The 71728-nt window shown below is 43.7% G+C and overlaps 1 protein-coding gene across 1 annotated transcript; it reads left to right on the top strand.

Moving 5' to 3' along the window:
* The first annotated feature begins 11643 nt into the window (after positions 1-11643).
* LOC128718876 (forkhead box protein O) lies at positions 11644-59981 on the top strand. The gene is made up of 9 exons (XM_053812492.1): positions 11644-11896; positions 22496-22719; positions 55991-56213; positions 56288-56372; positions 57057-57314; positions 57922-58099; positions 59292-59463; positions 59563-59669; positions 59760-59981. Exons 1-9 carry the CDS (start codon positions 11644-11646, stop codon positions 59979-59981), a joined length of 1722 nt encoding a protein of 573 aa, XP_053668467.1.
* The last annotated feature ends 11747 nt before the right edge of the window (positions 59982-71728 follow it).

The raw sequence follows: 71728 nt of genomic DNA, 5'->3' as shown, positions 1-71728 counted from the left end.
TACGCTTTACATTCGCGAACTTAATCCGATCGACAGGAGAAACTGTGTCATCGAAACCTAACCTCACTATTGTTCAATAAAGCACGTGGTCATCCTACGCAAACCGGATTCCGGATAAACGTGAAATTAGTTTCCATTCGATCAGGATAATCCTCCAAGGTTGCCATAATCCTTGCACGCATCCTCTTCTCCGCCGAGCAGATGGAACTTTCGTGTTACGGGTTGGCCCATTATTATGCAATCGGTTTATTTTTTTTTTGTTTCCCTCGATATCCGGCTCCGCACACATTTGCAAAGTTTGCTGATCCGTTCGATGAAAGTCCATTTGGCTACGGACGGTTTCGTGTGTGTATGCTTGTTGCTGCTCGAACAAATATTCTTGGAATTCGAGGGCAGAACTTTTTGTTCCCCCCCCAGCAAGACGTTGCGCCGTCTGACACGATCAGGATATCGGCATAACTCCTGCCGGAAGTACATTGGTAGAAGTTCCCCGAACAGATTGAACTGGGGGTAAAAGCATTCCGGAAGAAGTAAAGAACAAAAAAAAAAAGCTTTAACCGATAACATTTGGCCGCGAATGGTTTGGAGTGCCCTTTATTAATATATCTCCATATCTGCAGGACAAAGACGACCATGTAGCCCCTCATGCCGTGGTGGCATGAAAGGAGGTGGCCAAAATGTACACCCAAGATCCCAAAAGCAAAGAAGAATGTCGGCTGCGTGTCTCCCAATCCCAAACATCGGGAGCTTTTCTATCCTTTTTTTGCCTGTTTCGGTCGACCGGTGTACACCTTCGCTTGGCAGTCGGCCGTTGGTTGATAAGCATATCGGGTAAAGCCTGCCTACCGATGGTACATAATCGAACATGTGGTATGGTATGGTGTGCCCCGACAAGGACGGCAAAGGATGGCTGCGGGTGCATGTACATAGACCGTGCTTGCGCAGTGTACCGTGCGCTACAACCAACCGGAAGCGAAGCACCAATCCGGTCACCAGGATGCTCCACGGAAAGCTCACCGTTTGGTCCTTGTTTCGCTTTATCACTTGCGCTCTTTCTACTTTGTTGTGGGGGGAGCAGGGCTTTCACTATGCGACGGGAGGGTAGGGGGGGGCTTTTATCAGGACGAACTCTGACACAGTTTCGTGCGGACATTCGGCACCAGTATAGCCGAGACACCCGATTGTGATACTGGCTCGTCGGTAGACGAATTTCAATTCGGAGTTCTTCGGACTGTGCCACCTGTTGCGCTGTGTGACGCATGTTGAAATTTTGGCCGAGCTGCTTCTGGAGTTCCTGAGATACAAAAACTTTCTGCAGTGGAGTTCTTGAATTCCGGTGAGGTTTTTGTAGAATTGGGCTAAGAACAGTACATGTTTTAAAGCAATCCAGAATACAAAACCCAGAAATCCCCCAAGAATTATTAGCATACGAGATTATTTTACATAAATCTCAGATGCCTAACCACATTGAAATCTCTCTGAGCAACCTTTAGCTGATAGTCTTCCGACTCATCTTTCGTATGATAGATACTAATAGTCGCACTAACAAAATTTTTACTAGAACCTGTTCGACGCTCGTGACTGTCTTGAACCTTTCAGGGACGATGGCGCTTAATGCCGTCCTTCCGTGTTCGCGCTAGGCGAAGGGCGATCAACTACACACACACACACAAAACCCCAAAAATCCCCCACCAAACTCCGTGTGACGGATTGGTTTCCAATGGTGAAGGGCAAACATACAGCTGGCAGACCCGACGGACAGTTTAGCTCGTCTGGTCACCGGATCGCATAGAATAGCGAGAGGAGGAAGTGGTTGGACATTTGAATACAATACCTTTCGGCCGAACAGTACCCCCTAATGGGCCAGCCCTTCCCAAGCGTATGTGTGGATATAAATGATGGGCAGCCTTTATTACCTTGATCGATCCCGGTCGGGAGGGGGGATTGGATGATTTTTTGTTTTGTCTAAATCAGTTGCCCTTTTTCGACCAGTTGATTGTGCAGCACGCACTTTGGTGTTGGGATCGAAGGTCGATGTTAGGAAGCGGTAGTATTAATAGAGAATTTACGCGACAAAGATAGCTCACTTATGATCATGTAATGGTTGGGCGACAGTGAATGCGAAGAATTAGTAAAGAGGATTGACGAATAATTTTAGCCAAAGGTGTGCTAAATGAACATGGGATATAAAGGTATCACACCCCACGTCCATAAAGGTATAGCACTGCCAATAATGCACTCACCGTCTTTTATGACCAACTGAATTGAAAAAAAATGCTCCAGATGCAATTGCCCGGTTTGAGTTCCGGGTTTTTTCCCCCAAAAAAAAAATACGTTGAACTAACAGGTTTTGTATTCGTTGAAAAAAAACGCTTCATTTGCATCGGACCGCAACTCTAGCAGCCCATTTAGTTATCGTGTTGTAAATTGCTGGCGCCAACAGTTGACCCTAAATGTGCCAAATTTAAAGCCCTTCTCACCAGCAAACTGCGCCTACCTTGCAAAGGCAGGTGTCAGCAATGGTTTCGGAACAAAAATTTAAGAGACTTTGTAGCAGACTTTCGCCCTATTTCGTGTCAGCAATCGAGTCAAACCGCAATGGGCGGATATTGTGTCTACCGTGCAGCAATTGCCGGAACACGTGGATAACGTTTATTGGCCACTGACTTGGGACTTAGATTTCGTAGAATTTTAATCTCCAAAAGTAGTATATTCTTGTGGTGGTGATAATTAATCTTACGGGAGGAGTCATGCATTCGAATCTTTAGTGAGGAGTCATTCAACTCAGGAATCAATTCTCAAAAGATCCGTAAATCCTTGGGAGCTAGAGGATTGCTCTTAGATGGAGGTCTCAACTCTGGAATCAATTCTCAAAAGATTCGTAAATCCTTGGGAGGGATTGGGGATTGCTCTTAGATGGAGGTCTCAACTCTGGAATCAATTCTCAAAAGATTCGTAAATCCTTGGGAGCTTGAGGATTGCTCTTAGATGGAGGTCTCAACTCTGGAATCAATTCTCAAAAGATTCGTAAATCCTTGGGAGCTAGAGGATTGCTCTTAGATGGAGGTCTCAACTCTGGAATCAATTATCAAAAGATTCGTAAATCCTTGGGAGGGATTGGGGATTGCTCTTAGAAGGAGGTCATATATCTTAGATGATTCATGAATCTCCTCTAAATCTGAAATCTCTAAATTAAATTCACCCAACATTAGACATTAGTAGTTATCAGACAACAAAATTCTACAGAATTGAACTTGAGGCATGTCCGTCGTCTAGAGATCGATCGAAACAATAGTACTCGCTCTGACTGCCGATCTATACCATAATGGGCATTAGCGGGAAGCAATAAACCGTGGATCGACCCCGATGCAGTCAGGTGTGTACACAGCAACAAGAATTTTCAACAGTCGGAGCGCAATGTTCTTAATGCCTAGACATTAGAGTTCCGCCCTGATCCGTGAGCCAGGTAAAAGCTCTTGCGTGAGGTGCGCTCGGTCGAGCTCTTGTTCTTGTCCCGTTTGTGTACAACGAATCTGCATGCAAATGCAGACTAATTATATTCCGATTGGTTTCCGATTCTTCATCGAAATCAGCTACCGTTGCGCCGATTTGGTAAATGGATGGAACCAAGCCTGGCGGAGTGAGTGGTCCGTGTGGTAGCGCGCGCGGAAGCTAATGTTTAGCACTCATGCCTGCGTCCACCCCCCCCCCCCCCCCTCCCCTTCCGCCCTCTGATGATTCAACCCCTGTCGGTGATGGTGGCCAAACCATGCCTGAACTGATATCGCTGAATTTGCTGCTGGCTGCTGGAGTAGATCATTTTTTTGTATTGTCCAATGGCTTTTTTTGGGTGTATGTGTCTTCCCCAACACGCCTGCTGTGATCAGTTTCCATCTCGTTCGCATTAAGACCTAACCGTGCGCAACCATCTCACTTACGATTCCTTCCTTCGCCCTTGGCTTTGGACGGTAAGTGACGTCCCATCCCGTCCATCCCGTCCAATTCGTTCCATCGGCGGCTGACACGTGCATCGGTGGAGAGCCAAAGCGTTGCGTAGCACACACCAAGTGAGAGAGGCAACGTATGCGTTGCTTTTTTTTTCGCGTACACACAGCAACAGCTGAACGGAGCCAACTGTGGGCAAGCATCGCGGTGCTGCTCCCCACAATATTTCGCGTTGCACATGGTTACGCTCCTAGGGGTTGTTGGGGGTGGAAAGCGAAGGGTGGGATTTTTTTTTGCTGCTTCGTTCGTGCTGTGTGCCTGGGGGGAAGGGCAGTCATGTTCGGCTCACCGTGCTCGGGTTTTGTTCGGGCCGCGTGTGCAAGTGTGTGTTTGTGTGTGTGCGCGCGAGTTAGCACACGGGGCATCGGCTCGCCCGCTCGGCAGCAAGAGCAACAGAGCAAGATAGCTTCTTCCCACGATACGCTGCACGGTGCGAACAGTAGGCAACGATTTGCGTAACCGCACAGTAACCGTACCGTTGCGTGTGTTGGTAGGTGTATTTATTCGCGTGTGTGTGCGCGCGTGTGCCCGAACCAGCAAGCGCCTGTGTTCAGTGCGGCCGATGTGGATGTGCGCGTGTGTTGGGGAAGGGAAAACCCGACCAACAGCCAGGGGGGGTGAGGGAACAGATGGGTGGGTGGGTTGAAGTGGTGGATCCACAACTATTCCGCGGCAGCTGCGAGATTCGAGTTCGGACCTGGTTCTCGTCGCGCGCGCTAGTAGCCCGTTTACATACATCCGGCTCGGATGCTTCATCTGCTGTCGCCTTAGTCGCTCCGTTCCGTGGCATTTTTTTTGTCAACCGTGTGTACACACGTCGTCATTTACGCGATTTCGCGCTGCTGAACCGATTGTTGTACCGCGTTTCGTGCGGGTTTCCGTAACCCTCGCGCTGCAAGGATCGCTTCCAGTGAGTGTGGCTGTGGTGCAAAGATTTGTGACCGTGCTTTAAGTGATGAACAAATTAGAACAGCTGATAGAACTCGCCCCCAAACAGACACAACCCGATTCGTGCCACAAAGGGACACACAGTGGATATGTTTGCGCGCGTGGTTAGCATCTTGCAGTTAACCACGGGATCGCTCCCGGTTCCCCAGTAGTCGATAGGGATGGCTTATCGGTGTTTGGCTGTGTTGCGGTTCTGTTGCCTTGCCCACCAATAATCGAGTATCTTTCGGTCCATTGGTCGAAAGATCACCTGCCAGGACCTTCTACTATCAATACGGGCAGCCAATGTGTTGTGTGTGTGTGTGTGTGTGTGTGTGATTGCTGGCGCAAAGGTTCACACACGTTTGTTTTGGGTTTTGAATTCAGCAATGTTTGCTGTTTTTCTTTTGCACACCCTTGTGTCTCCGCTCTCGGCGGTCGAGGTGATCAATGCGATCTTCGCTCTGCTCATTTAACTTGCGTCTGAGTGTATGTGATTTGAAAGTACGTATTTCATACTGTCCATCGATGATGGGCACACAGCCGCAACAAAAAAAATGGTACACCCAAAATACCACCGCACATCACTGCTTTGCTAGGTGCCTTTCATACGACGCAAAGGCGAACGAGTTTTGGTTTCGTCGCTTTTGCTCTCTCACTCACACTCGCACACACACACCGTCCGACTTGATTACGCCGTTCGATAAGAGAGCCCCGTGCGCGTGTCGAATGCCCAAGGTCCAAGAAAGCGCAGGCAGCAAGCACAACCTACCCCTCCGACCCAACGCTTCTCTCGTCGCCCTCGTTCGCCGTACCAAGCGACCGGATCGCTATCGAACCGGCGACGGTGGCCGGTTGTACCAGCCTACTTTTGCATCGGAATAAATTATTGTCCCACTCTCCTCCCCCCACAAAATCCGTTCCTCACCATCTCCGGACGCTACAAGCGCGTCTATCCAGTCGCCGGGGTTTTAATGGGTGTATTGGATGGAGAAAAACGTATCAGCCATCCCGGACACACGGACCACTTGGATGGGCTTTGATCCTAGCCCGGTTAAGTGATGTGATCGGTTTCTCTAAATTCGATCGTAAAGATCCGATTTGGTTGCTGATGCGGGAATTGGCTGACAGACACCTGGTCACCCGTTTCCCTTCGCTAATTACTAATTTGCACTTTCCCGGTGAATCGGTTTGCCTTTCTCCAATGGCCAATTTTATCCAGTTTTCTGCTACCTGTCTCTCTATCTGTCTGTTTCCCGTGTATCCTTTCCGTTTTTTTTGGAGGGATTTACGTCACGTTACGTGGCTCATCACGTGTTTTGTTTAACAGTTCTCATGAACCTTTAGCGAGGAGACATTCATATCAGGAATCCACTCTTAGAAATGATTCCTCAATGCAGTTGCGGATCAAGCCCTTTGGATCCCTTTGAAGTGAAATGGCAATTTGGCATAAATGTTGTGCTTAATGGATCTTTTGAGAAAAAAATCTAGACATAATTCGCAGGAGATCCATGAATCCTCAGAGCAATGGCAAGTTTGATAACCGATGACCGGTGGCGGAGGAGGGATCCATAGCGGACAAGCTCCTTGGAGGTCTTTAATCTTGAATTATCCTCTAAGATTCATGAATCTATGGAGAGATTCAGACCGTTTTCATTCAGATTGATCAGAATCAGATTTACCCAACACGAGTCTCATCAAATCACCATAACCTATGCCCGGTTTTGTGCCTGGAAGTTGAAGGAATCATGTGGAAGAAATCATTTCGTGATTGTTTAACCATGAAACCAGGAAGTAATGTATATCAAACGCTCCCGTAAGAGGTGCATCAAAAGAGATTTGTCTGGGCTGGGTATTTCCTGTGTTTGCAAATATGTTCTACGGCAAAAGGGGCCTTCGATCAATCACGGACACGATCGTGGTTGCTTGAAATGCTTCCCAATCGTTCAAATTGCGAAAAAAAGAGGGAAAATTGCACTGTAGAACTCAAAGTTGTAGGCGCGAAAAAGGGACAGGGTGAAGATCGGGAACAGCACATATCCTGTAATTGTAGGGCGATGATCGCGTCCCCCTCCCCACATATCTCAGCGTGCCGGAACGGGGATCTTGATAGGTTCGATCGATTAAAATTATAAGTTGTACCACACAGCCCCAGCCTGCTTTGCCCGTGTCTCGTCCGCTTGGAAGATGCAACACCGAGCAACGAATGCGCTGTTATTTTTTGTTGCTTCTTCTCCCTTTCTTTTTTCTCCATTTTTTTCATCTCTTTCCTTCTCGCAATACTTCATTTCAACATTTATACAGTGCGTTTATCGTGATATGGACCACTTTCCCGGCCGATAAATCTATCTCTCTCGCTTCTTATCACCTTGAATAGTTGGTAATTTTCCAGTGTTTTTTTTTTTTGTTCGTTGCCCAGTCCAAAGAGGGCCCTTTGGAAACGGGAATTGCAACTTTGGATCTCCCGATCCTCGAAGGGGAATCAAAGATCGTGCACAGGAAAAAAAAACTGAAACCAGATGCCAAGGTTAGAGCCTACCAGAAGGTTTGAAGGATGAAAGCAGACGGTTTTTCCAGCTTCCGTCCGGGTGGACGGACGCATCTTCGCGCGGAGAACGAAATCTGCATATACGGGCAACGCAAGAAGGCTAAATGATTGGAAATCGTCGGTTATCAACGGACAGCTTGGCCGTGGCTGTGTGTGCGTGTGATGGAATTTGATGCCTGGGAACGGTTCCGATCCCACCTAGAGACACGCAGGTGTGACATTTCGTTTGTTCCGCATAGTTCGTGCGAATCGTACGAGTGTGTATCGCCGATATTTCTGGAACGCATGCCGCATCTGTAATGGCAGGTGGGCCCGTCTGGACGATACGAAAGGCTCGTCATTTAGCGGTGTGGGAGTGATAATGGGTCCAGCTCCACATGTAGAAACACACGAGGATGATGTGGGTTTGTGTGGGGATAGTGGAAGTGGGGATAATAACGCCTACTGAAAGAGGAAGAAAATACACACACCCTCTCACCGTACGTGGGAAAACGGCTTGGGCGCGGGGAACGATGGAAAAAAACTGAATTGATAATTATCAGAACTGCAAGCCCCTTGGTGGGACAACTTGGGGGGGAAGGGGGGACCGGTTGTGTGCCGGTGATCGGACCACCAGTGGCCTTGCGTGCGCGTGTGTGTATGTGCGCCACGCTGATTTGCCGCCGCTCCGGGACCGGGACATCGTTCGTTCGTTCGGAATGACACTTTAAAGCATCGTCGGTATTTTACCACATCACGGAATGACGTGCCCCGATGAGCTCTGCCGCAAAGGATACGCTGTTTTTTTGTTCTTGGTTTGGTAAGAGTGTGCGTTTAGCAGGGAAGTCGATCAGGAAACCCGTCATCTTTTATGCGCATCAGAATCACGACGCGCGTGTGTGCGCGGCAAAGAGAGAGAGAGAGATGGACTTAGAAGAGCATGGAGCAATCCGAGTCACGCGGGGAGCGATCGAGACCAAAGTAAGGCCGATCTTGTACGTAGAAGAGAAGGGAAAGAAACGAGATCACACGTGTGTATGCGAACATCAAGCGCGAATGTTGATTGATCAGCAGAGGAAAGGTGGGGAATGGCGGCACGGAAATTGAGGAATTGTTTGTGTGTGTGTGCGCGCGTGCAGTGATGTGTGAAAAAATGTATCTCTTCTTCCCTTACGAGTGCGCGCACACAAGAAAGGACGGACACTGCAAACCGCGAATTTGAGGAAGCGCACGAAACGCAAAAGTGTATCGCGCAACCGCGCGGTGCGTAACAACGGCTGTGTGTGTGTGTGTGTGATACACGGTAGCGGTGCAGAGCAAGGGCAATCGAGAAAGAGATGGCCCCATCCCGAAAGGAGAGCCAGATGAATGAGGGGCAGAGAGTGTGCACGAAAGACGAAGAGAGGAGACGTTTGCGATAGAGAGTGGCGAGGTCAGGCGTGATAGTGGCTGTAAAGTTGCTGTGCGCTGATAAGTGACCGATCTAGTGATGTGAAGACGATTTGGATTCTTTGTTGGATGTTTTTTGTTGTTGTTGCTGCTGTTGTCGCCCCATTTCATGGGAAGCCGAGCGATAGAGAGAGGGAGAAAAAATACACCTGATCATGCGTGTGATTGCGAGTAATGGTCCCCATTTTTGGTCCACGCGCGGTAAAGGCACGCGCAATCCGGTGAGCTAGCGAGGGACCGAAAGAGAGATGGCAAGGTGCCATTAATTGTCAAATTATATTTGAAATGTTGTTTCCTTTCCTTCCCTCTCCCTGGGCCGATCGTGAGACCGTTTTATTGGAAAAAACAGATAGAGAGAGAGAGAGTGAAAACATTAACATCAAACGCTACACACTTTACACCACTTGTCCACGTCGTCACTACGATAGTTCGCGATAGTGCGGCTTGGCCAAGGATTTGATGGTATTCTCACAGCGCCGATGTACGATCATCGACCACGCTGGATGTGTGCGTGAAAATAATTCGCGTAATGTGTGCAGTCGGATTTGCACGTGCGCGCGTATTTACGACTGTGTGCGTGCAAGCACGCTTACTCCATACGTGTGTGTGTGTGCGTGGGGTTGTGAGATAGCTCCATTGCGACCGAGTGGGGATGATTATAGCGGCCGCTTCTTACTGTCGTCTTCTTCTCGCCGCTTGCACAAACACGGACGCGCTTTGATGGGTGCATGTGTGTGTTGGTGAGATTCGCTCGCAAACCGGTGAGCTAATACGCATTTTATCTACCGATCGGCAGGGTTGATTCCACGCCGCGGACCGCTTGATAAATCGCGTGGGTCGCTGTCCGGTGTGTACGTGCGTGTTTACGTGTGTACAAGTCAAACACAGCTGAGCGGCACGGAGACCGTCGGGATATTAACTAGCGAAATCCGAGCATGATGATGGTGCGGCTTCTCTCATCGGCCGGGGGGGTCGGCATCGCTGTGTGCGTAATCACTACGTCTCCTCGCCTAGACTCCTTCCCGTCTGGAGCAGATCCAAAACTCGCCGTCCTACAACGAATGTCCGACCACAACTTATCAACGAGTTGAAATGTATATATTTAGAGCAATTTTTTCCGCTGTTCTTGCGCTTACGATACGGTACGTATACTGGCCGAATCTTGGCTGAGGTGTGCGTAAGAGCGAGCGAGAACGGGGTACTAGATTAGCTAGGCAGAGGACGGGCAGCAGTACGTGATAGTGCGTGAGGTGTAGTGTTTGCCGTTCCCCGAATTTCGCTCGGGCGTTGCTTACATGCGGCGAGTGTTTAGTAGTACTCGATTGGGCCCGTGTACGCACTTTCCCTTCGAAAGGGTCCCGCACACTCTTATCGGAGTATCTCTTCTTTTCTCAGCACTCCGCGCTCTGAATGATAACACAATTCTGATACGTCGTAGATACAGGGTTGCGGTTCATGGCATATAACAATTCAAACCCTGTTCTGTTTCCCTACACACGTGCGAAAGAATTAATTGGTCCGGTTTGATTAACAAAGATGATTATGAAACGTCAGCACACACACAGATAGAGAGACAGAAAGCTGCCAAAGCATCCTCCTACTTAGATTGCTCACATTGTGTTCGTACCTGATCTTAGTATGCGTGGCGTTGTCATCTGTCATCTGGGGATTTTTTGTAGTGCGGTTTTTGTTTCTATTTCCACACACGCGCTTCTAGCGTAAAGTGACGTAGTTCAAATGTCAGCGTGACACAATTATTCCTATCGGTCACTGTTTTACTGATGTGCTAGATAGGAAACATGTTTTATGACGAACGGGTACGTGTGTGTGTGTGTGTGTGTGTGGGGAAGTATGTGAGTACACTTGGACGCAAACACGATTGCTTCGAAAATCAATTCGATTGCCTCCCGCGAATCTGCGCTATACAAGCTGCCAAGTGTGTAGTGTGATAGTGGCAGTCTAGTGACGTTTGTTCGGCCGAATCAAGGCCACCCCGACCGGGGGCCAACTATCATCCCCCTACAGAAACTATGTTTTTTTTTACACACATAGTAACCCATCCGTTCCCATTCCGCATGGTGTATGGTTTAGTGATTTGTTGGTGTTTTTATGTGTTTCTTTTTTTTGTTGTTTAGTTGCCCAGGAGCCTCTGAATTTCTGACAGGTGAATTAATAGTAATCATTGCAGCAACTCTTCAGTTCCGCTTGGCGGTGTCGTGTCGATAGACTAACCTTGAAACCGTGTGTTTGTGTGTGCAGGAAAGTGTTTGTGTGCGTACCCGTTGGAAACAACGAGAAGTTCCAGCAGGTTGGTGTTGCGGGAGCGCGCAGTGTTTGAAGTGTATCACCCTTCCCCCCCAGTACCGACGGTATCTGGGCAGGGAAATGTCCATACGTGCGATGACAGCTGGTGAGCACCGGTTGTAAAGCAAACGTTTAGCGCAAAAGCCCAAAAAAAAAATCGACGCACATCGCTACGCAAACTACCGTAAAGCCGCAAGTGTCATCGGTGTGTGCGTGCTTCCCGTGTGTGTGTTTTTTTTCTGCCACGTGCAGTGTCTAACATTCCGCGTATATTTGCTGCGTGGACGAAAGTAATAATACTCTCCAGTGTGTGCGTGCATCCGTAATCCGTAAGCAACAACCTAGCGTCGCAAGAAGTTCCAGAGTAAGCGTACGACCTAGCCGCGCATAAAGCCAGGCCGACGCAGCGTACAAGCCGATTGAATACGGCCATGGATCCGTACGGTGGAGGCTGGCCGGCTTCACCGTTGCGTGCCGGTGGTGGAGGCGGTGGCGGCATGTACGACAACATCTCGAACGATGGCATACCGATGGATGCGCTGGCCGAGCTGCAGGATACGGGATTTGAGCCGCAGACCAGAGCACGCTCCAACACCTGGCCCCTGCCGAGGCCGGAGAACTTTGTCGAGCCGGAAACGGAACCGGACAGCAATAAGTGCAGTAATCAGCAGCTGGCCAATACCGGTAAGTAGTGTGATAAGGGTTGCACAGTTCACTAGTGGCTGTAATGGTTACTAGTTATACTGCTTTCAAGATGCTCTATATCACTCAAGAGACGCTCTGGAGGGATGGCCAAGTCAGTAGATCAAACAATTTCTGAATAGAGAACTAACAAGCGTAACGTTAGAAGTGCAACGTTCTTTTTGCTGTTAGCATGCCGTTCTGTTCGGTTATGATCCAAGTAATTGCAACAATCATCATTTAAAAGACTCTCGGCTTGGTCAATCTCGCTAGTTTGATGTCATGCGCGAATCACTATTACAGGGCTATCGTTACACATAATGATACGTACAACTTAAATGTGCAGTTGTTCGCCGTTCTGCAAATACATTATCATACATGATTCAACCGTGTAAAAACCTTTTATTGCACAGGAGTTCCGCATAGGAACTGTTCCTCCTCGACCATTAAAGGTAAAGTCTGAGACTATGTAGAACTTTCTTGATTACCATACTCAGATACGCCTGTGGGATACGGACTTTGAACAAACAAAACCAATTGCATCGTTTTAGATTGGTCTTAAACGAAATAACATATTGTGAGAACACAATATAGACGATGTATTCCTCATTAGCGAGGCGATATATTCCTCATTAGTGAGGAATTCGATCTACTGTACAATGATTTCACCGTCTTCTAATCCAATGATTTAATGAATTGTTTCTCAAGGCTTGGCACGTCACAAGAATGGTGCTCGACGACCCAGAAAGTTCAAAATCACATACATAACATAACATGTGTAGAATAAGTTGCTTCTGGTCTTAATACATGGTTTTGTAGTTTGATCGCATCAGGTTGATCGTAGACGAAATATCGTATTGTAATAATACGATGTACGTGCAGCGTAACTTACTTGTAGAAACCTTTAATTTCAGAGACCTCTTTTCTGAAGACTTGAGTTACCAACATATTGAGTTTCAATCATATCCGGATGATCCGTTCAGAAAGTAAAGTTGGTAAGAAACGACTTAGCTACACGTCCGGCCTGGGTTCAAACCTCGTCTCGAAGCAATTTTCGGCTGGCTTATTGGGGATAGTAATCCAAGGATAGATAAAAGGACTTGGATCGAATCCCGGCAAAGGTTATAAAATTCTTACGATCAAAATCCGATCCGAAAATAACGATCTACTCTAGAACAGGGCCTTGTGTTGGCTGACAAGACTCAAGTTATAGGCCGGAATAGTTGATTTATTGGAACGGATTGGATTCAATGTCAAGGTTTTGTGGGTTTTAGACCCAGAGAGATTCAATGTCAAGGAGTGGGTCTGTTATTGTTGAAACAACCAACAAAAAGTGGTCTAATTAGTGACATTTTGAACATTTGATGTTATCACCACATTTTTAGTATGTTAGACCTGATATACTAGAGCAAATGATCATCCTATCTGCTTCCTTTTGTTGAGAAATCTGTAGAACAATATATGATCAATATGTACTTTAAACGGTTTTTTGGACATTGTTGTCGACCAACGATACGATCACCAGACCAGGCAGGCATCAACATTGTAGAACGTTCTCTCAAACACTCCGTTCGCTCAATTGGCATATATCTAAACCCGATAGCAGAGTGTCCAATCAAGCGCAAAATGTTACTCGCATTCCTGGCACCGTCTCATTCCTCGCGGTGTGAATTCCGCGTGCGTGGCCTGTTAGTTGGTCCTGTAACACCTCCGAGGGAAAAAAATGAAGAATAAAAAACGGAACGCACACACACACACACCAAAACTCCGCACACTATTTGACACGCGAACGAGCCTTCCCGTACCACCCGTGCGTATGCTGGGGGAGGTGGCGTTTGGTCGTGCGCACATTCAACACGCGGTCGTGGTAGCGGACTGCCACCCAGTCTAAGGTCTGCGTGTATGTGTGTCATTGAAAGGTGGCCCGTTCGCGAGAGTTCCTGTTTCAATGTTTACATTTTTAATTGGCCATACGCGTCCATGTGCCTGTGTACGTACCGGGAGTGCCCGTCCGCGCTTGCATGTGTATCTGCTGGCCTATTCTTATCTCTCTGATGCTCTCGCATACCGCAACCCGCATGATCGATCGGCTGCTTGATGATGGCTCGTAACGCGGGTGAGTTTGTCTGCATGTGGGCGAGGGTGAGGCTGGAGGGGGTGGAATTGATATTCGTCTATGCGTTCCGTGAGCACCTCCGAATCACTAGCGATATCAAGTTAAACGAAAAGCTATAGAAGAGGAGAGGGTAGTCAATCTATATGGCATCCCTCAAAAAAACGAGTTCTGGGAGGCACACTCATTTAACCCCGTAAACTTCTTGGACATAGATTTTTTTTTTTAGTAATGTTGCCAGCTATGTCTAGTCATCAGTTTGTGGAGCCTCCAGCGCGGCGCAACGGTGCTGTGGGAAGGAATCTATCGAGACTGGACTCACAGCGCACAACTGGTTCTGCGACGCAAGAATCTGACCTTCGCGGGCCGCCGATGATGGGATGTGTATGTGTTAGGGTAGATTCTAGACGCGCCGAATTTTTCGATCCACCGATGGCCGCATGATGGTGTTCGGGCCTTATATTTTGAAGGAAGCCGATAGAGGAGGAGGTATCGGATAGGTGCGGACGAACACATTTAGCACTGACTGCCACCTGGCGCACCGAAAAATTTGCCACCCCAAATCCAGTTCTTCTTCCTACCCCGCCGCATGGTTGCCCCACAGCCCACGGTCCGATCACGTCGAACCGATCATAACCCACCTGATGTGAGCGGAGTGGAGTTCGCTTTGATTAACACAGGCGTTACAGTAGACAGGCTCACCTTCTCTTTTTTTTCGACCAGACTTCGGCTTAATGTCTAGGTTAGGGGTCTTTTTTTTTTCTTCTCTGGTACAATTTCGGCTTCGTTTCGTCTGTCTAGCCGGGCTGGTGCAGATCATCGTGCTTCGTAATCAACATTGCGTTGCGGTCGAGTTCGGTTGTCTTAGAACACAAAGTCGGACGGAAAGAAGAGGGCGAAACAGGAAAGAAAACCTACCCCTAGCATTACAAAGTTACGTTCTTGACTTCCTAGCTTTCAGTTCAGTAGCACAGAAATAGGAAAAGAAACAAAACACTCATCATGTTCATAATGAGGAAGTGCTTTAATTTTAAGCTTCGCCGTTTCTTGTGCTGTCTGCCTTAACGTCCATCAGTTTGCTTTACTGGTTGAAGTTCTTGAGGTGGTATGCAGACGACGAAAGGCGCCGCAGATTGTCCTCGATCATCATTGGAGTGCGTTTGTGCAGATACCTTACGATATTTGATCTTCACGACTCAGACGATTCTGCTTTCTTCGCCCGAAGATCGGAGCGATTTGGAATGCAAATATTTCAACAGCCGCGGTATTTCTGTTCCCCTTGACATTATGCGATGATTTTTAGTCAATTCAAACTCTTCGATTCCGCCAAATGTATCCGATGAGATCAATTTAGATTTTTGATTGCATGCAAAGCTTTACTCATATTTGATAATCTTAGAACCGGGAAATACCTTCTACGCGTTTCGCATTAAAATTCAGTACATTAAAGCTAAACGATAATTCGGTGTGCTAATCAAAACGGGTTAGGTGGATCAGAAATGCTGAAACGAACCGTCTGTATTCATCTCTACTAAAATGCCGTAGACCGTGACCGCAAGAGGTACGCAAAAAAAAAAATCACCCGTACAGCTCTTTCTACCAGAGAACCGGAAAAGTGGCCACTACATTAGTTGGTTGTAAGGTGGGGAGGGGGAGGTAGAGGGGGGAGGGAACGCATTTATCGCACCCAGAAGATTGGCTTTTGGCAAACCGGATTTGGTCGGTTCGGAATGAACCGGTTTCGGGGGTTTCCTTTCGTTAGGTTTAATGATATCTTTTTTTTTTATTTAACGCGTATGGCTAGACGATTATTAGATACTTAGACGAGACACGGTCGAGACGCGATTGAGCCGTGTACGAGTATGTCTATTATCGTTTGGTGCTTTTTTTGTCTCTGGTATCCAATTTAAAAAAGCAGATGTAAATTCTGCGTTCGATTCGATGGATGGTGTATAGTTAAATAAAAAAATATTATGCTTAAATATGCTCGATTATTTTTAATGCAGTGGAATGTTTTCTTAAAACATGTGACGATTTATCAAAAAAAATGTAATTTTTCATTTAAACAATAGGGTGGGTGTTGAGAAGGTTCTCAATTGAGAATGCATAGAGGGAATTGTACCCTTTTCAGTCCATATACGACTCAAAATATGGCGAAACCCCGTCATAATACAATAATTGTATAACTATTAAATTGAACATAATATTTTTTTAAGAGACAGACATTCAGATTATTACAAAGAATAATAAAAAATGTAGATATCTGAGGTACTTTTATGAACTTCTTCTTCTTCTTTATCGGCACAACAACCTCAAGTGGTCTAAACCTGCCAATTTTCTTTGATCTTTGATCTTTGACTTTATTTACCCGTAGCTCAGTCATGCTTAGATGGGCAGTCTTGCTTACGGGGGATTGGTCCGGATGGGATTTTGGACCTGTTCTGTGGTGTGAAGACTGGCGACATCACCGGCCCGCCCTTTATGATTTTTTTTTTATAAATTATGAGTAGTTTTAAGGATGTTTTAGGGGAGGGCATGATTTGGTAAAAGCGCCGGTCAGTACAAAATTGCATTCGTACCCTTCCTCAAGGACGCAAGGACTAACTATTCGACCATGTAGTTGTAATAAGTGCAACAGGTCAGAATTCTCAATGATTCACCAAATTGAATCACCAAACATAAATTTACGCAAGATTGTTAAATTGGTCCCCCACTGATCTACGCCAATGGTCGGCATAGTGAGGCTAGCAAGCCGCTTCCGGCTCTTTGGTACTTTCACTGCACCTCTTTGTCGAAGATGATCCATGGCGTACAACGATTGCACCAATTTGATCAATTATAGTGGCTGGAGTTGAACCTTATTGCTGATTAATGAGAATATTCGAAGAAATCTTTGGCATTGTTCAAATTTCACCTGTGAACACTTAGAACTTGGAATCTTTCGGTATCCGTTGCGTTCGGTTGTCTCGGTTACTGATTTGGTAGACATCACCCCAAATAATGCACAATGTACTCTGAAGTTCTCCCGCGAAATTTAAAAATTTTAGTAGCAAATTTCATATTTTTCCTCCCAGAAGTTTGATGGCCTCTGGTCCACGCATCCAATTGCGCAGCAGAATTTGAGTTATTTAATCAATCGATCAAACAAATCAATCACAACCATGCGGACTATTAACGAAAATTAGTCATCTTGTGTTTGAGTATAATTAAGAAATGAATCAATGTGTTAATTAGGTATGTTTTTAAATATATTATTAGCCTTTTGGTATATAAGTGTAATGATAATTTCATCATAACTTGCAATGTACCATAAAACTGTCCTGTGGTATATTGCGATTCATGTGTGCCTCGAGGTAACTGCAAGTGCATCATAAAATGCATCACGAATCAGACAGATAGAGGCATCGGTCTGTGTATTTGTGTTTCTCGATTTGCATACCACATTCCTACGCTCGTTTGATTTGTAGAACTTGTTTAACGGGTACTATTTATTTGCGCATACCGTCACCGTTCAACCAGCTGCTACTACTTCGCCCAACACCTTTGCTAACCTCCCTACCGTGAACTTTGCGAAGCGCCACTAGTTGGAGCAAAAAGTTGCACCAACGATAGTGTGGGAAGGGGAGGCCAATGCGGGGAGCAAAAGGCAGGGAAAAATCGATCAACTTACAGCTTGTCAGACGAGCCTCCCTGTTCGTATCCCCACCACCATTCACCACACGAGTGCATATGCACTTGAACATGGGGTGATGGTGTGTATTGATCAACCCGCAGTGCACCTTTCTGCTGCTGCCCACCACCCCAATGCTGCCCAAATGTGCAACCCTTATGTTAACGATACCACCCCACCGGTAACAGAATGAGTCGGGGCAGCAAGAACAAAGCAAAAAAAAAACACAACCGGAAAGCGAAAGTGAAGCATTTGTTTTTGGCGATCGCAGTTAATTTGGTTTGGCCCGATTTGTGCGGCGACTTATCACCCGAAAACTAAAGCAAAACGGCGAAAAGTCAGATGACGGAAACTGCCGCCACATCCAGAAGGACGCGTAAGACACCAAAACAAAACCCCGAACACGGACGCCCGCGGTGCAAAGCGCAATGCGTTCGCGGGCGCGAATGAAATATCAAAACAAAAACAAGACGCAATTACTACGATCGTGTCTGGGCGGGGGAGGGGGAGAGAGGCGTTCGCTGGGTGTGCGCGGTGGCATATGGGCGGGCGGCAAAGGCAGAACCTAAAGAAAGGAGGACATATACGCGTTGGGACGGCGTTGTTGTGTTGCTACTGCCCATTCACAAACAATCAACAGCAACTATAAATGACACAAACACGTAAGCGCCCAGATACGTAGTGAATGATTATGAGCGTACTACACTTCCGCAGAAAAAAACAAACCAGAACCGAGTACACCGGCGAAAGCGGTGCGTGCCATTTCGGCGGAAGGTTGGATTTGAGGATGTCGAGATTAAGGAGAAAGGAAAGAGCACAGGGACATGAATGGTAAAAAGGGTGGGTTGAACATAAAAATAGATAAAATGGTCCTGCCAAAGTAGTGTGGTGGCCGCGTTGAAATGATAACGACACGGGGTAAATCGTTGCGATGACACTGAAATCGTCCACTACCACAGTGGAGCGAACCTTACGCGGACCGGTGTTTGTGTGATACACATTGTTGATGGAAATTCCCGCGGGGGGTACGATGGGGGTTTGTGTGTGTGTTTTTTAATTGCCATTGCTTGATTTTCTTCGGGTGCTGTAGTATAGGTTCGCTTGCCATACGTTTGGTCGCGTAATCTTCGACTGCTATTGCCTTTCCCGCATCCCTTAGCAAAGGCAGGTCTGACTATCGCGCCATTAATCGAACGACGATCGTTTGGCCCTAGTGCGCACCAATTAAAATATTGATTGCACTTCGTTTGTCAACCTGCGATCTAAAAGAAGAAGTAGCTTCTTCATTCTTTCCCCACGGGTTGGATATGATCACCGCCTTTTACCCAACGCTGTTGGGTGGGTAGTAAAGTTGCATTGGTTATTTTAGTTACAACAACGTTTATTTCGCTCTTAATGTGCAATACGATGCATCATTGCTTCAATATTTGCAACTTTGAATGCATTTCGTGCATTCCAAATTACAAAAGCAAATGATTGTTGAGAATTCTAGGTTATTTTAAGGAATTCTAAGGAAATTCTAAGTATTTTTATCTTTTCTAGGAATTCTAGGTAATTTTAGGTTTATTTTAAGGTTTGGGGTGTTGTGAATTGATAGTCACCGCAAAGTGTTATAACTGCTGAGTTAAATATTTCATCCTACGTGAGTTGCTTAACACAACAAGCTCTCCAATATCCGGTGAAGTAACGGGTCAAGTCAAAGGCCAAACAATACATAAACAGCTCTGTGAGCAATTCACACTGCAAGTGAGATATTTGTGAAGATTAGAAGATTTAATGCGTTCTTTTTTCTTACTCAGCATGTCTCAGCATCACTTAAGATCACTAGTTTGTTCAAGGAAATATATCATAGTTATCAAATCTGTTTGGGAGATGATAGTTATCATCTCCAATATCCTGAAAATATTAACATTGAGAATTTTCACCAAGTTCCAGGCTCACCAAGCGATAAACTTACTATAAATGCCGATTGTATTGTATATATTATGTATTATAATACATAATATATAATATTGTATAATATCATAACATAATTTTGAATAAAGCCGCATAAGAGGCGTAGGGGAGGGGGAAGGGGAAGGCTATAAGGCAAGTGGCTAAAAAGGTCATCCATCTTGGATGATTGAAAAATCTTTGAGGAGTCATAAATCAGTTAGCATTCATGAATTTTTGATGATTTATTCAGATTTATTTATTAAAAATTCAAAGATTTATTTGGATTCATTAATTTCAATATAATCCACCCAACACGGGTTTGCTCATCCGACTTAGGAGACGATCGAATCCTTCAAGTTTTTGTTGTCCAAAAAGACGTATAAATCCTGGCAATCCCAAACCGGAAGTAATGTATGTTGTTAACATTGACACGTGAAGAATTGATGAAAAATTGTTATGCTTGTTGTTTAATGTATTAATCCAGGGGTCAGAAAAGTATGGGCCCGCGAGCCAAATCCGTCCCGGCAATAGAACCTCAATGAACCATAAATCCTCAAGGATCTATGAATTCTCGAAGGTTCATGAAACTTCAAAGATCCCTGAATCATCTCAACTTCATGACCTTCCAAATCTTGACCTTTATGGCACCAAATACCATTTCGCTTAAGGCCTCAAAGGAACTTAATCCGCCACTGCACTGAGGATTCATGAATCCTTTTGAGAGTCGACTCCTGATTTGAACCACTCCTCACAAAGATGTATATGAATGGCTCTTCTCAAAAGATTCATTAAAGACAACACTAGTTTTATGATATCTCCTATAAATCCTTCATGTATCTAAAGCCACATTTGGTGTGCCTGGCCCGCAGCATCAAAATTGTTTCCACTGCTTGGCCCTATCTGTGAAAGGTGTGCCGATCCCTGCATTAATCGGTTTAAACTACAATACGTTGCAAAACTTTTCCTCAAGAATATCTTATCAAAACTTATCGATTCACCTAAATACACTACATCTCTGCGTTCGCTCGTTTGGCACCTCCACTGGTCGATCTATTCTAGCGATCGTACCCGCTTCGTGTACGGTGAGGGCGTACGGTGTTACGTAAGCAAAGGATAAACTACCTGCGTTTAACCAAGCAACAGGGAGACCAGAGTAAGGCTGGCATGCATCGGGGAGCAGGAGACGAGTGTGTGCGATAAATATAAACAAAAGTTTACTTTTTTATATTTTTACCCAATCCTTGCCTGTGTATGTGTGGCTACAACAGTGATTAAAGGGTGATCGTACGTAGCAAATCACACCAAAGCGAATCGGGTACACTATTTTCGTACTTTGAAAATCATCACTCAAGAGGCCACGTGGATGATTCGATTCTTTTTTTTTATTAAAGATCGTAGTAAACTGATGAGTGTGATCATGGTGGAAAATATCGCAGTACGGAAACTGTATAAAAAAAAAAAAAAACATTTGGAACATATATTTAGACAATGTGTCTTGTCTCAGTCTGCTCTTAGTTTTCTAACCAAGCGAAAGAAAAAAAAAATACAGGACGAATATGACACGCTGTGGACCCGGTCCGAATTAGCTAATTAACTGGTTTTCACCGGTTTTTGGACAGGATAGGAAGGTTTCTTGTTTTGCATCTCATTTTTTTTCGTTAGGATTGCGTTTTCACACTTCGCCCGGTTTCCATCAGATTGCCATTTATTTTTTTTTGGTTTCCTCCTAGCAACGGTGCAATATTGAAGTGGAGGCGCGATCGCAATAAAAAAAAGACTTTAAAATTTTACGATCCGTTTCGTATCTTTTCCGTGTGCTTTGCGATCTGCTTTGGCAAATGCAATGGGGGGGTTTGGAAAGGGTGCGGTTGGGCAGGCGGTCACGAAATGGACATCTCCTTCACAAGCGTGTGGTGTGGTTCGCTATATTTAGAACTGTCCATTTCGGTTGGTCCGTAACCGGCAAGAGAATGGACCTTGCCGGTTGCTCCAATGGTGTGCTACCATTAAGTTCTAAATTCTTGAGTGAGTCGCGCAAGGTTTTTCTTTTTGTTGTTTTATTTTATTGGTCGAGGTCACCATTATTAGTCGCAGTCAACGGACGCGTTCCACGTTTCGGTTGTCCAGCTTGTAGTGCCCAATTTCCGCCGGTGTTCGGAAAGGATTGCAAGCAAAATCTTGCGAGATAAACGAAAGGAAAGGGGAAAAAAGAATCTACAAAATCTGCTTGATTGCCTCAAAACTTGTTCCGCATGCTGGAGGGATCAGGTATTTTTGGAAAGTCTGACAACTTTTACCACCCAAGGTTGCTTGGTGTCAGCCAAGCCGGCGGCAGTTGGTATGCGCCGTGGCGACAAGTTCGTCCAGCGGACGAGCTGAACCGTTTTTAATTTGATCCTTTCAATTAGCGATCCGTTGCAGGGTGGGTTTTTTTTTGTTACTTTGTTGAGGCAATGATTGAGTTTACTGGGTGGCTCAAGGTTGATGTGCTATATTTGGCCTCCTTTTAGGGAGAAGTAACGGTAAGGGCTAGTTTTTATCTCGTGATTCGGTATTCGGAGATGGGTCACTGTGTTCTGCTGTGGGTTTGAAGGCAGCAACATGTGGTTCTTGCGATCCGTTCCCATTACAAACTTCACGTAGCATATGGTTGATTATCAAGTGCACCTGAAAGGCTTCACAGGACAAATGGAGCGCGATAGAGGGCAGTTTAAATTGATATGAACAGTTGGCAAATTGGGAAATGTGATCACATTGAATTGTGATGTGATAAAATCATAAGCTAAACAAATTTATCATTAAAATCACATCGTGAAGTTTGGATTGCCACTTGTTTGCATGATTATACCAATAACTTCTAATACTGATCTTCTCTTTCTTCCAGGATCCAGCAATACACAGTTGCAGGCGGCCGCCTCGTCCTCGTCGAAGAAAAACTCCTCGCGGCGCAACGCTTGGGGTAATCTGTCGTACGCCGACCTCATCACGCAAGCCATCAGCTCAGCCACCGATAACCGGCTCACGCTCAGCCAGATCTACGAGTGGATGGTGCAGAATGTGCCGTACTTCAAGGATAAGGGCGACTCGACCAGCAGCGCCGGTTGGAAGGTAAGTTTCGGGAATGTTTAGCGGTGTGAGTTGGGACGGTTTTTTTTTTGGTACTCTGTTGGGGTGCCTTTCAATTCAATTCCTTCCGTGTTGGAACGCTCGAAAAAAAGGGCTAACCTTGTAGTTTGACCCAAGATGGGAGGGCACGATTAGCCGAAACGAAACCTCTTGCATCCGGACGCTGGAAGGGGTACGTTAATCTCGGATTCAATGCGCGTTTGAAGCGCTTCAACGAAATGACCTTGTTAAACATCGGGGTTTTCAGCTATGGTTGATATAGTTATAGGGCACACAGTCCACAACATTTTGTTGAAAAGCTTCGATTAATCCGTAACCTAGTAATTAGTTTTATTTTTTGAACGACAGGTTCTTTTCATTATGAAATTAATTCTCAATTTTCAAGTTATTTATTTTTTATTCATTTACTCCATAATGACGGCATTTGCCGTATTATCAATTTTCAAGTTCTTGGATTAAAATATTTGGTAATTTATGGTAGTTTTTAGTTTGTTAGTGTTCACTTAAAATTCAGATTTCTACCCTTACATGGTTGATGGATGGGACAGATAAAAAATAAATGAAACATATTAAACAAAAAAGAAAATTATTTAAAATTAAAAATAGTGTATAAAATTTTCTAGAACATATTAACTTTAAAAAGATGTGGAACGTTCCGGATTCATTCAAAGCCGATGTTCCCTACATAGGACTCATGATTAGGGAATTTATCTCCAGCAAGTAGAACAGATCGAATCCGGGAAATATTCTGGGACTATGGTCTTGTGTTGAGTTGTCCGGAGTTTTTAGAGGCCGATCTTCACACAACCGAACTGGTACTAAATCCCACTTGGACCGTAGATTTGTGTCAAGGAGTAACTTGGCACAAACATATCTTAAAAGATACTGTTTGACAATGCTAAGGATATGATCAACTAGCGCGTGTAAGCAAAAAAAAGAACAATATTTACATCAAATCTTTTTTATCTCTTTTTATTTTTATTTTTATAAGTGAAATAGTCACATGTCAGATGTATGTCATAATAGTCGTATATTAGGTACACTGCACAATTTATCGTTTGAATATTGATAACATAAAATCAACACCAGCCACCAGAACCGGGAATTCCATCTGGTCTATATTTCATCCTTCTTCGGGGCCGGGAAAAATCTTTCACGAATTGCCACAATTTCACGCAATTTGATTAGAACCGTGTACCCATTGAGGATGGTCGCGTCCGGTCCGGTTCGAAGCGTTTGCTTGCGTCATGCTACTTTTATCACCAGGAAGGTGTCACATCGCATCGAATCTGGCCTGCTGGCGCGACCAGCAAATAAAGGGAGCGATTTAGCAGCCGCACAAAAATTGCCTTGCCCTTGTGTTCCGGTGGTTCTTCAATTGATATCCGATTCAATGCTGCATCATTCTCGTGGGCTTCCGTACATTTCCCACTGGGGGGGGTGGTTCCTCGAACTAGGGTGAGTGCGAAAAAGGAATTCCCGAATCCTTCCCAAAGCCGTTTCCGGGATGGCTAATCTTCATTAAGGTTAATGCTATACCATAATGTCCCCTGGTGGGGGAGGGTATGTGAACGGCATGAAGTGAAACACGCATGATTAGACTCATCGAACACGACACGCAACGTTTCGAATTGTGGTGGCACGGTGGGTACGAAATGTTGATTGAGATCATTCCCAATGTTGATGTGAAGCGTATGTGGGGCCACCATGATGATGATAATCCGCCACATGGACCAATGCTCTGATCGAGTGACACTAGCCAGAGCAACCCCCGTCGGTTGTCCGCAACAATGGGAAAATGAATGTATACAGCCACCACCCACACTAATTCCATGTTGGGTTGGTGGGGTGACATTGCGATGCCACAAATGACCTTACTCGACCAAGGAACGATGAAGCTCATGGGCCGATATTTCCCAATCGAAACAGAGCGCGCGGGATGGCGACCTGCTGGGGGAGAAATGATTTGTGGTGAAAATATCAAATCGAATGCATACATGAATTTATTTGCAAAACTCATCCACATTCCAGCATTGGCACGAGCAGATGCAATAGCGAGAAAACGAAGCTACGGGGGATAGCAATGCAACCTGTGATGCGTACAGGCACGTACATTCGCACAATGCAACTGGACGGTGGCAATCTAGCAAGGGAAAATGACCCCCACCCCTCCTCCCTTTTCACTCCATTCACGTTTCATGTGGTGTGAAAATTGAGACGAAATTATTGTATTAAAATTTAAATCACGCCAATAGAATTTTAAACCATCATCATCGGTTTCGCCCACCCCGGACTGTGCCTGTATGTGTTCCGGGGTGTCGGTCTTTATGCTGACCTGCTAGCTCGCTTTTTTTTTGGTGAATCGCACACATAAAAATCAAATTCGTTACTGCAAGCGAAAATTTATGGTAGGTCAACAATGCTTCAGTGTGCCGCATTATTACTGCTGCATACGATGCGCTGGGAACTGGTCTATTGCACGTACGGACACCGTATCGAGTGTCGTATCACGTTTGACATGCGTTTAATGTTGCTATTCTTTTTTTTTTCGAGCAGGCAAGATAATTAGAGAACTTTTCCATTAACGAAGTGTTGTGGGCACGTGCTTCATTCTGCCACATCGGTGCAATTAGAATCGTAAAATGAAAATTCGAACCAATGGCAGGTGGGGTAGGCATTAGTTTGCTTATATTTTTGTTTGAATTTTGCATTAAAATTAGCATTTTTTTTATATTTTAAATTCAATTCGAAATTTGTTAATTGTTTTGCAGCGATTGAGATGTTTTATATTTTAGTCAAATATAAAATAGATAATGGAGAATGCAAAAACTGTTATGTCTTACTCAGGAATACAAAAGTAATTAATTGATTGTATAAAAAAATAAATATAACTGCAACAGTTCAATATGTTGTTTTTAGGTAAAATTTGACTAAAACATTTAATAATATTGTTTAATATTATAAATGTGATATGTATATTTCACTATATCTAATGTTGTTAAAATAATTGTTTAAATTGTTGGAAGTGTTAGTTTATTAAAAAGAATTTTTGTGATGAATATAAAACGATTGAAAGTCTTAGCTATTTCGTATCAAGTAAAGTTACATCGAAATCTACGTTTCATTCCTCCTAACGATGCAAGTAGTATTCGCTTTCAGTTATACACATGTACATGTGATTCGCCTACACGTTCAAACAGCCTAATTCACCCTGTTCTCGCAACATTACACCACTAGATTGCTCTCATCATCATCATCATCTCACCTGTCCGAGATCATGTCACCGTGCTCGCTAACTCCATTGCTAAGTATCCGTACATCCTCTTTTCACACCCAAGCATCCTGGCCAACTTGGTGAAATCCTAAAAAAGAAATGATGCGGCTAGTCTTGCAAATTGCCCTAAACGGAAGTACCCAAACAAACCCTTTGAACTTTGTACGAGTGTGCCGTAACCGGACTGCCGGACATAATTGTATCCTCCCCTCGGATGGGTTCGTCTTCATCCTGTCTGTGCTGGCGGAATAGTGTGTCACTAGTGCTTCGAACGATAAAGAGCACTTTCGTAGACCTGTACCAAGCGCTGACGATGTTGAAGTTCGCTGACGGCATCGCTTTTACAGCGCCACAATAATAATGCATCTTTAAGGCATTGGCATTGGAAAGTTTGCTCGCTCATCGTTTAGATTCTCTGTCACTCACCGGTCGCCTTGGAAGGGGCGGGGTGATGCAAACAAACGAAAGCAACACTACTCTTATCAACCGATTGTTGGTAGCCCTTCGTTTGTAAGTGAGTGTATGCATTTGAAAAAATTAAAAAAAAACACACACACAATTCACAAACAGGTTTCATCGCGGGTTGACGCCAGCCGGCTCGTGTTTATGGCGCGTCGAACGGCATTAGGCGCGATACGGGATGCAACGTGATGCACTTAAGACGAGGCGATGCATTAGGTAGTCTCGCCGATGGATCGAAATTAAAGACATTCGGGATTAGGTACGCAAATAGCCGGTTAGGTGACGAGTGAATGAGTGGCTGTGTATCGTTCTATTTTAATTGGATTTGGTTTTTGAAGAAAAGAAGTCTTGTCGGGGGTGTATGATTTACTATACGGCTGAGGATAGAAGGATGCAGGAGCAAATAAATGTAGCTGTTTAAATAATGGAGCGATGCTATTTGAAATCTGTCAAATTGTGGATGTAATTAAATAGTACCAACAGTTGTTTCTACTTCTTCAAAAAACGCAATTCAAAATGACAGTTTACTAAGTCATAACACACAGATGATTCGAGAGTTTCGTAATCACTGTGCAATAAACGATGTTTTGCGGTACAGGAATAAGTAGTACAGGCAGTAACCGAGATACACGGTTCACAGATTCGAAGATATATATACACACACAATTTAGGTAAAAACGTAAAAATTATATGAAATTGTTTTGTCTTGTATTTGTTTGTCACATAAAATATTTGTTTTTAATTTTTGGCAATGTTTTCATTCAAACAATCGAACAAAATAAATAAAAAGCAGAAAAGAAATATATAGACTCTGTAAGTTTTAAATATAAACGATATTGCACTAGGATTCGACTTACGCGTAAATTCGATTCGATTCGATTCGTGGATCTTTTCCGGATTATAACGATCCTCTCTTACAGTGCGTCTCACGGATTGCCTACACTGTTAAGACCAAGGATTTCCAACCTTGTGGCCAATTTTTTGGTATCTTGGGGGCCATTTACACAGATATTGCGCGCTAGATATTTTGCTTTACCCATTTTATGGCTGTTAGTTTTATGAACTAAATCAATATGCCAACAGATGGATGAACGAAGTGCAGCCAGCCATAGGAGGATATAGTTCCTATTAGAATAGACAAGAAAGAGATGAATAAAATCAATAAGCAATAGATGAACGGTTGGAAATTATTTCAACTTTGTTTGAATATGCTGGTTTTATATATTCTAAATTTTAGCAATAGCTGGTCGTAGTTTGGAGTACTCGGTTTGTGCGTTGCGAAATGTCAGTCTTTGTTTACACGAGCGATATTTGGCAGCCTAGCTTTTGAGAGGAAATGTTGACGTTTGTTTAAAATTCTAAAATTAATTGAATCTTCAAAAATTCATTCTACAAAAAATACATGGAGTGTAGTCAAGACCAAAAAGCATTGAAATAAAAGAAAAATTTTAGCCAACTCAGCCAACAACTTAAGCAATTTTTAAACACAATTTATTGTGCAAGCGTTGACAGAAATATTGTTGAAAACTAAGCTGTTTGACAGAATCATCGTCGATAAATCCCTTACTAGTTGCGCATCGTCTAAACCGAGTCTTGGCATATTCTTTAAGCAATATCCAATCCAATGAAGCAACAGATGGTTCTAGTATATTAGTTTACATAGAAGATAATTCAACTATTCAATAAAAATAAAAACCCAACTTACCAAAACAAAATACTTTCAATGACCATTCCTAGCTGCAGCAGGCGCACACTGCAATCGTTGGTCTAAGTGTCGTTTTTTTTGCCAAGCATATTGCCATATTTCTTTTATTATTTCTTGCTACGAACAGACACATCCTTACAATGGTTGTACCGGCGTGATTGATTCGTCCTCTTATTGCAACAATCAAGCGGTTCCCCTGTTTGTGCAACCGTTGTTGAACGGGGAAGCCTTGGATAAATCAATCCAATTTTTCGTGAAATCATCATCGTGCTACAGCGTTTTGTGGTTGGAGATGGTTTGGCGGAAAGAAAGTAAAAGAGAAAGAAATAATACACCCATCCAGATTGATTCTTGATTCGCCGTTTTCCACATGTTTGCAGCGTGGGCCGAACGGGCGGCATGTAGAAGGGTTTGGGAACAGCGTAGTTGATTCAATAATACACATCCATGGGAAACGTTATACGCCTTCAATCAATCTGGGCATGTGGAGTGAACACGGGGGCTTGAAAAAAACGCCAAGACACAGTCGAGGTGCGCGGAGATGGTTTTCTGGCTGCTCCTTTGCGTACTGTGTGCCACTTCAACGAACCCTTCACCAGCCCAAAAAAAACCCGTCCCTGGCGCGCTGACATTCTTCACGCATCGTACTTTTTCCCCCCGATGCTGCCATCTCCTGCACGGGTTTGCTCGCGTTCTCCTTGAGGCACATTTAATTCAGAAGAAAGCTCCTACTAGCAGGAGCTGGTGTCTGCTGCTCTAGGATAGGATTGCCGTCGCCGCCGCATTGCCCGTTTCGCTTATTAGACTGCTGCCGGATAGAAAACAAGCACGGTATCCGGTTACAGCCCCCATGGTAGCAATGCTCGTACATCCATCCATTCGGGCGGACCGTGTGGCATAACGGGTAAATTGAGTTGTCCTCGCTAAACCCGGGACTCAGTAGCGATTTTTCGGCACTGACGGTTAAAAGGTGTGTCAAGAAGTTTGCATTTCGGAGGAGAGTTACTGCGCTACCGTCGCACGGTATGGAGATTTCTTTCCAGATGGGCTGGGAGTTTTTTTTGTTTCGGTGTGAGTATGTATGGAAATCATTGAAGAGATGAAGAATCACGGTTCATGGCTCTCGATGGTACTGCTCGGTCGTCTTCGGCAAACAAACAACGGGCCACTCAAAACCACACCTTGCAGTAATGTTTGAGATATGGCAACCGTGGCGGAACCCAACACTTCGCTTCTTTTAGCGAACAGCGATGACTGATGGCCAAAAGTAGTGATCGAGCAGGGTTGAAACAAAACAAAACCCATATGATAATACATCTCCATCCCTTTCCGGTGTACATGGTGCTGGACTAACATGTGCGACAGCAGGTGGAATAGAATATCCGCTGTGCATGTGTGTGGGAGGGTTTTGAGAAGGAAAGGAAAAGAAGTTTGGGTTCATTATATTAAGTAATGTTGCCCGGAGGCATAATATGCATGAGTTCGCTTATGAAACATTCAGTTTGAAGGTTAGCTCATAACAGAGGGGGAGCATCGATTGATCAGGCGGTTTTGGTTTTGGTTTTTTGTGTGCTTTTTTTCCCTCGTTGGTTTGTCTTACCTGCGCAGACTGAATGGAAAATAAGCTAAGCAATCCGTTTGTTGGGAGTGTTGGCATTGCTGGAATTAAATGGATAATATAAGGATGGATGCGGGTGCGTTTGTAAGTGGAACTACATTACCTGTTTGTGATATAATCAACAGTTCATGGTATCGATATCGCTTCGACTGTATTGCCATCACAGAAAGTGCTTCCTTTGATACGATTTCATTCTAAAAAGCAGAATGTCCTTAATCATTCTGTCGAAATTGCCTTGAAGTACTTGATGGCACTGGAAAGGAAAACAAATAATTCTTGTTAGAAACACTTGATTTTCTTTATTCAAGCTATTATTTAAATGAACAACATAAATAGCTAGATTTAAACGAATGTTGTATTACGTTGAAATAAAAACGATTAGGCGTCTCCATTCTGCGCGCAATATGGCGAACCGAACATTTCATGTCAAAAAGGTACCATTTTGTAAACGTTTTTTTGTCTCCTTCACTGCTTTGCCCGTAATAAATTTAAAAGAAGTCCTATCAGTGGCGACTAATTGAGTTGTTACTGGAGCTAGAAATCAAAATTGCACACCAACAATGATTTTTTTTATCAGGTTTCCTACGAATAGCCGCGTGAGTCGTGGAATGAACTGCCTTAAAGCGTTGGTAGGAATGGATTTTTTTTACTACCATCACAATCTTCCCATCATCTTCAACGATATAGCAAGCTCTAGGTATCGTTAGCAGCAAATTCGTCTGAGCTTGTGGAAATAAAAGCACTTGCACTAAAACCTAGCAGTAGTACATAAATACCTCAAGTGTGTTGTTGAGGAAAAACAGTTTCCACCGAACTTGTGCAATTGTTTTGTGTGTGTGTGTGTGTCTGTTTGTTTTTTTTTTTGCTAAAATAAGACTAAATGGTGAGTTAAAAAAAGTCTCATCAGCTACTTTCGTAGGGATTGCTGGGGCTGAAGGAGGAAATAATTGTCTTACACTGGGGCAACGCTTTAACATCGTCTCAGCGTGGAATGCAGCAACGATAGCTACTCGTTACAAATCGACTGCAATAAACCTCACGCCAGCCACGATACCCGTTGGCAAAGCAAATAACTCAGTACAACAACCACACCCGTACCTTTACGATCCCACAATATGATGAACCGTAACGAGCATGGTCGGTGCTCGTTCGGTCGCTGCCTGTTGAATGTGGCGCTGCTCGCAACCATATGGTGCCGGATCCCTGCTCGGTAGTGTGTGTGTGCGTTTGTGTGTTAACATTCGGAAACATGCACCCTGCGGGATGTAGTAACGGCAGTCCGATGCCGATGGTGTTGTTAACTTCCGATTTGAAGGGGGAGTATGAAAAAGATGTTCAACGTTATGGAGCTGAGTTGTCCGGAAAGTGGCACGTTTCTTGGAGAATAAAATGAAAAGAAAGTCTTTAGATTTCTTTCCACAAATAGAATTCAATGGCTGAAATGTAGCCGTGATTTAATAATGGTTAGTTTATGTGAAGTCTTGAATTAAATTGAAGCAAACTTCACTTTAGGACTAGCGAACATTAGCTGTTGGTTTGTTGAACGATTTACTAATAAGTTTATGATTTTTCTTTATGATTGTACCTTGAGGTTTAGATCATACTTAAAGTAATTAAGGTGCCGGTAGTAGTTATGTCTGTCTTTTGAACGACCGGATCGAGTCTAAAGTATTCTTTGCGTATGCTGCACATGTTATTCTGTTGTGAGTTAGTGACGTCAAGGAAAGCTAGGAATAGTAGTCGAAGATCTCTTGAGGTTGAAGACTACAAAAGAAGACTCTTATATTCCAGGCCGGGTCATTTAATAATACGTCAAAGAGAATAGCTTCGGCGGATTAAAGGGAAAGCAATACGTTACATCAGCCATCAGCAAATTTAAAAAATGGATGTAAGATAAACATCTTAAAGCTGTTAATATAGATATTCACGGGAATGTTTTATTAAAAAGTTGAAGCAACTTTTGCTTCAACCCAATAATTCGCACGCTTCATGCCAATGCGAAGTCTTTTTAACACCAGTGCTATGATACAGTACCGACGATTTGGTATGATGCAAAGCATTAAAAGCAACACCTTCTTACGCTTCGTTTGATCGCAGTTTGAAGCGGAACTGGTTGCCATTTCTCCCGCGCAAGAAAAAAGGGAAACAAGATGGCAAAGCAAAAAAAAAAGGAAAACCTCTCCTGGGAAAGGGGGGGGTTAACGAAAAAGAAACATGGAGCGGGATCTCAATCGGAATTAGGTGAAGACAGCATTCTCCCAAGGGAAGCCACGAGCCACCGCGCTCGGGAAACATGACGGTGTTGCCACCAGCGTAATGGCAAGAAATCTGTTTCACGCTAATCGGATAATGATAATTAGCGAATGGTTTCCGTATGCTCGGTCGCATTTCAACCCCTGTCTGGGAAACTCCGTGACTTCTGCCGACCACGTGACACTGATGAGCAGTCTGTTGCCGAGGTCGGTAACGGTTGTCTTGCTACACCTTGCTTTTGCCTCCCCACTTCGTGCAGATGGGTTTGACTAGTCCGCTATCAGCGTCTTTCGTTTCGCGATATCGAAAAGTGTACTGGATCGGAAGATGGAAGCGCATAGACTAATGTGGCTGTATTAGCGTGCAATACGACCAGAGCATTCCACTAATTGGCCCAATCGGTGGGGCTGGAAAATTTGGAAAACGTATCGAAGGGAAGCCGAAGTGTGTGTAGATCTTCTCGGCGTCTTTTTAGCTTCAACAGCAGAGGAATACGGGGCATTATTTTAATCTTCGAATTTCTTACAGTTGTTTTTAATACCGCTCCCCTCGGAATGGCCTCAGGCTGGTTTAGCAAACAAACTTGAGCACTTGAAAACTGGAGAAAGTGCAGGAAAGTGATACTTTTTGTAGAAATTCTCCAGGGGTTGGAGAAGTTTCGGTGCGGCAAAGGGCACCGATTCGTAGATGCAAATGAACAGCGTAAGTGGCTGAGGCGAGTCCGAAAAGTCGGGCTAACAGATCATTAAAGTGACACAAAATTGGGCGAAACATCGAACCATGGCAAATCAAGTTGAAGATGGCTACTGGCTAGTGTCTTGGAGACGGTCGCACCCTCGTTCCCATGGTTCGTAGCTTCCGGTTGTATCGAAATCCACCCGGTAGGGGTGGAACGAATGAACCATAAAAAAAAACATGCCGCCGAATGGGAACTGAGGGTGGCAAACGACAAACGCGAACGGTCTGCCAGCGGTCTGAACCGAGAATTATCTCGTTAGATGGTAAAATATTGTGCGCACTTACCTATCAAAATCGGGTCGTTTAGCCGTGCTACGGAAACAGACGATGGTCCTTTTCTGCTGCCGTTGTCGTTGCCGATCAATTAAGGGTTTATATCCGTGTAAATCGTACCCATTTACGGTTGGCCGGGTCGTACGGGTGAACGTTTGGGGCGAGGGCAGTGATGACTGTCCTGAAGAGGAGCAATAGGGGTTGGGAATAGTATTTGCCACTAGCAAATTCAACAAGGACGACACGCGTACTCTGCGGCGTTGCTATGTGCTCGGGATCGTCTTGGCCGGTTGGATCCAATTTCACACCAGCCGGAACGTGTGTATCGATGACTTATTGTACGACACACATGCTTTGCGGTGTGCATTCGTTTGTTTGACGGAGTCACCACGTGGAGTACCACCCGCCATGTTGGTCCAAAAGCAGGGACAGGATTGATTTGCTCTAATTTCACCTCCGTTCGGTGTGTTTGTGGGCTGGAATGTTCCTTTTTATAGCACACGAGTTGCATTCGTTTCGTGGACCGTGGCCGAATGGCGATGGTTGAATGTCCCCTTAAGTGTTAGGATAAAGATGAACATCTTTGTGCTTAAAGTCACGACACAAGACACGAGACGCGAGAGAGTATGTAAAGAGATTGAGGCATTAGTGATGGGGGGGGGGGGGACGAATTGGCTGTGAAGTTAAACACGGTACACCATTTCGATTCGAAGGACTTTTAGAGTGTTATAAGGTTAAAAAAATCCAATCATCCATAAATAATCAATAAATTCTGATGCGAATTACGGACAACTCCAAATCCACTTGTTAAACCTTAATTTAGTCAAAACTAAATATTTTCCATCTGTCGCCACCTTCCAGGAATCGCTTTTTGTGACAATTATCAACGAGAAAATGGTAATGGTTTTTCATTTTACGCTCTGAATTCCACAAAAAATCCTTTTTAATTTTGTCCGAAAATCGATAAAAATGTTACATTTTCATGATTTATTCAAACATTTCGAGTGTTTTCCTTGGAAGTTTTCATTCCTTTCTTAAATTAGAAGGTTTTGCATTATTAAACTGAGATGTGCTGAGGTGTGACCAATTTAAATTGTAGTTACTATATAATAATATGTGTAAAGGATGCCTTCAGTGTCTGTAATTCGAACTAAAACGGTAGCTGATCATCGTTGCTTTTGTTATGTTAATATCTAGATTTTACAAGTAAGAAAAAAAAATGATTAATAAAATATATCGTTTTAAAGATCTAGCAGTAAAGGAGTAGTGAAGGAAGTCATCCTTAAGTTGAAAACAGTAAATGTGGCTTTATCATTCTAATTTCACCTAATATTACCTCATGTAATTTTAATTTAAAGGCGCTTTTTACAACATTCGAACTAATGAGCTCATACTCTTTGAATTATTGGAGGAGTTTGTTAATATAAATAATGAGTTCAGAAACGAATTCCACAACTAAAAATGACGTATCTCATCACTTTAAAGGTTCAGCTCGACCTAACTGTCGTAGGGTTGTCTACAATCTGGAGCATGACCTTTTAAATTTACCCCCCAAAAAAAAAACCAGTGTGTAATACCTAGTTGTATACACGTTTCAACAGGCAGCTTGAAAAAAGTCCACCAAATCCCATTACACCTTTCGTCCTTACTCGCCCTCCCTCAGTTCGCGCATTGCCTTAGGCCGCATTTGGGGACACTTTTTCGCTCGGTGTGTTGGTAACCGGTGACCTACGCAAACCATTTGATTAAGTAAAATCTATCACCGTACCGATCCGCTGTCATTAGTTATATCGCTCGATTACTCCGAGCGTTGTCCTGCCGCCCGATTCAACACGTTCGACGGCACAGTAAAAAGGGCTAAACCCGCACGATGCTACCGAGTGTGCCAACGATGAGGTTGTTAGAGTAAATTCCTTAATTAAATAGTAGTAACATGCGCCTGCCAGTAGGTCGGTGTTGGTGAGGCGTAAAAAAAAAGAATCGTGCTTCGTTTGGAAATGGGTCCAGGTTTTCCTCTTTTTTTTCTCTTGCGCTGTTGCGCCTCCATTTGTCACCTCTTCGGACATAGAGACACCCCGGTCTTCCAGCGGGGGGGGGGGGGGGGGGGGGGGGGCGGTGCCTGGGACCGTGTTTGACCGACGAATCTTTCCCCGTTTCCATTTGACCGACGGATGGGCTAAATCTAAATCAATCAATATTCAATGACTTATCGTACGACACGGTTCGAGACACGGATGAGACTGGTACACGGAGATGGGGTGGGGACACCCTGCCCCTGCGTATCGCGTCCATGCCACGGAGACAATTCATCCGAAAGCCATTTGTTTCAATAAAAATAAAGCTCGCGCGAGAAAGATGACTGCATGGGATGTGGCTGTTGTATCGCACGTCTCATAGCAGAGCGCAGTGCTATTGCCATTGCTGGATGAACCACGGGATCCCAGCGGCCCAGGGTGGTGGTGTGACTTTTCGTCCGTACCCCGGACACGAAGACCGGTGGTGAAGATCGATAGGCAAGCGCTGGGGAGGGAATCTCTCGGATAAGCAAACACTAAATCGTATATATTAAAGCAAATAAGTCAAATTCATTCCGGAAGCCTTCGATGGCGTCCGTTCCCGGCCATTCGTTGGGCATAGTCCGATCGGGTAACAAATTCGATTAGAATGACTTTAAGGGTGGTTTTTTTTCAGGTTTCCTGGTATTTTTTTTACGCTGCAACGAAATAGGTTTGCCCTTTTGGAGGTTCGATTTGCTAACGGTAAACCCCTTGGATGGATGGCAAATTCGATTGTGGTCGTGCAGGAATTTGATTTTCTCATCCAATGCGCTCCGCTTTCGGTGTGTCTTTGGTGCACGGATTGATGTGTGTATTTTTTTTTGGCGTGTTTCGTTCGCAATGCATCTGTTTGATTTGGTACGGCTAAAATGTGAAGTTTGTAGCACCAAGCAAGGGAGCCTTTTCGGGGTGTCATCGAGCCCAATCAGAATCGTGCATCCGGATGTACCTTTGATGCTTCGGCTTGCTTATTGCTTGCTGTCTTTATGTTGGTCGTTTTGAAATTCTGCCACACTCAATAACTCGACTCGTTGGCAAATTTTATCGTTCGCAAACGAGATACGGTAGCGTGCGGCAAAGGAGGCAACACAAATTCCCATACGCTTGCGACGGTCCCACCACGGAGCAGTCACAGCGCTCCATCATTCTGCTCCGTTTGCTCGGTGGATAAATTTATTTGTTCTACGTCCGAAGCACGGAAGCGCTCAAATCTCGAACCTTTACCGCCCATCAGCGACCATCAGCAGCTCGGGGACGTAGACGCGTTTGAAGTGTGCTTTTTTCGACCAGCGCAACGGTTACGGTTAACTCTCCGGTCGGTCGGGAAGGACACTAGCTGTGAGACGGGGCCTGAGCAAATGAAGTCGCACGTTTGAACTGTGGTTAGTTCATGGTCAGAGGTTTGTTTGGTTTAACTTCGGCAAACCTAAGCACCGTTAGAAGCGATTTCCGCTTTTGGGTGGTACGTTTGTGTGTGCGATTTGCATTGGTAAAAGATGTGCCCAGAAGAAGGACATTTGTAAATTCAAATTTTGCGCAACATGAGTGCGTCACCAGTGTTGGGTTTTTCCTAGAATGGACCAATTAGAACGTTGAACCATTCTTTGAACCAACATGTAACGTTCTATTCTACGTGGCTTAGGGATATTTTCTGTGTACGTGTTGCATTACCTGACAATGGTGCATTTAATTTAATAAACAATATTTTAGACAAACGAAGTAAATGATACGACAAACTTCACTTACTATGGGAAAGTGAATATTTTTTAAAGTACAATTTAGGATTGAAATCTAATTTTACAGACAGTTCCCGAGATACATAATACTCCTTACACGTTTTGGAAATTTGATATTTACTAAGAATAAACTAAGGAATAAGAAGGATTAAAAAAAAATGATTGAAAATTCCTTTTGTTTTAATATAAAAAGGTGTTTTTTTTTTATTTTTGTTGATGTTGTTGATGAAGCAATAAATTCGACAAGGTAACATTAAAGTAAACACTATAATATTGCAAAATATTAAAATAAAATATTGCACCTAGATTATAACATTATTTAACACCAAAAATTGCACCGAGATTCGGCATACACGGTCCGCTATAATCAATGAGAGATCCGCGTATCTGGAATATCCGCGTATGTCGAATCTGCGTGCGAAATAGTTTAGATTTGCAAGTTACAAAGTTGACTTTTTTCCCTTTTTAATCTAACTTAACTTTAAAAAAACAAAAAAAAAACGTCTATTTCGCCGAATTCGCGATTAAGGGACCTGTGTATGTCGGAGACTAGCTATATTTCTCTTATATCCTCTACTATAATTAAGTGCTCGCGAATAAACGTCATTGTTGGATTATCAATTATTCCTTTTTTTGACGTTTACGAATCCACGCCATGGAACTATCTCAGTTTGACATGCACATATTGTGTCCTTGTATAGGCTTGGTTGTTTGGTATCATTCTCATGACTTGCATCAGCTTACGGGACTCTCCTTCTTTATCGGCACAAAAACTTCAAGAGGTCTAGAGGCCATTCCTGGGCATCTTTGACTTTATTTACCCGTAGCCGGATAGTCAGTCCTGCGGATGGGACTTTGGACCGGTCCTGTCGTGTGAAGACCGGCACCGCAACCAATACATCAACGGGCCGCTCGTGGAACTCTTACAAGCCAAATCATGTCTAACGATCTCGAGCACGTGGTTACCACCCTTATTCTGACCTTATCCGTGAGCTTCGTGATCCTCTCTGCGCTAAGACGCTTTACTGCACTGTTGTACGCACGGTGCTCGAGTGCGCCAATGTGATTTGGTGGCTTACCGGCACTCGGCCACTAGCACGAATTGAGTCTATCCAGCGAAAGTTTACACGCTTCGCTCTACGCTCCTAGAATCTCCCCTGGATTATAGGACGAGATGTTTGCTGTTAGGACTAACGCCTCTTGAGGAAAGTGTACTTAACGCCAGGCGATTGTTCATGGCGGAGCTATCAAATGGTCACATAGTGTCTTCTGCACTACTCTCAGCCTTCAACCTTTACGCTCCTGCCCACGTGTACGATGATGAGGTCTGCATCGTGCGCCGTCTTCCCAGCTGTAAAGTGCCATGAATCTCTGTTGTGATATCGAAAGGGCACGGCGTTCAATGAAACAATTACCAAATGAGGTTAAGTCATAGAACAGTTGGTACAGGTCGTCATTGAAGCGTCTGTGTACATGTGTGGCCATACATCCTTCTGGGCTTCTGGATTGTTTGTAGAATCTTTAATTTAAATCCAGTAAAGTCCATTTATTGTCGACATTTTTAGCTAGAACTATCTGATCAGAACGATCGTAAATTAAAAGTTGTAAGTTGTTGTCTGTTATCGAAAATCCTAATCGAAATTCCGGATGTTTAAATTAACTATTTAACAACCCTCCCCGTCTGTAGATGTTCATAAAAGATTGGAGAAGATACCAGAAGGTTTTTTTTTTACAATATTTTTGTCAATAGTATAATCGATAAGAGAAATCCTCTAGCAGTACCCTTGCTCACCAAATACTCCTTTGTGTTGATAAATTTGCACACTGGTGAGATGTACGTATATCCGCAGGTTATGTGTCTTTTCTTCCGGTTGTCATCCAAACAGCGACTTGCTCATGAAAGCAGCAAATAAACCTTTTGTCGAATCACCTGTAGGATTTTGGTTTGTTTGTTTGAAAGTGTTCGCACAAACGGGCAATCGATGTCAACCGTGTGTTGCTTGCGAGATATTCCGCGGGCGTACCGGGTGTGGACTAGGGCTGTGTCAATTAGCACCTTCACCCAACCGAAGTTGTCATCTGATAAGCTACCTCCACTTAGAGTACCGAGATCACCATCTGGCTTTGTTGCAAAACGATTTGCTCTAGTTTTATCTGTTTTATTGTGTTCGTGAATAAAAAAAAACTGGTGTTACCAACGCCCGAGTATCCAACGGCGAACGCTTCATCCCTTTTTTTTTGGTCGCTGTGGCGTTTTTAAGAGCACATTTTATGAATTCGAGTTTCTTTTTTTCAAATCTTTTACATGTTCTTAGCGAGGTGGTTCTTTTCGCACTGAAACCTTCATAAAACCACCCATAAAGCGACCAATCATCCCGTGCCCGATCGTGCAAGACGCCATCCGCCGCACCACCACCGCATAAATGGATTTGTGGCGTACCGGTTTTGGTGTGGTGTGGTACGCGGGTTGGTTCACTGCGCGCATTTGCATATTCAATTGTGTCCTCGATGGTTCGCGCGCGGTGGACAGTTTTGCGGACCATCGACGGCAACAAATGATCGTCGTAAAAAAAAATTTACTGACAACTTGACGTTTTATTAGAATTCACATTACGATCCCCCCCCCACCCGCACATGACGCGCCCCAGGGTTTTGGGCGTTTGCCTCTCTCTCCCCCCGTTGGGAATGCACGACAAAACAGATGCCCGCTGAAACGTGAAACGTAATTTATTAACTTCCGACTTATGATGAAGCCCATCACAGAACCAGTCCTTCAGGAATTGGTGTGCTTTTTTTTTCGCTTTCCGATTGCTTTCCTAATTTCACCAAACGAATGTCATAATCCCGCTTCCCGGTGGGTGTGGAGACAGCGAGAAGCTGTTCGAGATAATTGAAACGGAACAGCGCAAAAATAGAAAAGATATAAAATAGAATAAAGACATACGGCTACGGCCTAGGGCGTTATTAAGAAGCGATTCGCCACGGCACATCAAACGCTGAGCCGTGCTAAATCCCTCGGAACAGTTTATCACTCATTAATTTTTGACAGGGATTTACACGTCCCGCTTCGGTTCTCCGGGTATCGCTCGGGGGGGTTGCATTCTTAGCCGAGTTCCCGGTGCTTCCGCAATGATTGGGGATGTGTGGTGTACAGATAAGCGCACAAAAAAGTCGATACAATAGCGAAACGTCGCTCCATTTCCGCCGTGTCACCGCGGTGAAGTGTCATCGAGCGCTCGTCTTCGATTACGAAAACCGGGCCTACAGCATCATACATCAACACCCCATCCATTCCGACCAGACAGGATGAAAGGCGACCATTTGCTGAAAGAAAGCACCGCTTCATAAGCCTGCTCACGGGTAATAAAAAAAAATTGGGGAAAGAATACCTCCAGCCAGTGCGAGCGCGTATCATCCCGGCAGTGCACAGGAAACCTCCAATCTGTCACAACATATCATTATTTCATCTGTCAATAGATGACAACAAAAGAAACCGATAAGTACTGCCGGGCGCGATGGGACGGAGAAGGTGTGTGGGGAAGGTAACCCCCCCCCCCCCCCCCCCCCCCCCGGACGGCAAACATTAAAACCCTCCAGAACCACGCCGCTTCCTTTCTCCACGGTGCGATGCGCACTTTAACACGATAATGACACGGTAGTCGATGTCGATCCACTTTAATGTGTCGTTGATGGTACGACATTATCGACAGCTCGGGACAGATTTGACAGATAGCTGGCTGACAGGCCCGGGAGCGGGCCCATTTCCCTTTGCGCTGTCTTCCTGCACCGTGCTGGAGGGTATTGTGTGCTAAAAAAAAGTAAACAATTACCACAAACACATTCGCTTCCCGACCCAGCCCGGGAGAGGAAGCGGCAACCTGATTTTATTTGCACACTTGCAGGGTGATAGCTGGATCGTTGCAGATCGGGCCACTGCCACTACCGCTTTATCCGAGATGGAGGAAATTGAAGCGCAAAAAATCGGTTAAGTCTTTTAATCGAATTTTCGGCTCACAAACTCCTATGTCCAGTAGGTACGACGGACCCAACGATCCGCACTGTGGTGCTTATTACGAGATTTTTTTTTTGATCCGTCGTACAGGCGGTCCGTCCGTGAGTCGACAAGAACTTGCACTAGTTTCAATGGTGTAATCGCTTCATGTGAGGGAATGCAAGTAGGATGGTTTGTGAAAATTGAATTATAATGTAATCGTCGACCCCCTAACCCATGGCGCGATAGCTAACCCCGGTACTCGGTTCGCTAATCGGTCGGTGAAGGATAGAGAAGATAGGTTTCGGTTTAGCATGCAGACCCAGGGCCCCGATGCAATGGGGAGAGTTTGATTCGATTTTTTAACGATTATCTACCTATTTTTTTACAAGGATGAAAACACCGGGAGCTTTTTATGCTAGCTAGATGCTAGTGCTTTGGTGCCGTGACCAGGATTAGATCTCTGGAAAGGATGTTATTTTCAATTCGTTGTGGAAAACGCAAAGTTATTAATTAAACAAAATCTGTAAAATACTTCTTAATGTTGTTTAAACATTCTTCCGACCCGATTGGGTATAAAAATCATAAATGTAAGAAAACACTGGCAGTTTTTGTGCTTGATTATTAATTTTGTAAATTCCATAAATTCAACAAGCAAACCTTTCTCCCTCATATTTTCCCCAGTTCATCAGTTCAGACACCTACTGCTTTAGTGCAGTTTTTAGGAGAGCTCCTTCTATCTCTTGCCGCAAGTTGTGCGTTCGGGGGTGAACCTTTATCTTTGCTTCCGGCCCAGAGCTACCCTTAGTGGAAACTTTCTTCGCAAACTTTTGCATCAAATACGAATCCTCACCTTTTACGGCCGGCGCAACTATATCTACCGTCGGATTGGGATTAGTTTTTTTTTTACGACACAAATGCAAACGTGAACTATATTTCCCCCGGGGGAGGGTCGAGATGTGCCGAAGTTGTGCGGCGGTGACGGGAAAAAGGCACAGCATAAACTAATTCAATATTGGGTAAGTTTTACTGAGCCGGCACTGCTGCTGCATGTGGTCCCGGGACTGATGTCGTTTGATGCTGCACTCACTGAACAGAGGTGAACGCTACCCCGGAATAGTGCGACTGTGCGCTGCTCATGCATATGATAATTTGATATTTCAAATGTAAAATCGTTCGTTTGCACGCGTGTGTGTGTGCTGCTGTGGAGTGTGGAGCAGTGGCATACCTGGTTTGGTTTGGGATGCTTTCAGTGACCGTTCCGAAGTGGAGTCAATTTTTGTTGCACTCCATGGATGATTGCGGTGTGTTTATTCTTGTCCGAATGTTCAAATGAAGGATTCGATGTGGGGAAAGACATCATCCGCACACGGGGATCGAAAAGTAAATAAAAAATGTCTGAATGCTGCTGGTCCAAGGGGAACCGCACAGGGCTATATTGGTCAGCTGTAGAAAACTGTTACAGTTTATGTAATGTCTGTGATACTTTTGGCTGTGTTTTAGCAGGGATGTGGTTGATCTTTGCCATCGATCGATGGTGCATGGGCCATACTTACTCGTGCACCGTCATCAAACACTGTCCGGTACGTATGTCGAAACCATCAAATTCAGCACTGTCCACGGCCTTTTCCTCATTCCTTCTCATGTTTAAGCAGAGTGTAGAATAATTTTATACGGTCTATCGTTTGGATCAATGCGACTTATTGCCTCGGCACCGTAGTGGCGACCGTAAGTAAACTCGACTTTTGAACAACCATTAAAGTAAGAACCTGGTGGTGAAAAATATGTATCAAAAGCATACAAGAGGAAACATCTTACCACTCCAACAGTGCCACGACGCCCATCATCATCACGTCATCGGTCAGTCGAACGCAAGTGTCCGTCGGCTTGGTAACCGCATTTATAATAGGCTGCTGTTTTTTTTTAAGACGTAGCACAAGAGAAATTCACTTCCGGACGATCGATGCTGGAACAATGAAACAGGCAGGACAACTATGTGGGCATTTTTGCCGGTAGAATTAAGCTTGTTTCGAACTATAGAACCGTTAGTATAACATTCGTGGTTAAAAAACGCAACATATTCAATAGCCAGTTCTTAAAAAATTAAAATGTTGGTGTTCTGATCAGCAGTCGATTCGCATAGCTCATAATTGTCTTGTTGGGTTTTGGTGCCGTGACCAGGATAATGTCGCATGGAGAAGTTTACGATCAGGAATTAATTGATTGATGACCGGGATTCAACTCTAATGGTAATTTTCGTTTACAAATGTTATACCTCTTTGTTTCTAAGTCGGCAAATGTCAACATAAAGTGTGCTTTTTCTTTGTGCATGTTATTATGGTTTAAATTTGTTGGGTTTACCGCAAAAAAAACTGTTTTCATGTTATTTTATATGTTTCAAAGCGTGTATATTATATTCTCATATTAACTCATATTAACAAAAAAACAAGACTTTGGTGCCGTGACTAGGATATAAATATCACATTTTTCCTCGATATTTTATGCACTTTGTTAGGCATTTTTATCCAGTGTGCCATCATAATTAGAATTCATTTCATGCCAAAACCACGCATCGATCCCGAAATACCGCGTCATGTTAATGGGGAAGCATACATTTTTCCCTCGAAGTATCGATTTTATGCAAGTGATTATTCAAAATTTCATTCAAAAGAAATTTACTTTACAGGTTTAGCATAACAAAAAAAACTGAAATGTCATCACCAGCATTTCTGTACTGGGGCCTAGCGGTTGCGCTGTATTACTAAAAGGCGATTTTCACTCTCCGACAAAAAACCATACCTACTGATGCATATCACCAGAGAAATATGTCCTTTTCGTTCCCTGTGTTCCACTGAAGTGAATAATCTTCTTTTTTTATATAAAGAAATCTCAAGCTTAGCAAAGTGGTTGAAAAAATATTAAACCTTTTGCAACTACTTCCCACGCGTTTGTTGGTGGCTGCTGCGGTAGAACCAGCGCAGCCCTGTGGACGGTCTGTGGCGATCAAGATGATGATGATGATACGATTCGCGGAAAATTAATCATGCTTCCATAAACCGCAAAGTTATGGCGGGTTTTACGCCGCTATGCTTGGTATGTAACCGTCCGCTGACGGCTTGTCAGCGTTTGCCCTGATAACTTCATTACTGCACGGGGTCGCAACGGCACCGGGCCGCGACCATTCCCACTCTCTGCTCTTGCCGTTTCGATGACCTTCGTGGCCCCGCCAACCCGGTTGGTGCTGGTGTGGCCTTTGATCCGATTGTGTAAATCTCGCCAATCCGCTAAGTTGTGACAATTGTGTGGAGAGTTTTGCTGGAGAAGTGTTTATGGGTGTAATGAAGCACTCGCACCGAACAGCCCGGCACTGCTACCGCTGTCATCGCCGTTTGCCGTTTGATCTTGAATAAAAATGGGAATGATCCTTCGTAACGAATGGTGCCGGTTTCTAACGATTCTTTCACAAAAAGCAGGAATTATTTACGGGGCTCCGTTTCTTAGGAACCGAGAAATGGAAGAAAGAATGTAAAATCTCGACCACTGAGAATGCTGATAAGCTTTCCGGCAGAGTGGGTGGTGTAAAAAAATGGACTGTAAAACATTTCCCTCTTGCGCCGTGTGAATTCTTGGGGGAAGTCAACCCCTCCGAGAGAGAGTCCCAGCCAAAACTAGCAGAATGCAAACTTCTTGGCTTAATCGTTAAAAATCTCCACGACATTCTAAAGAAATTCCAAAGAAACAAAAAAAAACACACACACACAAAAGTCTTCGCGCTACAGTACAACACGTGGTTGTGGCGCGTGTGGAATGCCCGGAATGCGACAGCGTGTCGACAAACGCGTATCGAATTCAGTTTTCCTCCCGCCTTTGCACGAAATGCTATATGTTTCCACATGAAGGCGGAAGTCGTCCTGTGGTGCGGTCCTTTCCCGTCTATAGCTTTCCCACCCTCTTCCGGAGGGTTTGGTGTTGGTGTGTGCGTGTGGACAAAAAGGAACGCAACGGGGCACTGGCACTTGCGAATCATCAGCAGCAGTTTTGAATTTGCCAATATCCGTAGATTTTTTTTTATTTGGAAGGAAAGGAATTGGAACTCGCAGAGATAGCGAGCGGGTCTGTATGTCTCATTCCGATTCGCTCCACGGGAGTACCTTTCACTCGTAGGATTTTTTTGTTCACTCGAGTTCCGCCTCCGCGTTCTTTTCGTCCTGCCCAAAGGATGCTACTTTTTCCCTCCCCCTTCGCACATTTCCCCCATTAGGGGGAAACCCTAGCTGTGCCCACCCACCCAGGAGAGATTGAAGATTGGAGGCGCCACCTAGACGTTGAGTTTCAGATTAATGGATCATTTTTCTTCTCCACACTCCTGCCCCAAGAATTTTCCCACCCACCCTCGTCGGTCGTCACGATCCGGTGCCTGTGGGGAGCATTCTTTCTACTTTTTATTCCTGTTACATTTTTTTTCTTGCGTCGTGTGTGCGAGTGTGGCGCACGGGTGTGGAACATCGAACTTTTTCGCCTTCGATCAACTACTGGGTTTAGCGCACCGTTTGAAACTATGTGTCTACCTCCTTCCCTTTATTCTGCAACGCAGGGCCGGGAGGTAGAGGCAGAGGGAATCTAAAGATTTTCACCAACCGCCGCACAATCTCACCCGGGCGCGGGTTGATATACGTGAGAAAGTGTCCCTTTTTTGCGGTTCTCCGTTGCGTCAGGGCCGGCTTCCGGTTTTGCTTGAGCGGCTAAAAGAAAGACCAAGGAGCGATCGAGGGAAGAACAAAAAAATCTGCAAGAATAAAAAGATGAAACGAGCTGTGGAGGGATTGTGCAGGCGGAAGGGGAGGACACACCGGCACTGGCTGGTTGCCGCTGGCGTCAGCATCATTCCTACCTCTAAATGGGAACCTTCGTCGCCTGTCGCCCGTATCTGCTCTGGTTGAATTAACTTCTTTTCCTGCGACAGGGAAAGTTTTCGATAGTGGCAATTCAATCTCTCGTTTTGCCCATGGCCATTTCCACAATTCCATGCGGTTGGTTTTGTTTTCCCTGCTTATTTCTTCCCCCTTCAGGCTCGGTTCGGGTTCCATGTTCCGATGCGTATGGCACTTGGAAGCGGTGGGGAATAAATTTATAGATATATCGATAAATTGTTCCGTTTTTGCTTACCGCTACCGAAGCGCGTTTGGGTTTTTTTTTTCTCGAACAAGGTGGAACATTGCAATGGGGCCGGACCATTGTGTTTAGTGAGTGGTCTTAGCTCACTGTTTAAGTGGCTGATTTAATGAAATGTTTTATTTAAAAAAGGGAGCAAAGTAAGTGAAACTAGAAAAAAAGTTAGATTTATATGGCATTGTGCTGTATTAGTAAAAATATTTTGTTTTTTAATATTCTTTGAACAATTGTGTGATCAAAAATTTTACCACATAATAATTATTGTTACGTCTTAGGCTCAATCATCAATCAATTGTCAGCTAGCCGAATAACTGATTTTTAATCATATAAGTTACCGTAGAAAAATCAATTTTTTATACGCAGGGAATAGAGATCCAGATGAGATTTGATCCACAATCCTTGGAGTTATGGAACAAACATCGAGGCACGATGCTATGCGTTGACTCCATGGAGAAAGCTTTTATAATCTAATTAAAATCAAACACAATTTACCCTTTTGTGGCCACCCATTGACAATTTTTTGCAGGTTGTCATCACCTATTGGCCGTTATTGTCAAGAGTCAAACATCTAAATACATGTAGAATATGTGAAATTATTTCGTCGTAGTTGTATCACTGCTTAAAACCCACAGTAAAAGTGATAATAAAGAGAATAGAATAGGTAAACAAGAAGGTTTGCAGGATGTTTGACTGTGGGACAATCTAACAAATGTAGCTGCAATGTTTGAAACCCTTTTTTTGTTTTGGTTCAAGTCAAAATTTTTTTGGATATAATCAATTGCCTCATAATCGTACTTCATATTTTATCAAATGTAGAACGCAAACTTACTGTTGAAATGTTTTAAATGCCTCTATTTGCCATTTTTGAGTGAAGCAATTTAATTTTGTAATAATCTGGAATAATAATAGTTCCATAAAATTAGGCTTACTACTCTACGCGTACGGCGTACTCTATACGGAGTACAGTTTCATAAACTTCTTTAACAACCTATTTCCATGCGCCTTCGTTTTTGCAGTAAAAGCTATTTGGCATAACCACGCAGTTCATCCTTCCAACGACCAGGCAACGCATTGAACTGTCGAGCCTCTCGCTTTCGCTTGCCATTGTCAGAAGAGATTTTGTTCCACCCACTGTCACACTCGTTATCCTTTGGGAATACTTTCCCATCGGGTCGGAACACATACATCCTTTGTAATGGTGCGGCTGAAAGTACGTTGTCGCGTAGGTGTCGCCAGTATGTCATTCCGATGTCTGTTCATGCCTAACGATTTGCTCCGGAAAGCGAGCACGAATGTTGCGACTCCGAGTGGCTCAACAAACAAAAACGTACCAAAAACGTGGCCCGCTTTTTTCGTGACTGGCGGCAAAAAGATACTGACACAACTGATGTTGTCTCTCAACTTTTTGTCCCATTTTTAAGTGTAGCAAAGTTGAAGGGCGTCACCTGTTAGATGGACGGGTCGGAAAAATCGAAACGAACAATTTAAACGATGAAGGTGACCTTTTTTTTCTCTATCTCTCCCTCCCGGAAATGTATGTCCCTTACTCAAGGACAACACACCCCGCCGTATTCGTAACTGGGCAGCTTTTTTTTTGTAGGTTGGGTCGGTTAGAATAATCAAAGGATTTGCTAGTGATTTCTATCATTTCCACCACCCCAAGGCCGCTACATGTTGCTGGGAAATGGAAAGGAAAATGTGTAACCCACCATCTTTCATCCGGACGGCAACCCGATAACCACTCCCCTCCCCCCCGCCAGGTCCTCATTAATGCGTATCTCTAGTTTGTCATCGGCCGACCGTACTCCACGCTCGGCCCTTCGGCTGCCTTGTGCCCTGGAACGGTGGCGGCGCCTCGCGCGATGGGAATTTCAACAGCTGCCATCTCCTGGCGTATATTCATAAATAAAAATCGCGATCGCTCGCGATATGAGGCGCCCACTGCGCACGGAATGACACAAATTATAAGTTCCTCAGACCATCGACTATCCCAAGGCAAAACAAGGCTAAGGCACTGCTAAGGGTTGCGATAGCGAAGCAAATTTATAAGGCTGTCCTCCCCGCGCGTAGTTCGATCGCAGATAGTTTTATAACTCTCCATACTGTTGCTTTTCCATTTCATTTGCCCATTACATTCGCGCTCGTTCGGCGCGCGAAGGAAACGTGAAGTTTTGATGCCAGATAAAAATGTTATGTAATTTGAAGCATTCGCATTCCTGCCACCGTGCGGAAGGTGGCACAAAGAAACCGCTGGGAAATGTTCTTGCTCCCGCCGGGTTTGGTGCAGCCCAGTTGCCAGGCAGCGTACTGTGTCGGCCATGAATGGACAGGGATATAAACGTAAATTGGATAAATGAAGCATCTCTTGTCAACTTATTCCCACTCCTTCGGCAGAAACCGCCTCGAACACTCGCTCATTTCGCGCGAAACTAGTTAGGCGAAGTGGAATAAAATCTAGCGACCCCCGATCGATCTGGGTCGGTCCATCGCTTTTGGTTGGTTGTGTAGTGTAGGAGTGGGGTATAAGTAGATGTACTACTCATAATTCCTTTTCGTGGCCCAAAGTTTCATCCGGAATGTCCGTTTGCAGAGAGGTGATCTAACTTTGCTCCACTTGGAGCCCAAATTCCTATCGGCTTATTTAATCTATATTTACGTGCGTACAAGCGTGCGTAGTATATCAGTGCAGTATGGGCGCCTCCTCGGGTGCCCGGTTCACCCGACTCGAGCAAACGATTATTGGCAAAAGTTCCCAAATATTACATCTACGGCATATTTCTTCTTCGGGCCGCTAGTTCGTCCTGCTTGCTAATTCACTTGCCGAGTTTCGGTGCATAAAGCATTCGTTAGTAGGTCCAATCATTTTTCAGACCAGGAAGCGGAACCAAAGGAAGGATGAGGAAGCGAAAAAAAAATCACACTCACACACACAAAATAATAATAATAATAAAGAGCACACGAGCCATGAAAAAAGCGCTTACGATGACAGTACGTTATCGGAAAGAGATTGACTTTCTTTATGGATGGCCACGGTGCCCTCGGTGTCCCTCAACCACCGAAGGGCAATGAACGGGTGGAAGACAAACTTTTTTGCCCTATTCCCGGTGCGGATACGTTCGATACGTATGTATCAAGCCGCATCCACATTCCACACAGTCATAAAACCTAATCAGTGTCACTAAAAAAGTTGACACGAATGTTAAACTTCTTCTAAGCGTTTTTTTGCGCTATCGCTTGGAACTTCTTTTTATCCTTTTTTGTTCGGAACGTTTGGTTTGTCTGACTTGATGGAGCCTGCTGTTGTTGGATTTTTTTTTTTCATTTACATTGATTTTTTCCCCACACACACAAAAACGATCGCATCCGAGATCTGTATACCATTCTTCGGTGCTACCTCAGCAAGGATAATTGAGCATCAGCTTATCGGAAGCAGGAATTGGACACTTAACGTTGGGCTGTCTCTAATGTTCCGATTTGATTAATGCTCGTGTGTGCGCACGAGTTGCGTGAAGATGGAAAGAAAAGGGGCGGGCGTTGGCGGTGGATGAACCATTTATGCTACCACCATTACCACGCTCCAATTGAAGTGAGCAGACATAAAAGCGGATATTTAATGTAACGTGTTTAGTTTTCCATTGCTATTTTTGCCAGCGCTATCGGGGTGGGATAGCCTTTTACGATACGCGATAAAACGTTATCTTGATGTTTAGTAGAGATATTTTGCATCGAATGATGTAAATCGTAAATGCATGCGGACGAAGATATAAATAAATTTATCCTCGCCAAAAAAAAGCAAATGAGATGTTTTTTTATACGCTGTTAAGGATTATCTACCAATCTTGATAACACTTTGTTATGAATCTTTATTAATTGTACTGCAAATGTAAGCATGAATATTACGGCCATGATTGGATGTTTTTGTAGGAGTTTTGAAAAGAAAATAGTTATAGATAGGTAGGTAGTTTTCGACATTAGTGGACATACGAAACAAGAACACTTACTTACTAGTTACTTATCAGTCGCTACAACCGCTTCGCGATCTTGACCTACTGCAGGAATTCTCTCAACCGCTCACGATCTAGCGCCTTCGCCTGGCAATCCATAATCCTGGCCTTTCTAGTGGGCGCCTACACGCCTTTACTGCACCTCAATTTGAGCCTCCTCTCTGTCCTGGGTATGATGGTGTATTGGTAGCGGCACCGGTCGACACACCACAAGACCGCTCCAAAATCCAATCCGAACTAATTCCTCGTTGCAAGGAGTGACTATACGGCTACGAGGTAAAATAAAGTCTAGTAAGCCAGAAATGGTAGGCATGAAGAACACGCCTCCTCTGTCCAAGTGGACGACCCAAAAGTACTTTACGGGCTGGGTAGTCCGGTGTCATTCTCATGACGAGACTAGCCAACCAGAGCCTGGCGAGTGTAGTGGCGAGTGTTGTAGAACTCGTCATTATAGCAGCTCCTCTATAATCTTTCCGCACATACGGGGCCAAAAATCCTTCTGAGCATCTTCCTCTCGAGGGTTCTCTAGGTTCCTAAAAGGGTTTCGTCAGTTTTGGACAAAGGCCATGCCTCAGAGGCGAATGCGAGTACTGGAACTGTGTAATTTGTATTTGTAGTCTCAGCTTCGTTGCTCGCGACAAGTGTTTTGAGTGGAGATATTTCCTAAGATTGTAGAAAGACCGAATGGCAGCCAGCACTCTAGCACGTATCGCAGCATCAATGTTGTTGTCAGTGTTGACTTTTGATCCAAGATAGGTGAAGTTTCGGACGAAAGTGCGCCTACCTATTTGCACGTCGTCACAGCTTCGTAAGTTAGAATAAGGACTAGGAAACAAGAATACAGAATCATAATCAAACGATACGGTGCTACCAAGGTTTTGTGCTTTGGCAATCGTTCTTATAAATCGCAGGTTTTGGTTCAAATTTAATCTAAAGCATGTTTGGCTGCTTTTTCGGCTTGTTCTCGGCTGGTACTACGTACTCATTGTTGTTTTCTATCGTTAAGGAATATTTTGGCACAACGTTTCCAACGGCTGCATTTTTATATTATTAAATGGTTTGAAACAATTTCACCCTACATTTTGGTGGCAATAACAGCAACTGAGCAGCTTAACTGTGACATTTTAATGATGTTTCAATACGCGCACATCATACACAGTGGTCGTGTCATAAGTTTAATTATTTTCCATTCCAAAATGTTGCCTTCTAATTTCAGCCAATTGAAATCTCTTTGTCGGTTCGGACATGAGCCAGCTGCCCGTTTTTTCACCTCTCATCTCGTTACACCCATATTATCCGAGTCATTAAATGCGTATCAACCTCAAATGTTCGGGATTTCCCCTCTGCAGGAGTGACTAGCCGGTAGCAAGGATGATAAGGGGAGCAGACGCGGTACCACATTATGCTCATTAGTTGTGCTCAATTGCACCAAGGGATGGCAAACGAGCAAAAAATAAAATTGAGGCACATTCGAAAGAGCAAACCATCGAGCGCAAATGATAAATAGAACTTCCCTTGCGAAAAGGCAACCACACGGTAGCCGCGTACACTATCCCCAAGAGAAGTCTCTGTGTGGCCATGGTTTGTTACGAGCTGGCGAGCTTGCTTGTCATGCTGAGATTCCGAACTTCATGCAGAGAACTGCTGCAAAGAAGGTTTTGCCCGATGCCAATTGCGGCTGTACTTTATATTCATTAGAGCCATTCGAAGAAAGGAAGGTTGGAGAAGATGTGATTTGTGACGCTCCGGCCAATGGCCGGCTTTTTCTGGAGTGAGTTTAAAAATGGAAAGCGCAAAAATCCTTGTTAATGAAACAATTATTGCTGCTTCTTACACAAGAGTCCACGATACGGGACGCCCGTGGCCCGGTGGGTGTGGGTGGGGAAGGGTGTAAGATTGGCATCGAGACTAATGGAATTAATTCCTGCGGACCGACAGAAGGCTTGCATTGTAATAAAGTTGCGTTACGTCAAGTCACACAAACCGGTGCCTGTGCATCGATCTTCGCAAAGTTGTGGCGAAAAAGGGTTTCCGTTTCGCGGATTCATCCCCACTGTCCTATGTTCTTCCTTTCACTCCACTTCGCTTACTCACTCCACTACGAAGTAGTCGACGGCGACAACATACTTTCTCTCTGGCGTACCCCTCACGCAGCCCGCGCATATCCTTACACCGCTCGTGTTCGATTAAAAAGTTTTATGCAGAATGCGATATTGGCCAGAGCGGGGTTCGTGGTGGTGCGACATCGCAAAGGGGGAGTGCTGACTTCTTTTAAATCAGAGACGGTGCGCCAAAAAGGCGCCATCACTAACCCGTTCCCTGGCGGAAGTGGATCGGTTAGGATAGCGGTGTAAGGTGTACTAGTCGCGAGATTCTTTGCCGTACACCGTACGGGGTCGGACAGCCCCGGAGAGATGTGACCGGGAGGTGTGGGATGGAAAAAAAATCGCCGATATGCTGCGATAGTGGTTCGAGCATATACCGTGTAGTGCGCCAATCTTTTGCTCAACTTTTCGGATCACTTTTACCGAGCGCCGATGGGTTAGCGAAACCGGGGGGAAAATGGAAATTGAGATTTGAAGTTCCTGGGAAGAATCTTGGGCAAGGGGATGTGAACAATGGGAAAGGAAGGTGGACATAAAAGCAGGAATTCGTCACGGAAACTAATTAGCAAGTTAGGAAAAATATTTTCTACATTCTTATAGCTAATTATGCTTGGTTCATTAATTTAAAGATTTAATAAATAAATAATAATAGTTAATAAAAAAAACCCACAAAAATTGCTCCTGCTTAATTCATAATTTGAAAAGTGTTTAACCAAAGGTTGTCAATGTTTTCAATATGAAGAACACAAATTGGTTGTGAATAAATGATTGAAAAAAACAAGTTACTATTTCCTTGCATGATTCGGATATTATTTATATAGTTTTATTAGTTTTTTATTAGCTTTTTTTATAAAGATATTTTTCTTTGGCTTTACCTACCGTATTATCGCGTGTATAGTACTTCCCTTGTATAACACCACTTCGAAATTTTTGACACAAAGCTATTGACTATTTTTGTTGCCGTTTTTATTAGTTCATTGATAATTAACTTTGTGATTTGTTACGTATAGTTGTTACATACGAGTGCAGGGTTACATACGAATATTTGACACTGGTATTTATCATGCTTTGAAAAAATACTTTAGCCCTGTTTTATTATTGTTTTTTTCAAATGTGCAAAATATAAACGGAATTCTAGACACTATGATTTCTTTCTGCAACTTAATTTTTATTTGGATTTATTAACTTGTTTCGTTTTTACTTTAACGAGTAATGAGTGATACTAACTTTCATTGGTTGTATTTGAAGGTCTAAAGTCATGCTAACCGATACTTTATACAGGAGAACAGTGTGGATGAGCTTAGGGACGTGTCGTTTCTATAGTCCCGAACCTAGTGTAAACCAATCAAGATATACACAATAATTATATAATTTTTTTCTATAAAAATAAACAGGCATCATAATAAAATGGTGATCTTTTGGAATATTGGAAAATGTTAAGACCATGTTAAGTCCATTACCGCAGCGTTTACCCACTGTGCGACGCATCTTTCGATTAGAAATCTTTTTCCTTTTCGTGTATGTTTGTGTGTGTGTGTGTGTGTGTGTGTTTTTTTTTGCTATTCCAAATTGTGTTACAATACTTCTTAACGCTTTCTGCTAAACTGCATCGTCGTATCGGTCACACGGGGAACCGTCAGAGCACTTTAGCAAAACCCTTTCCAGGGCCGATCCCCAGAAGAAGATTGCGGGGAAATAATGTCTGTTTTCAAATAACCCCCGTTTTTTTTTTTCGGGAAACCATCCTATGGCCGTCACCACCGCAACGATGAAAGGATATATCACAGAGAAACTCACATTTGCGCGAACGCTTTTCCTTCTGTTCCCATTTTCGATCCGGTTGCTTAACGGCTTACATAATCCCAGCGCTCCGCAGAGCGCTGCTTTTGGGGCCGGAGCGATAGAGACAGCATTAAAGCGCGATTTAATGAAGTTATATCCTTTTAATATAGTCTGATTAATGCCCTTGGCTGATAATTGAAAAGAATTGTTCTGAAAGCTTTTGCCACGCTGCAAGCTCTCAGCGGTCTGTTTTCCCCGGTGCTGCGACAGGATCGCTTTTGCTATTGGGATCTTTACAAGTTTTCCAATTTTTCCACTTTTCATTTTGTTCTTATCTTGAAATGAGACGAGGTTGTTTTTTTTGTGTTTGCTGTTGTTGCTCATCCTCAACTCACTTACGGAATGTGGTGGTCATCGTCGTTGAGTTGGGCAGACGGATAGAGTGCTGCATGGTGATGACTTTTTTTCCGCATCTTGCTTTCACTAGTGTTTGCTGCTTGTTTTAGCGTTGCCTTTCCATTTGGCTAGAAAATTACAGCGTTCTGTTAAATATGTTTCTGCACTTCCATGGCAACGAGGATTCCGCTTCGATTGTACAACATTTCTATTAGCCGGAACATTACTCCTCTCTCAAACCCATCGTCTTAACTTTTATCCTTTCATCAGCATGTCTGTTTTATGAAAGGTACGAGCAAAAAAAAAACTTTCTTAGTTGTATACTTCTTTGATTTTTTTTCTCATTTCCAACAAAAATGTAAGTTTTCTTGCACGCGCGGAAAACCAACCCGTACCGGCCGGACAGCCGATAAGGCAGCAAACTTTTCATCGACGTTTCAAAATTAATAACGCTCAAACGGACAACGATTGATACAAAACAAGATAAAACGTTCGTGTTGGTGGCCGATATGAGGGAATTGATTTGGTTGGCTTTCAGCGTAAAAGTTGATCGGTGTTATTTATTGCTTTTATGTTTTACGATCCACGGCGGAAATTTATTATTAATTTTTAAACCAGTGTTCATTGTACGCACACTGTTCACACTGACACTTTACATTAAATAGGATGATCGTTGGAAAAGAATATTATAAAACATAGACATAACATTCAGCTGCAGGGCTTTCCATTTCGTTTGGAAAAGTGTTCAAGGCAAAGAATTGAAAATGCTTTATTTAATGTTCAAGTTACAAGTGTTGAAGATTTAACGAAGATCAGTTACATCCAAATTCTTATAGAATTAAAGCGAAAACTGAACTTAATTTAAAAAGTGAAATGTGAAAAAAACTTCAAACATATTAAAAGTAGAACTTTTCTAAAATTTCAGAACTTTTTTCTAAAAAAATGGAGATGAAATCAACGTCCGATTAAATTTAATTCGTTTTAGCTTTTAGCAAAGAATTTAATTTGCTTGCTTTCTCGTGCACGTACCCACACCAAGACCTTCAGCATGGTCTCATCCGTTCGGGGAAAAATCCTGTATCCCCGATCCGTACGATTTATGTTGCCAATGGGTTGAGTTATGCTGCCGTACAATTCACATTGGCAGTCGAATTTAGCGCCCAATTTCTTCCACTGTTTCTAACGCTTTGATGCCGGCAGCGATGGAAGTGGAAAGATGGCGACGGACCCTTGCGGCGCGTGTTCGGAGATAACTGCCGAAGGAACCCGTCACCTTTCGAGGACCTCAAACGACGGGGTGCAAATTTGAACTCTCCCCACCCTGGTGGTTCCGGTGTCTCCGGGTAATTGGGAGCGGCTCGAAGTCGATGCTTCCGGGCATTTCGCCATCGGGCGACCGAAGGCGCGCCAGTTGACCATCAATTATTTGACTAAAATTTATTTCCTTCCACGGGTGCAATAAATTTTCGTTCGTTGCTGCTTTTTTCACATTTCGATTTCATCCGGTTCCTGCTGTGTGCTTTCCCAGAGCATCTACTACCGACACGTTCGGCAAACGGTGTGCGGCAGACCGCTTTTTGGGGCGCTGTCTTTGTGCGTTCCACTTTCTTTTGGGCAGTCGTTCCCGGTTGCTGTGTGTGATTCTTTTGCGTCTAATTTCTCGCTGCTTCCTGCTTACCATCCGCAGAACTCGATCCGGCACAATTTATCGCTGCACAATCGCTTCATGCGAGTGCAGAACGAGGGTACGGGCAAATCGTCCTGGTGGATGCTGAACCCGGACGCAAAGCCGGGCAAATCGGTGCGCCGGCGGGCCGCCTCGATGGAAACGTCCAAGTACGAGAAGCGCCGGGGCCGGGCGAAAAAGCGCGTCGAAGCGATACGGCAGCAGGCTGCCCTTGGTCTGGCCAGTAAGTATTATGCGTAAGGCGTTGCGATTGTTGTCCAGTTTTTAAAACATCCTGTTTCTTCTCTCTTCCAACAGCCAACCCTCTCAACGATGCCACCCCGTCACCGAGCAGTAGTGTTAGTGAAGGATTAGATCTGTTTCCAGAGAGTCCACTGCATAGGTATGGCCCTAAGCTGATATGCATACCCCGGGTTTTTTTTTGGGATAAGGGAGTAGCCGATTTGGATGTTGTAATGTTTCTTTTTCTTAGAACAACTCTTTTGCTACTGTTTTGATTCTCTAGTTTTACTATTTTAAACACAACAGTTTTATCAACGGTAGTAGTATCGAATTTGTGTAGAATGTTGGTTTTTCTTATTACACAGTTTAGCAATTTATGCCTCGTTCTATGCTATATATAGTGACTATGTTACAACTTTTGCTTTTAATGTCTAAAGTATACGTAGTTGCTCACTTAGTAGCGCGTTTTTTATCAATTTTAGTAGTAATTCTAGATTACTTTTGAACTTGTTTCATGTTCATGTAATACCAAACAATCCACAATTTTTATTTGTCTAGTCAACTCTTTTTGTACAACATCAAGAACAATGCTCTTGTTTTACGTCTTGCTGATACGTTACTTAACATTTATACTAAGATTTATATTTGTCCTCGTTTACATTCTTATTTTATGTTTTGTTTCGTTTTCTTTCTTGTTCTTGGTTTTCGTTTCTTTAACAATTTTATGAAAAATTTTTACATTCAAAACACCACATAAACACCTCGCTCTCCGCGCCACGTTAATGACGTGAAATGATGACCGGAAACGGAACAATAATGCGCACCGTCGTCGTCCCCACCCCAGCGGTAACTTCCAGCTGTCGCCCGACTTCCGCCAGCGTGCCTCCTCAAATGCGAGCTCGTGCGGTAGGTTGAGCCCGATCCAGTCGATCGTGGGTGTTGATAATGTGTGGAACTACACGCCGGTGGATGTGGCCGACCTGGCCGATAACGCTGACCAGGCACAGGGTGACGAGCTGGAGATAGATATCGGTGCGCTCGATCAGCTGGCCGGTTCGTTGGCCGATGATCTGACGCTGCACCAGAACGATTTCTTCAACGGGTCAGTATGGTTTCATCATCCACATCGCCGAACCGACGGCGCAAACATCTTCCTTTTGTTGCTCTCATGTCACACGTCACCACTCATTGCATCACATTCATGCTGCCACACTCACCCCATGCTTCATCGTCCACTGTAATAATGCGAGCAGGCGAAAATAGTCCGACGAAAACTCGTTCTTCCAACGCAACGGCCTAGCGGCTATCCGCTTCGACTATAGTTCGATATGACACATTGATACACAGGTCGTCCCGTTATGTGCATGCTTCTCTTCTTTATGCTAGTGAATGTTGTTTAGTCGCACCACCAAACCGCCAGTTTTCTCTTTATTTGTGTTGCGATCTCGTTGCAACGCGTTGTAAAGCGTGCTAGCATTTTGTCCGTCTTATCGCCTATTATTACCACCAATCTTTCTCTCCATCACTCCTGCACCCGGCACCTAATCCGGTCCTACCCCGGAAGTGAAGCCCGCTCAGGGACTCAATGCTTCATCCCATCGCCCAAACACCTTCCCTCAATCCTACCACCACCCGCCGGAAATCACTATTATCAATGGGTATTTCTTTGCTTTCCTTCTTCCAACCAATGGGCCGCACTACTGGAGCAGGTTCACCCAGTCGACGGCGATGCACAATCAGCCGCCACCACCACCGTATCAACCGCCCGCACCCTACACACTGATGGCCTCGGTCGCCCCATCGTACGGTCTCCCGCAGCAACAGAATCAGTGTCCGATTCATCGCATACAACATTGTACCTGCATGTTACAGAATAATGCCCGTGAGGTAAGTCGGAAATCGGCACGGCATGAAACGATCCTGTCCAGTTCCTCAAAGTGTGTCCTATTGTGTTGAAAATTGCTGCACGATACAATTCGTATCTGTGGCAAATCATCCGACAAACAAGCTTAATCCTTTCCCGTTTTACTTGTGGCAGTTGAGGGTCTAAGTCTTCCCAGCTTGGCACCTCGATTCGCAAGACGCACTAATGGATTTGAGTGGATGTGTATTTGTTGCTATAGGTAACACTTTTCTTCAGGAGTTATGCATGTTTCTTCCTGATGTTTTTAAACTTCCGGAGCACTTGTTCTCTCTTAAGAAGCGAACCAAGTGACGGATTATCTGTAGTTGAAACAATTTAGGGCCAAAACAAACTGCAACGAATGGAAGGAACAATATAACGTACTATTTATTTACTATTTGTCGTCAGGGACATTCCCAGAGATATCCTTGCCCGGGGTTTCCATTTTTACAAAATATATTGAACATTAAATATGAAAGATTTTTACAATTCTCTAATTTTCATATGGTGTGATGTCGTTCGCGGTCGTGCTCACCTATATTAGGTTGCTAATTCTGGTGACTATTCGGTACTGGTATAATGTGACAACACAACACATTATAAACAGGAAAAGCTGTTTTTACGGAACATTCTAGTGTTCTAGAACATTACTTAAACTGGATTTTCCAGTACAGCAGCATGAAACTTGAACAAACAAATTACATCTTTTCGCTTTTGTAGCTACAGAACCTGCTGTTGCTGAAGGTGTGTAAACAATTTATCGACCGTTCAGAATAACACAATACAAATAACATTTTTGGCTTCGAAATCTGTTTCTCCACAACAACAGAAATTATGTATTTTGGCATGTACACGTTTTCGAGAAGGGGTTGTGACGAATGTCGAAAGAGAAGCCAATTGCCACTTTATCACCTTGAAAAAAAAAAGGTTTGTACAGATGGCAGACACTTCCTCGTTTACATGGGGGCAGAATGTTTATTCAACTGGTCATCCGATGGCAAAAATGACGAACATCATGTGCTTAAAATGCGCCTATCAATTGCTGTAACTAGCGTCCACACTAAGTGGTCTGTTCGTTTTTGATCGATTCATCTCACCAACGCTAATAACACCATCGTCTAATCACACTTGCTTCTTTTCTTTCTCTCGGTACCCTTCTCTTCCCTTTTTCCGTAGAGCATCTCACCGGCGTCCGGAACTGGCATGTCGCCCTCATATCCGCACAGCGAACCGTCACCTGACTACGCCATGCTAATTGGATCTCGCGTAATACAAAGAACGCCCTCGTCTAGTCCTCCGCTAACGCCAAATACGATCTGCGGATTGATAGCGCCACCGCCGCAGCAAGGTCAGTGGTATGGGATGGGTGATGATTCCCGTACAAACCCCTTTTAGCTAATCGGTAACGTCTTTCCCCCGTTTCGCTCGAATCCTCGAAACATTACAGATCCAACACCGCAGACGCTAATGGGTCAAGTGATGGAAGCTTTAAACAGCCAAACAAACATCGACGACATCAACATCAACGTAGAGTCGTTTCCCTGCGTGGATGAGGTAAGTTGAAATCTACTCGCAATCCCATTTTCGCAATGCCGGATTCGTTATGCCTATCTTCGCTAACCTTTCCCTGTGTGTGTTTTGTAGGTGCTAAAGCACGAGCTCAGCTTGGAGGGATCGCTCGATTTCTCGAACCTGCCGCTCCCGATCCACAACAGCTACGCGGCACCAAACAATTCCAACTCGTCCGACTCGTCGTCCGGGATCAGTGCGATGACCGCACCGACAACGAACCAGCAGGCAGCCGCACACAACCACGGACAGTACGCGGCCCGGACAAGCGTAACGTCACCGTCCTGGGTGCACTAAGGACGTACCGGGTGTGTCGAGTGCGTGTGTGTATGAGGTTACAGTGATACGTGATCGCTTTTCCCTCAAACGACCAGTGCCCAGTGCTGTGAGGTGAGCAAACGCCTTTGCTTACTTAATTAAGTTCAATGTTTTATAGTAGTAATATTTAAAAATCGTATTTTTTGTTGTTGTTCCATCCAACGATTCTTTGTAAAAGTAATACAGCACCTTAAAGCGCTCATTTTACGATGGGGAAAATATTACACATGGTTCTGATTAGTCTCGAAACGAAAAACTATCACCATCCTAACCGCAAGATGTAAAAATGTCTCGTGACATAAAAGTAGTCACACTGTGATTTATCACTTTTTCTCATATACGGGAGCGTTTCTTTGCACCCTAAAAACCTTCCGTTCGTTAAATCCATGGTAGAAATTGGGCAACAAGAGTCAGCAAAGGTCAGAACGTACGAGCGACCGCACCAAAAAAAAGTTACTCTTGTAAAACTAAAGCTAGTGCCCCTGTACACAGGCAAAACCCCCGGATAACGTATACATTGCTACCATCCACTTGCCCTGCGGGACACTAAAACTGTCAGAAAGAAGTTGCGAACAAGTTTGCTGCTATGAGTTGTTGCGAGGATTCGTTTTTTTTTTTGTTCGCCCCTTGAACACAGAGAACAAGAAGCGAATCATAACCTCTCAACTGGTGGTGGAAGGTAAAAGTTAAGGCATAATTTGCTGATTGACTTTCTGGCGTCAGGAGTGTAGTTTGTCCCATCTAGTGCGCCCTGTGTTCTCCATGCGTGTGCTCCCAGTGGCAAAAGGGGTGCTACGCTGGGTGAAGATTTCGTGGCCGAGATTTGGTGGTGTTACCGCGCCATGCATCGTTTGCCGAGACGTTTTGGAAGCAAGTCCAATCCAATCTCGTGCTGACGCACGTGGTCGACGTCTTGACGACGGTCAGACGGTGTGAAAAGTTGATTGAGCTGTAACTTATGCTGCCTATCATCCAATCGCCCTTGCCTGTGTCCGGCCACGGCCTTCCTTACGATCCTTACGGTCTGCTACGTTTTCTTTCGCCTTTCTTTTTTTCTCGGGGTATATTTCCTGATGATGTGTTTTACAACGCTAGAAACCGCGCGGACGGAAATGAAAATCACGTCCATCGTGCACTTCGTGCTCCCCCTAATGGTACGACCAATGCGCCGATGTTTGTGGTTTTCTCATCAGGCCTCCCGCCGTATTGGTGCTGCTACCGGTTCTAACCAACCCCTGGCTTGCTCTTTAATTATGTGCTGGCAGCTAAACAACTAAACCTTTCCACTCACCGCAACCAACGTCAAGATGATCGAATGTCCTTCGGGTTGGACGCGCGTGCAAACGCGCCAGCCAAGCACGGTGGCACCGAAGATGAACGATTGCCACAGAAGCCACCGAGCCACTCTTCTCGGAAACTGTTCGAAAGCTGCCAAAAGTCCGGGCCCGCGTCTACGCGCTAGTCATTCCGACAGACCGGCATCTCATTACTCGCCCGGCTTGTAACAGCGGGGTGTGGTACTGAGCGTACGCTGAAAGCGCATCGAAGAGGAAATGGTTCCAACCGGCTAGAAGCATTCCCGCCCGCTGGGCGCTGATTGATCTTTTTAGCGAGACTCAAGTGCGAACGAGTCGGTGAGTCGTGAACAAGTCAGCTGGAAGGATACGGATTGGCGATTAGTATAAATTATGCAAGAAATTATGTTTCATCAAACCCATACTGCGAAACCGTAGAGGAGAAAGGGAAATAAGGGGCTGCGTTTCGATACCCAAGGAACTGGTGCTCCCGCATGTTGGTGTGAGCGGTTGCACAAGGGTGAGATGGATGATGTAGCTCTACTGCTAGAGGTTGTAATAACCGTGGCGCTAAGAAAGCATAAGGTTCGTTGGAGTGCTGCGAACAAGATTATGGAATATGTTTTCTGCTTCTTTTTCGTCATCGCGTTTCGTTCCGCACGTTTGGTATGAATTTTCCGCCCAGAGTACGTATCGCACCGTAGTAGCAAAAACATGATGTGCATCTATATGCATAATATAAGACTACGGGAATGTGGGATGAACTTTGAATTGAAGTTGCTTTTTCCTCTTAGTGCATTTGTTTCGATGAAACAATACTCGGTTTTTTAAAGGAGATCTGTTTTCTTTTTAATGAATTAGTTTATATATCTATTTTTTTTTTTAGTTTTGTTTACTTGTTTCTTTGTAATTGGAATATATTCGACATTTTTTTCGGAAATTAAAAGTTTGGTTTCATTTTCTTGCTTTTTCTAGCAATTCAAGAAATTTTGGGGGAGCATGCAGGATATATGCAGTCTTTTGGTGATGTAAACTTGTTCGAAAATTTTTAATTGATAATCTAATTCACACCAACAGATACGAATGCTATTGCCCAACGAATAAACTCATTGGCAATGCAAAAACGCGGTTGTTTAAAGTTCCAAATTATTGTTCTCAAAACAAGGTGTTGTAAATCGTACTAATTTTTTTAGATAAGTAATTTTTTTATACTCACCGGATAAATATCGATATATGGATCGGATATGGATAAATTTTGATTTTTGTTACAAAATATCTTGGTTTATACGAAGGTTTTTCAATATTTTTTTATCATTATACATTTATATTATACTTTGTTGAAAGTATGCACATGTCTCGTGAAAATAGTCTGAATCCATTAATGGAGGACGTTGTCAGGAGTTAAATCGGGACATTCTATCTATCTTCTGAGTATAGGGCTTATCTGTCCTGCATAATGCTTAAGTTGTCCTTCATACTAAAGGAGTACTTTTTAAGGATTTTCAAGGAATATCTATCTATATTTGGCCTGCTTGAACGAAAATAAGTAATATTATTTTGAAGATTACATATCCACTTCATTCAACATTCATACGAATGTCGCTTTAGTTCACAAAATGACGGAATTCAAACTTTTTTCCTGCCGAAGGACCTTTTTTCCTAGTACCGGCAACTGAGGCTTTTTATGTTTGCTTGCAGTAGCTCCTTAAGTTCATCACCATTATGGTACAATAACTTGCTACTACTTAATGCCGTGACCGAGAGACGCAACCGTCACTGTGCAACGCTACCAATGAAGCCAATTGAATTTACAACAAGTGCTCTTTGGTTTATATTTCCGAGAAGACTTTTAAAAAACGTCAAGAGTATCATCTAAATCGGGCCGGCTAGGACGCGATGGGAACGGCGCGAGACCTTACCTTAATGAACCGTATGTAAAGCGGTTCCCTGTCACTTTGAATAATCTGCTTTCTTCCGCATCATATACGCTGCCGCCGGCGCCCGGTAATGCTTCTTCACCTTTGCGCATGAGGCCCCGCAATTTTCGGCTCCGTTTCTTTTTGCACATCTTAAGACGCCCAAACCAAATTACGCTGCCGGGGAAAAAATGGTTCCGTTTTCGCCTGCCAGCCTGCTCCCCAAGCAAGGTACCAGATAATTCCTTATGCTTCAGGATGCTTTGAAAGGTGAGCCTTCGTGCTTTGATTTGTGCGCGCCTTGTGTGGTTTTGTAATGTGTATCTCGCATGTGTGCCAATTTTTCCGGCATTGGAAGCAGGCACACATTAGCGACGTGTACTATTTTTATGCTGCCACGCATAAACCGGGCGGCAAATCACCTCGGCGGTGCGCAAACCGTGCTAAAGAGATTAATTAAAAAAGACTCAATTACGTGCAAACGAGAGTAGCATTGCTTCAGGTGCTTCTCGTTATCCGGAGGTAACGCACCGAAGTACTTTGATATTTTAATTAAACAGCACAGTGGGAATTTGGTACGGGGAAGGGAGGAGGGCATGTTTTGGATTGCCTTTGGAACATTGTTCCCATGTGAGCGCACGCTTGAAGGGAAGCTGTTTTATGAAGATGCCCCCAACTAACTAAAAGGGAATTTAAATTTGGTATTCATTTATTTTGAAACGTTAAAGAGGAGTTTTTGGAATATTTTTTTTTGTTTTACCAAAATCGATACTAGTAGATCTCCGCTCAGAATAGAAATCCCCAATTAAATCCCACCATTCTAAAAGCGACTAATGCAGTGTCCACCCTACTGCTCGCAGAGTAGATGCCGAGAGTTCCATGTATCTAAAATTAATATTTCGCACGTACGCACGGTTGTGCTACACCCGCAGCACGCAACAACTGCAACGCACCCCAAACCACGCAAACCGGCCCGAAAGTCGAATGAATAAACTAACCTTTAAAAATAGAAACTATCACACAATTTATTCATAACATTCGCGCCACCGAACTTCCCACCGTTTTTGGCATCGATCCGCACCAATCAAAAATCCCTTTTTGCATACCAAAATTAACCCATTTGTTGCACCGGCGAATGCGAACTGCGAATGAGGTAATCAACCCTCACACCGCACACGTGGGGTGGACCCCCTTTTGTTTTGCCCGCTTGGCCCCTGGTTTGTTTGCTTTGTTTCGTGTGTACGAAAAAAAGGGTTTCTATATGCTGCCGGTGCTGTTTTACACCAGAACTGTGCTGGTTTTGATGCTACTTGTTGCGCTTGTTTGGCTCCCCGTCATCCATCTCTGCCCCAAAATGCGGTTGGAAAAGCGTGGAAATGAATGCGAGAGACAGGGAAGATGTACGGTATGGCAACAAAATGAATGTTTGTTTACAGATTGTTTCCTCAACACTGATAACCGGTTCTCGCATTTTTTGTATCCTTTTGTGGTCATGTTTGTGACTCTGGCGTGCGAGTTCCTTTTCGCCTATGGGTTTGCAACAAGTGCTGATCGGCATCGAAAGGTGCCACTTTTTTCTGTCGCTATTGCTGTAATTTCCTATTTGAATTCCGGTTGCCAACTTGTTTTTGGCATATTTTTATGAACTTTATTTCTATTTGTTAAAAGCTTTTTTAACGTACAAATAAATAAACAATGCAATGCATACATTTTACAGTCCCTTCCGATTGTCAACGATAGCCACAAATATACTTCTCCGATCATTCCTATTTTATCTTAATAAATTCGAAAGCTTGTTCTTCCATCTTTCCCGATCTTCTTAAAACTGCGCCTAGAAGAACATGACTATCGTGCTACTTCATATAATATTAGAATGTTTCCAACTTCCTTCTCGTCTTATCACAGCCCTAGAAGCGTATAATTCATTCCTCACTCCCTCCAACGTTGGCTATCAATTTATCTGTCGTCCTTTCACCCCTTTTCAATGTGTGAATGTCACAGGGCCGTCGCGGTGGTTGCGAAGGATTGCGCGTTCTTTATTTTATCGAGATGATAGCAAGCAGTTGCTGGGAAACGTGGGAAAGATTGAAGTTGGAACCACACAAAAACCGGGAGTCGGGGACAATCTTGTCTCTTCCTCCATGGGCGGAAAAGAACAAAACGGTGCGAATAATGTAGGAGAGAGCAGAAGGAAAAAAAAAACAGGGAAAACAACGCAATAAGAGTTAAGTATCCTGTAAGCACGTCATAATATCCATCCTCTGTGGATGAATCTGTGTTTTTTTTTTGTTGCTTTGTTTGCTTCAGAAACACCAACCGCCTCCATTTGAGTTTTCATTCTTTCAGGGTGAGATGTGGCACTGCTTCTATTGTGTGCCCACACACATAAGCCGATCTGCTTATGTTAGTGACAAATTTGTGTCAGGAACGATTTGCTCCGTGTCGGAAGTGTCGGAGTGCTCTGTTTCGGTGACAGCGTTCCTCGCAATGTGGGGACAATATGATTTGTAACAAGGTGACACTAGTAGATCGCTATTTTGCTCGACCTACAACGAACAACGGATTAAAGTTGCTTTTTTTTCTTTCTCTTGCATCAATACACACCCATCCTTTGTGGGGGCACACGGAGTAAAAGGGAAGCTTAACACCTGTTCTTTTGCATTTATCACGAATCGTTTGAACCGTTGACCTATTCACAAGCCACAAGGCGCAAAAAAAAAGAAAGCATTGCAACCTTCACAATCCGTTTGCTAAGACGCCACCCAACCGCCGATGCCCGAAAGGTGGGGTGGTTTTTTTCCTCTTTCGGTTCGTTTTTTATTCATTTTAAATTTGTTCACCGATAAAATCATGCTCGTAAACTTTACGACTCTCCCCCCTCGGCGACTCACCAGGCTGTGGCCCAGACCCCCAAACCTCCCAAACGGTTTTTGCAAGATGAAGCATGAAATGATCAGATCAGACGGCCACAACAAGATAAAACCGAACTCTTGTGTGTGTGCTGTACCGAACGTTCCTCTTTCCCGAGCAATAAGTCAACCGTTAAGTGGGTACAATAACGAACTTTACCATTACGCAAAAGCAGTAAAAGAACGAGTTTCGAACGAGTTTGTTCCCGGCCTAGGAAACATGGTGATTGTGATCGTATGTGGTTCTATCGTTTTTTTTTTCTTCTGTTGTTGCTGCTGTGTTTCTTCCCTCAAATATTTCATTCCCGTACAGAACGGATGGGTGATGACAAGCACTTAAAATACATTCACATGGCTAGTAACCATGCATGGGTCGGAAATCATGCAATAAGTTGAAGGGATGTGTGTGTGTGTGTGTGTGCGGTAACTCCTTCTACTACTCGCGATGAAAGTGATCGTACACGATGAAAGTCCTGGTTTTATTGATATGTTTTATTGGAGTGCAGTGTGCATATTATTAAAATACAGCACACTATGAATGGGGCGGAGGGGTTTTGGGAAGGTTACTGCCTCTCTGATAGGGCTATTACTTTGAATGTCCGAGCATTTATGGCAAAACATAAGAGCGGGCTTTAAACGATGTTGAGTATGATATGATGGCGTCCGATGATATTCTGTGAACTGTAAAATACAAGAAAATGTGCAACAGGAAGTAGGTGTGGGATGTTTTTGATTGTTTGCTAATTTGTTAATCTTCCGGCCCCTGAAGCGGTGCTTCAAAGTGTACGATTCGCTAGAGGGATTGATTAGTTCATGCTTCAATGTGTAGTTTGCACGGATGTTACAAATCTTTAGTCGATTGTTTATTTAAACCAGGGGTCTCCAAACTCACTCGAGAGCCTACAGTGTGGTCCGAGACACTATCGCTGTTGTTACCATTTTAAGAAATTGTCCGATTAAAGTTAAAAAGTTAAAAAGTTGTAATATTTTTTAAGTGTTCAAATATTTATGTATAATAATATTTTACTGTAATATTTATTAAATAAATCATCTCGAGCGCAATATCTGTGCAAATTATCCGCAAGATACAGGGTTTTGCAACAGATATAAAATGACGAGCCCAACTTAATGAATCGCGTAAGCTTATAGGAGAAACGGGGAGATTAATAGTGAAACACAACACATCATACTGAATCGCGAACGCTAAATATGGAGTCACAGGCACAATTTCTTCTTCTTTTTCTTTATCGGCACAACAGCATCAACACTCAACAAGCCATTTATGGTTTTCTGTGACTTTATTTACCTGTAGCCGGATAGTCAGTAAAGTGCAAGGGAAAATTAACAATTTTAGTGCTAGTAGTGGTTAATTTCCAATTTCATTTTGTAGTTCAACTCTTGAATCCGCTTGTACGTAAACAGGCTGACCGATTTGGTATTCACTAAATTATGCACGCGATTCCATATCCAGTTTTAGCGATTCAGTAAACTGTGCTGTTTTAGAATATCTATCTTCGTGTCTATCTTTTTTGTTTGTGCGATTCGGTAAGCTGGAATCGCCATATCTAATGTAAAGCCCCGTTATTGTTGAATGTTATTATAGCTTCAATTGTTATTATAGCTTCAACCAGTGCAACCCGCGGGTGAACAAGTTTGGAGCCCCCGAATTAAAAGGAAACGGTCTAGCCAATTTGTTATGTTCTGGACATACAAAGTCATTCTAACGCCATAACTAATATAACTTTTTTTTACAAAGTATCCATCAATGAAACACGCTTAAAACGCTTGGTTAATTCAGTGTTAATCCTTGCTGATTTGTAAAATATTCTATTTAGTCCTTTTGGAACTACTATAATAAAAAATAAAAAATATCCTTAAATGATCTCGATCTATCAAGGATCTGGCTTTGTTTAACCTTATTCGCCGGTAGTTGAATGGTTAGTATGAAGATAGGGCAGCAAGATACCGCAGGGATATTGGGAGATTGGGTAACAGATCAGAAAATCTGCTGTCTTCGTTATTTCTCGCTTTTTAGTTGTCCTTGTTATGGATGGCTCTCAATGAACAACCTACACATACTTACGCCGAATGCGGAATATTATTTTATCTTCCATGACAATACATTTGAGCGAATATTTCTATGATCTCAAAAGGTATGGACCGTAATTTCATTTTCCTTTACCAATTTAAGCACAAGAGAATCTATTTGCGATGGTTTCTTGTTGCACATTAAGTTGCTCGTGTTCGGTTCCATTTGGCAAAAATTTCGAACAGAAAATATATGCTTTAATCTTTCGATCCTCGGGATTTTGGTGTAATTCTCTCTGTATCAATCATCAACCATCAATGAGTCGATGACAATTGTGGCATAATGAGTGTAATAAAGGCTCTTGTTTACAGTAGACATTTCTTGACTAGCAGTTAATAGCTATTCGTTAAAATAAGATTTCTTGAATGTAACGACTTGAGCTAATTATGTTTACAAATGGTATAGAAGCATGATCAGTTCTGATTAATTTAGATTCGATTTTATTTGTTCTATCAATCAATTTTGTTTGTTATTTTTTTACTGTTGAACGAAGAAAAAAATATTCTGTTTTAATGGTCTCATTGAAAAACATTTTAAAAGAACAACACAAATCACATCACCACTTACATGACATTGATGGTATTCGCTGAGCTTTTTACATTCTGGAGCGTTGGAGCGATTGCAAATGGCTAAATGGCTTTACAAAATCTACATCAAAACGATCAATTCATCTGCCAAATTGGACGTTAAATTAATTCTTCCCTCACCGGTGGTGCAAGGCCAACCGTGCTCCACAAGACGGTTCGACAGGGCGCAGAAATAATGGAATAATTTGATTGACATAACGTGAACAATCATCACCGCTCGCGTGCACGGCACGATGGCCGCTGCTTCTATGCTTCGCCACATAATCACCCCTCCGTTATTAGCATCTCTGTACAGGGAAAAAGGTCGTGGGAGTTTTATGAAATTCTTTTCTCCTGTTGCCGGTTCGTCGGCAGAATACCAGAACCGGAGGGTCCACAAATTTGTATGCAACATGTCACTGCCGGCACTGGTAATAAACTCCCGTGGCCCAGCTACCATCTTCCAAGCCGCTAAGCAGTGAGTGGTTTTGTTTCGCCCAACCACGAATTGTTCGTTGGCACATTGCTTTTACCTTGGCATTCCGGGACGGTCGGGATGTCGTGATAAGTCGGTTCCGAAATAATTAAATCACCACAAGGAGGACAATCTGTCACCGGTAAGCGGGAACATTTATCAAATTAGTCAAAAAACTTAATGCACGTTATGGAGACCGTCTCCCGTGTTCCGTTAGCATAAGAAGTAAGACGACCCAGAGCCACAGTGGCCGCAGGCTTTTGAAGAATAATGTTGCCACAGAAAATGGAATTTCAAATTCAAATTGCAGAAGTACTTTTGCTTGATCTTCGGTGTCCCCCATTTGATTGCAGAGTTGGTAGAAGAAGGTTAAATTGCTTCACTTGTGATCGACGATAGCAGTGACAGTAACGATTCTTCTCAAGGACATCCATAGTGGAATCATGCCTGGAGTGGATGGACCGGCTTTCCTAATCCGGCTAACAGTGGGACAATTCACAGCAACGAAAGATGACTGATGATGATAACGAAGTCAATAAAAAGACGAATTTTGAACAGGGATGGGAGACGCGATTTGAGGCCTGCCGGCTGTCACCACCATGCACGGCAAAAAAAAGTCGTGGCGCTAAGAAAAGTTTAAATCACGTTTTATTCAATAAAACGCGCCTCACTAAGCTGACTTTTACACACAAATGTTTGTGCACCCCGCTGACGATCGGTGCTGAGAGAGAGAGAGAGAGAGAGTACATTACCTTCCGACTCGTGTGTCTAAACGAGACAAAGTTTAAGGACCTCGTTTAAGCTCCCGAAAATCGTTGATGTACGATATGGAGATCCTGCTTATCAGGGTTCATTCTTTGCCATTCATTGGTAGATGGTAGATTTTTATTTTCCAATCATCTTTGCCATCCCCCGGCCCAGGGACCTTGATGGTGCGAAAGAGTTGAAATGGATTGGCGCCTACCCGCGCGCCTATAAAGACAGACATTCGTTTCCGGTTGACATATTCCGCCCATAAGCATAATGTGTGTCGTGACAGTGAAACTAGCTGATTTGGCCGCGAGCAAAGTAGTAAAGTTTTATGTAGCTTGGGGACAGGTCTAACAACTCTGTTCTGCGAACGTTAGGGTAGATTTTTGACGACTCCGAGAAGCGAATAGGATGTTCCAGTTCCAGTTTTATGGGAGCAACAGTTTCAGATTTGGTAAATGTTGTTTTTTTTTTGTTCTTTTATGGTACAATAGTGAAGATGGAAATGCTTGGCGTTTTGATGTGATTGTGATGCAGACAGTCAGGGTGTTTGTTTGTGCTATTTATAAAGATATCTATTGTAGTGTACTGGAATCTAAACAACTTTTTTAAATTATTCATTCTAATTTTACTTCGTTTTGAAAGATCTTAACAATTAATCGACTTATCGACTACGACGGCTATGAATTTCAGGCTTTTGTATTTTTATAATCTTTCGGTACGTCTTAATGAACCATTTTTAATAGACAAAATTGAGATTACTCAATACAAATGGTAATACAAAAGCTAATCATAAATGTTTCACAGGTGTTACTCACATATTGTTACTCCATTGGTAGTAACAATACCAATAGCTCCTCGCTACATCCATAAAGTATTCGCTTCGCTATAATCCAATAATAATTCGAGTAACATTTTACTTAAACCATAAGAATGTTTAATTATACGTATTATAAATTTAAATCAGAGGTCGGCACACCTTTCACGATTAGGGCCAGATGGTAAAAAACAATTCTAAAGCTGCGGATCAGACACTCCAAACGAGGTTTTAGACACATGAAGTAGGTGATATCGAAAGGCCTTTGTTTACATTTTCTTTTAAATTATCCAAGCGTATTGGTTCTGATAGGGTACATGTAGAGCATTTTTTAATGTTTTATTTTTTTTCGGTCAACATCCTTTAAATGCCTGCGGAATGTAAAAACAACGTTACTGTTCTGTCGGATTTTGGAATCATTAACGAAACTCTGGTATCCTCAAGCTCTATTCCCAAGTTCCTTTCAGACCGACCAAGAATTAATTGGTTGGGAAAAGACAAATATGAAAAAAGAAATATGACACATTTGATGCCGATGATTTTTTACGCATATGTTTTGTTAGTATTGTGGTGGCGACATCTTGTGATGTTTGTGAGGTGTTTCAACTATTCTATCCAGCCAGTCGGTTGCCTTCTGTTTGCCGATTGGGAATTCTTCAATTCGTGATTATCGAGAATACCTTCAAAGTGCAACTCAGTTGAACATTATCTTCATATTTCTCAAATTAAAGGCACATCATTCAATAAGACAAGGAATCCTGATTTCGTTATGAGAATGACACCGAACCATACAATAAACAATCCAGACTATTTTGACTAGATCGTGTAATTGAGTCCAGACAATTTATCGCCTTATTGATCTGACGGCTATTTAATTGAAAATGTGCAACAATTATTGATTGATTATGG

This window comes from Anopheles marshallii, chromosome 2 (genome assembly GCF_943734725.1).
Source record: "Anopheles marshallii chromosome 2, idAnoMarsDA_429_01, whole genome shotgun sequence".
Classification (NCBI taxonomy): domain Eukaryota; kingdom Metazoa; phylum Arthropoda; class Insecta; order Diptera; family Culicidae; genus Anopheles; species Anopheles marshallii.
This window is presented reverse-complemented; position numbering and strand designations above follow the sequence as displayed.

What these genes read in the sequence shown, in the direction of transcription:
- LOC128718876 (XM_053812492.1), top strand. Translation starts at nt 11,644, where the DNA reads ATGGATCCGTACGGTGGAGGCTGGCCGGCTTCACCGTTGCGTGCCGGT. An exon ending in CCAGAGAGTCCACTGCATAG is followed by an intron (nt 56,373 to 57,056) that starts GTATGGCCCTAA and finishes TCCCCACCCCAG; the next exon opens with CGGTAACTTCCAGCTGTCGC. An exon ending in AGCGCCACCGCCGCAGCAAG is followed by an intron (nt 59,464 to 59,562) that starts GTCAGTGGTATG and finishes GAAACATTACAG; the next exon opens with ATCCAACACCGCAGACGCTA.